Source organism: Rosa rugosa, chromosome 1 (assembly GCF_958449725.1).
Source record: "Rosa rugosa chromosome 1, drRosRugo1.1, whole genome shotgun sequence".
Classification (NCBI taxonomy): domain Eukaryota; kingdom Viridiplantae; phylum Streptophyta; class Magnoliopsida; order Rosales; family Rosaceae; genus Rosa; species Rosa rugosa.
In genome coordinates, this window is record NC_084820.1 from 6012942 (window position 1) to 6066368 (window position 53427).

At 39.7% G+C, this 53427-nt stretch overlaps 11 protein-coding genes across 19 annotated transcripts in view; 4 read left to right on the top strand and 7 right to left on the bottom strand.

Annotated features, from left to right (window-relative positions):
- The window catches only part of LOC133712772 (pentatricopeptide repeat-containing protein At2g03880, mitochondrial-like), a 4458-nt gene extending 2437 nt beyond the window's left edge, over nucleotides 1-2021 (bottom strand). For 3 of the 6 annotated variants that reach the window (XM_062138891.1, XM_062138885.1, XM_062138917.1), the window contains exons 1-2: nucleotides 1869-2021; nucleotides 1-1676 (exon numbers count right to left, since the gene is read on the bottom strand). The exon at nucleotides 1-1676 is cut by the window's left edge and continues 1410 nt beyond it. In XM_062138891.1, coding sequence (XP_061994875.1) covers nucleotides 1-1676 — 1676 coding nt within the window. In that variant the 5' untranslated portion in view covers nucleotides 1869-2021. Of the gene's footprint in view, nucleotides 1783-1868 lie in introns of all 6 variants that reach the window. The other 3 variants (XM_062138898.1, XM_062138905.1, XM_062138910.1) reach the window with 3 other exon arrangements.
- Nucleotides 2022-2722: 701 nt separating this feature from the next.
- On the bottom strand, nucleotides 2723-7006 carry LOC133712836 (protein NDL1-like). 3 transcript variants are annotated; one of them, XM_062138969.1, is made up of 12 exons: nucleotides 6810-6938; nucleotides 5480-5611; nucleotides 5182-5281; nucleotides 4885-4982; nucleotides 4654-4742; nucleotides 4374-4434; nucleotides 4208-4294; nucleotides 4031-4108; nucleotides 3883-3939; nucleotides 3714-3769; nucleotides 3468-3603; nucleotides 2723-3321 (listed from the first exon to the last, which is right to left on the bottom strand). In XM_062138969.1, exons 2-12 carry the CDS (start codon nucleotides 5519-5521, stop codon nucleotides 3100-3102), a joined length of 1026 nt encoding a protein of 341 aa, XP_061994953.1. In that variant the 5' UTR covers nucleotides 5522-5611; nucleotides 6810-6938; the 3' UTR covers nucleotides 2723-3099. The 3 variants fall into 3 exon arrangements, with proteins under 3 accessions (XP_061994953.1, XP_061994948.1, XP_061994941.1); XM_062138964.1 differs by having other exon boundaries at nucleotides 5480-5646; nucleotides 6810-6934; XM_062138957.1 differs by lacking the exon at nucleotides 5480-5611 and having other exon boundaries at nucleotides 6810-7006.
- Nucleotides 7007-8185: 1179 nt separating this feature from the next.
- On the top strand, nucleotides 8186-10449 carry LOC133712879 (thiamine phosphate phosphatase-like protein). Its single transcript, XM_062138992.1, has 4 exons — nucleotides 8186-8422; nucleotides 8810-8931; nucleotides 9023-9224; nucleotides 9768-10449. The coding sequence occupies exons 1-4, from the start codon at nucleotides 8282-8284 to the stop codon at nucleotides 10014-10016; spliced, it is 714 nt and encodes a 237-aa protein (XP_061994976.1). The 5' UTR covers nucleotides 8186-8281; the 3' UTR covers nucleotides 10017-10449.
- A 1772-nt stretch (nucleotides 10450-12221) lies between these two features.
- LOC133712857 (mitochondrial carrier protein CoAc2) lies at nucleotides 12222-14789 on the top strand. The gene is made up of 7 exons (XM_062138977.1): nucleotides 12222-12512; nucleotides 13050-13135; nucleotides 13221-13428; nucleotides 13559-13685; nucleotides 13775-13959; nucleotides 14035-14157; nucleotides 14232-14789. Exons 1-7 carry the CDS (start codon nucleotides 12354-12356, stop codon nucleotides 14367-14369), a joined length of 1026 nt encoding a protein of 341 aa, XP_061994961.1. The 5' UTR covers nucleotides 12222-12353; the 3' UTR covers nucleotides 14370-14789.
- A 383-nt stretch (nucleotides 14790-15172) lies between these two features.
- On the bottom strand, nucleotides 15173-17088 carry LOC133712830 (pentatricopeptide repeat-containing protein At2g15690, mitochondrial-like). The gene has a single exon (XM_062138948.1). The coding sequence runs from the start codon at nucleotides 16844-16846 to the stop codon at nucleotides 15395-15397; it is 1452 nt and encodes a 483-aa protein (XP_061994932.1). The 5' UTR covers nucleotides 16847-17088; the 3' UTR covers nucleotides 15173-15394.
- Nucleotides 17089-17539: 451 nt separating this feature from the next.
- On the bottom strand, nucleotides 17540-19061 carry LOC133712868 (serine acetyltransferase 5). The gene is made up of 2 exons (XM_062138987.1): nucleotides 18576-19061; nucleotides 17540-18170 (listed from the first exon to the last, which is right to left on the bottom strand). Exons 1-2 carry the CDS (start codon nucleotides 18942-18944, stop codon nucleotides 17679-17681), a joined length of 861 nt encoding a protein of 286 aa, XP_061994971.1. The 5' UTR covers nucleotides 18945-19061; the 3' UTR covers nucleotides 17540-17678.
- Nucleotides 19062-21241: 2180 nt separating this feature from the next.
- LOC133712813 (protein EFFECTOR OF TRANSCRIPTION 2-like) lies at nucleotides 21242-24420 on the bottom strand. The gene is made up of 3 exons (XM_062138924.1): nucleotides 24080-24420; nucleotides 23565-23909; nucleotides 21242-22889 (listed from the first exon to the last, which is right to left on the bottom strand). Exons 1-3 carry the CDS (start codon nucleotides 24215-24217, stop codon nucleotides 21660-21662), a joined length of 1713 nt encoding a protein of 570 aa, XP_061994908.1. The 5' UTR covers nucleotides 24218-24420; the 3' UTR covers nucleotides 21242-21659.
- A 2668-nt stretch (nucleotides 24421-27088) lies between these two features.
- LOC133732764 (uncharacterized) lies at nucleotides 27089-31823 on the bottom strand. The gene is made up of 2 exons (XM_062160379.1): nucleotides 27661-31823; nucleotides 27089-27491 (listed from the first exon to the last, which is right to left on the bottom strand). Exons 1-2 carry the CDS (start codon nucleotides 31821-31823, stop codon nucleotides 27089-27091), a joined length of 4566 nt encoding a protein of 1521 aa, XP_062016363.1.
- Nucleotides 31824-32725: 902 nt separating this feature from the next.
- LOC133712895 (protein EFFECTOR OF TRANSCRIPTION 2-like) lies at nucleotides 32726-35244 on the bottom strand. The gene is made up of 3 exons (XM_062139008.1): nucleotides 35114-35244; nucleotides 34674-35030; nucleotides 32726-34011 (listed from the first exon to the last, which is right to left on the bottom strand). The coding sequence occupies exons 1-3, from the start codon at nucleotides 35204-35206 to the stop codon at nucleotides 33058-33060; spliced, it is 1404 nt and encodes a 467-aa protein (XP_061994992.1). The 5' UTR covers nucleotides 35207-35244; the 3' UTR covers nucleotides 32726-33057.
- Nucleotides 35245-37654: 2410 nt separating this feature from the next.
- On the top strand, nucleotides 37655-41980 carry LOC133712887 (inactive protein kinase SELMODRAFT_444075-like). Its single transcript, XM_062138998.1, has 9 exons — nucleotides 37655-38351; nucleotides 38979-39133; nucleotides 39213-39307; nucleotides 39529-40565; nucleotides 40681-40841; nucleotides 41023-41099; nucleotides 41211-41358; nucleotides 41504-41653; nucleotides 41761-41980. The coding sequence occupies exons 1-9, from the start codon at nucleotides 38189-38191 to the stop codon at nucleotides 41845-41847; spliced, it is 2073 nt and encodes a 690-aa protein (XP_061994982.1). The 5' UTR covers nucleotides 37655-38188; the 3' UTR covers nucleotides 41848-41980.
- Nucleotides 41981-45948: 3968 nt separating this feature from the next.
- Nucleotides 45949-48761, top strand: LOC133727062 (probable acyl-[acyl-carrier-protein]--UDP-N-acetylglucosamine O-acyltransferase, mitochondrial). 2 transcript variants are annotated; one of them, XM_062154689.1, is made up of 10 exons: nucleotides 45949-46181; nucleotides 46274-46398; nucleotides 46540-46648; nucleotides 46739-46831; nucleotides 46927-47043; nucleotides 47231-47314; nucleotides 47590-47694; nucleotides 47789-47875; nucleotides 47961-48089; nucleotides 48377-48761. In XM_062154689.1, the coding sequence occupies exons 1-9, from the start codon at nucleotides 46026-46028 to the stop codon at nucleotides 48078-48080; spliced, it is 996 nt and encodes a 331-aa protein (XP_062010673.1). In that variant the 5' UTR covers nucleotides 45949-46025; the 3' UTR covers nucleotides 48081-48089; nucleotides 48377-48761. The 2 variants fall into 2 exon arrangements, 1 of the variants encoding a protein (XP_062010673.1); XR_009854998.1 differs by lacking the exon at nucleotides 48377-48761 and having other exon boundaries at nucleotides 47782-47875.
- Nucleotides 48762-53427: the final 4666 nt, after the last annotated feature.

Consider the following 53427-nt stretch of genomic DNA (forward strand, 5'->3'; position numbering starts at 1 on the left):
AAGAACCTGCTTTTGGCATACATGTCAATGAGAGCCGTCCCAACAAAGTCATTATCATGGAGGCTTGTTTTGACAATATGGGCATGCACTTGTTTCCCGAGGTCTGCATCCAAGAGGCTAGAACAGGATCTTAAAATACTGATGAAGGAGTACATGTTGGGCTTGCAACCTTCAGAAAGCATTTGGTGGAATACTCTTGGACCTAGGTCATGTGCTCCAGATAGAAGGGCATTCCATGAAATCAGATCATGTTCTGTCATTGCCTCAAAAACCTGAGCACCATTTCTCACACATCCAATTTTCATATACATTGTGATTAGAGCGTTGCTGACTGGAAGATCAGATTCATAGCCATATTTCCATATAAGACCATGGATGCTCTCACCAAAATGGAGGTCTCCAAGATCAGTGGCAGCACTAATAATACTAGAAAGGGTAAATTGGTTCGGTGAGATGCCTGTGTTTATCATTGAACGAAATAGTCGAGCCATTTCCTGGTATTGCCTTTGTTGATCAAGGCAAGTGATAATAGCGCTCCAGGCCACTACATCAGGATCTTTAATCGTCCTGAATACTTTTACTGCATCAATTGCCATTCGACACTTAGAATACATATCAACAAGACTGCAACCCAGGAATTCATCAACCTCAAACCCAACTTTGACAACCAAAGAATGCACAACCCGACCTACTCTCAAATTTTCTATGTTTGCACAACCTTTAAGGACAGTAGACAAGGTGAACTTACTTAACCTCATATCTGATTCCGTCATTTTGCAAAACAATTTCAGAACTTGATTTCCATCACCTTCCTGAGCATACCCATTTAGCAGGGCATTCCATGATACAACATTCTGCTCAGGCATACAAAATAACACTCTATTGGCAAGTTCCATCTCACCACATTTTGCATAAAGACCAACGAGAGCAGATCCAACAAAACCATCGGAAAAGAACCCCGCTTTCACTGCTTCAGCATGCAACTGCTTTCCAAAGCTTAAATCTAAGCACAAAGAACACGCTTTCAAACCAGTAGCCAACGAAAAGTCATTTGCTCTTGTACCATCTTTCTTCATCTCACAGAACAAATTAACAGCATCAACACCAGAACCTTTGACCACAAACCCATGAATCAAAGTAGTCCACGACACAACATCTCGTTCAGGCATCTCACCAAGCACTTTGCGGGCATACACAGAATCCCCACATTTCGAGTAAACATTAACCAACGAAACCCACAAATGCGAATCAGGGTGTATCCCATTCTTTATCACCTGCCCATGAATAGCCTTCCCCTCATTCAAAGACCCTTGTGAAGCACAGGTACGAAGCATCCCAGAATACCGTATAAGCCTCTTCTTCCCATTCCAAACGAAAGGCCTGGCTTTCACATCATCTCCTACTATTTCCTGATCACCCACATTCCCATTATCTAATCCTACTTGAGTCTCCAATTTTCGGGTATGGTTTTGAGCCAAATCACTGATTGGACTCGACTCAACAACATTCACAGCAGCACAAGAACAAGACTTCAATCTAGACAGCACCAATGACCTGACACTGGGACTAATCTTGCTATGCAATCGAACCGAATAAGTAGTGGGTCTTTGGCAAATTGGCAGTAACAGGCCTCGAAAACCCGGTGACATTCCCAGAGCAATTAGGTCACATTCCATCTACTTGAAACAGTGTTTAAATCAATCAAATGCATCAAAGAACAAAACTTTAACAAACCCACCAAAACCAAAAGGCTACCCAATAAACACTTAAACATCCCATAATCTACAACAGTAAATAAGTTTAACTCAATTATCAGATTAAACACAAAAATTTCAAAAAAAAGAAGAAGAGAACTTTCATGTACTCACTTACAAATGCGACGACGACGGCGACGGACGCAACGGCGGTTTGCGGGTGGTGCTTCTTTTTCTTCTGGAAGTTTCTGGGTATCCTCTGTCCTCTATCTTCTTCTTCTCTTTCTCTAAATTGCCGCAGGGTTTTGCCAAATACCTTTTTTTTTTTTTTTTTTTTTTTTTGTAGGGTTTTACTTAAACCCTGGAAGGCTGGAATGCAGGGGTTTTTCTTCAGCACTCGATGAAAAGAAATAGATAATGAGTGCGACGATGTCGTTTTGGTTATTCAGGTACTAATTAATTTCTTTGGTTATCTAGAGTGAAAAGCATTCCATACCCCTATTACCATTGTATAACAATGTATATACTATATTGAATAGAACTATACACACGTGTATGACATGACATACACACAGAATCTGAAGGTTGAAGTGTGTGTATGTCATAAGTAACTTTTATTTCTTATCTACTTATGGCTTACACATCGTTAGATCCTGCGTATATGTCATACATGTGTATAATAAAAATTTCACCCAAAAAAGAGAAATGAGAAATACTAAAGAAAAGAAGAGTTAGTATTGAGTAAACGATTGGTAATAGTTTCGGGTTTTTGTTCTTTAATTCCAATTCATTGTGTTTAGTGTTTGATATGAATTCTAGCTAGAGCTGATAACGGCCTTTTTGAGTCATTTATTTGGATAATTATTTTAGTGAATTCTTCTTTGAGCTGAATGAATCGATGACTTTGCTTGTTGCCCCTCATGAAGGGAACAACAGTGGCTGTGCACTTTGTGCCTCATGCGCAGCACACTGATGACTGATCATTATAAAACTGCAAATGACAGTTGAAAAAAGAAGAAGATGATACATGAATGAATGGGAAGGTTTCCCCCTTTATTATTGATTTCTCGTCATCATAAATAAAATTCAATCCTCCAAAGTGTTCATAGAATATACAGACAGACAGAGACAGCTCAAAGGAATGATTTTCCATTATGAGTGACTACAAAAGAATGAAGGAAGTCTCCTCCCCTTCCTATATAATATATGATATGATACGATATATTCCTCCCCTTTCTGTATCTACAACCGCTCCTCCCTCCAGCCGCATGCGAGCTTCTACCCTCTTCTTAAATAATAAAAAATTTGAACAAAGAACTAAAAAATGAAGCAACTTCTGAATCACATTCACAGCTGGATCGATCACCTTGCGTTATTTCCATTTGAATTCTTTCCTTCTACCATGTTATAATCCGAGCGAAACACGGGTCTTGATTGGTTTTAGCTTCAGACCCATGCTTTCCGGGGAGAGAAGCTCAGGGGAGATGCAAGATGGGCTGAGTGGGCTCCTTGGGCTCTCGCTGAAATGACACGGTCTGTACAAACCATACCCCATGAAGAAGTACTCCATGGGTATCAACATTGCATGTGGCTGCTCCTCTGTCACCATCGATCCACAAGCCTGGACCTGCACCACCAACAACAAAGCCCAGCCATAACATTAAGCATGTTCCATTAACTCTGCAGAATCATATCTATCATGCACACCCACACACCTACGCAGAGACATAAATTATTGCTAGACTCAAACATGACATACAAGTTGCAACATACCTCTACTAAGGCACTATATCTTCTATCCAACTTTGAGGTCATGTGGAGAGCCTCAGAGTGGAAAGGAGAGCTATCCCCAACAAAAATGAGAGTGCGACACCTTAGTGACTTCAATCCTTCAGTTATGTCAGGTCTCCTGTAAGTCAGAAAGTTAAAGTTCCATGCATTTAACTATTTTCCGTTTCTCTCTGTCAAGGGAAGAAACATAAACAGCAAGATAAAAAGCAGGATCAGCAATGTGCTTACCTATTAATTGCTTGAAGAAATCTCCAAACATTTGAACTCTGCCTCTCTTCCAATAACTGAAGAAGCAAACATGTTAAGTAAATAAAACAGATAACACCATTGGAACATCAATAAGGAGACCAATAGTAGAGTTTAAGTAAAGGAAATTGAAATTAGCTGAAGCACTTACTTTTCTGCATGCTTGAACTATATCCGACTCTGGAACTTCAGCACTACCACGAACCTCCTGTTGAGATGTATGGCATACTCAATACTGAATCTACAGAAGTTAATAGAAGGAAAAGAAAAAAGGACACAATGTCGGAGTGCAACAATACCTTACTGAAGTAACGCTGAAGTAAACACTCCTTTAACAAACCACACATGCCATAGAAATATAGCATGTTTGATATCACCTGCAGATTACAAGTAATCATAAGTACAGTATAGTATAACAATTGAGCTTCACAACTTCTAAAAAGAATAACAATAACAGCTAGGTTAGGAAGAAGTACCTTATTATAAAACCATTCAGTCCAAGATGGTGCTCTGCATAATGGGGATACAAGTATCAAACCAAGAACGCGTTCCCTATATTTCATCTGTGGAACAAACCTTGATCAATAAACTAAGATAGAAGTATTTAAAATCATAAGTATAGAAAGTTGAAGGAGAACCTACAGCAAATAGGGAAAGGATATAAGCACCCGCCGTCACTCCCATGCACATAACTGCACCAAGCCTGACAAAGGAGATTTTTGTACAATGAGAAACTAGTTATTGTGAAGCATCTCATCAGAGAAAAGAAAATAAAACATGATTAAAGAAAAGGAAATCCATTTCTACACGTACATTTCACAGCAACCATTACTAACATAGAAGTCTTGAAAACAGTAAGAAAGAAATTCAAAAACTCAAAAATTTCAATTTTGTTAAATGAAGAAACAGTGGTAATCATTACCCGAAAAAGTTTAGAACCTCAAGGATCTGATCTGCCAAGTCATCAGCAGAAGGCACAGGATCATCAAGACTAATCGAAGCAGCTCCTAACTGCAAGAACTCTTGTAAAAGTTCCCAATGAGAAACTATGTGAATAATAGCATTCAGTTACATAAAAATATTCTTCAAAGAAAATTATATGATTCAAGCAACAATTAAAACAGAAATGCGCTCAAAGGGAAACTATACAGACCTCATGACCAGGAGGACTAATATGGTATATGCAGAAGTTGTGGAGCAGCAAAGAAGCTGCTTCAGGACAAAAGAATAACCCTTGGAAACAAGACATATCTGCTCAATTCCAAAGAAAAAAGTGAATTAGGATTAACAAATTTTATTGAACTGCCGGGTTATGTTATCAACAAGAGAAGAGGCAAAAACTTTTGTTGTAAATTGACAACACAATGTAGTAAAATATCGAAAACAGCCAAAAGTAGATACTCAGGTTGTCATTTTAAAAATGGAGCGTAATAGTATATAAGGCACTTACGATTTAGAGCTAAATCAGGATACGTGATAAGTGCCGGCTTATCTTGGTCTCCATAAACTATAACAGACACAGAACCACAGCCAGTTCGAATAAAATGTTCCTGAGGATAAAACATTGCAATAAATGAAATTGTGATATGAACAGAGTAAAAATCACAAGACAAGAAACAATAGGCATGCAGAAAAAATCAAGGCTTTTTAAAAAAAAAAATTCATAAAAGCCAACTTATTTTTCAAAGAAGCAATGAATCACAAAGCTACAAATTAAACTGTTCTACTACCATAATAATTTGTTATACCATATAGCCTTTATTACTTGGGAGATATCTGGCCTGTCTCATCTATATTGTCCAAGTAAGAGAAGGAAATCCAGGAATCCAGCTTTTCCAGATAACTTTATTCCCCAAAGAGCTTCCCATGTGCACTAACACCTTTTTCAGGGAACTCAGTCTCAAAACACACCTCACTAACATAAACTTTGTTTAAATAGGTGAAACAAATAAGTGGTATTGGATATCAATCATTTTGATCTTTAGAAAAAGAAAGGAAAAGAAAGTGATGACAGTTAAAAAGACAAGTATAGAATCTAATTGTATTAAAGAAGAAATTGACCAGCTACTCAGGAACAATAAAAATGACAAGTTAAAGTGACAGCTAGATTTGTTGATAGAATTGAGAAATGAGACGAAGAAAGGTATCACTTTGGTTTCGTCAATAGACTGTTATACACTTAAGAATAAACCCAAGAGAACCAACTTCCTTCAAACAAAGAACATCACACAACAAGGAAAGAATCAACAAAGAAAGACAAAACAAACAGTAAACCACCAAAAAAAAAAAAGTGAATGAGAAAAGTAAAATCCCTCAATACCCAGTTGACATTGTATTTCAAGGAAATCAACAAAGGGTCTATCTCGATACTTCATACACTAGGTAATCCAATTTGGACCCAAACATTCAACCCTTTCACATAAAAGCTCATAAACTCGAATAAACTGAAACAAGATTAAAACAAAAGAAGAATGGAAAAAGAAACTCCACCATTGCAACAGATCAGTGACGACACAGATTAAGCCAAAAGATGTTAATATATCCCAAAAACGCAAATGACCAAACGCATACGTGAAAGGAAAGATTTGTTATATCCGTAACCGTAAAAATCTAAGAAGGAAAAGACTCAAATTCAGCAAAAACATGAACTGTCATATACAGATCTAGAAATAAATTTTTAGCAAAACCCATCTCCAGAAAACGTCAGAAATCCAAATGCTCCTATGTTCTTCATGTTCAACCAAGCCAAAAAAAAACTTGAGCTGAACAAAGAACCCAGAAATACAAAATGTGGGTTTCCTATACTTCTCAGCAACCAATCACAGAATACACTACCAATTCATAAACACCATAACACATTCACCAAAACACAAACCACTCTTCTAAAACTAAAACCCAGCAAGAAAAACACAAAAAATTCACATTCTGCAAAGATTAAACTAAAACCATTCAGACCCAAAATGCCAAACAACTTCATACCACTCTGAGCTCCAAAACCCAAAAATTCAAATTCAAGCAACAAAAACTAAGAGAAATCCAAGAAGAAAAAAAATCCAATCTTGGAAGTAAAGGTTTCACCTTTCCACCCAGATAGATCTTCTCCATATCAAGGGAGACGGCGTCGATTGATTCAGCCATAGCCAAGCTCTCTCTTCCCGTCTCCCAAACACAGCCCTCTTCTCTCTCCTCTCTCTCTCTCTTCAAGAAATGTAGACCTCTCTCTTCTGGGTGTGGCTTATATACAAAGCAATTGTTTCTCTCTCTAAAATTCTCCCTCTCTCTCTCTCTCTCTAGAACCCAATAAATAACCTGCGGTTAACCACCACCGACGCAATTGCTTCTTCTTTTTAACTAACGGAACCATGTAGCCGTCGATGTTTTTACCCGCGGTAAAAACCCAACTACTTTAACCCCGCGGCGTCGTTTTGGGTATAGCCGTTAACGTTTCACCGTTCCGATTTACCGTAATTAGCTTTACAGCACCGGAATTACGGTTTCGGTGGCTTATTTGACTTTAAAGGGAATGATAGTGGCACGCCCCTATCATAGTGGTTTGACTAAAAGTGCTTGCTGTCCTACTGACGTGTAGGGTCGTGATTGGAAGAGGCTTTTTCTGGTGGGGTCCTTTTGTGGGGCCACGCAGGGACATGGGCCCTACTTTTTGAAGGTACAATATACTCCTCCAGTTTGCTTGCCTTTGATCCAACTCAATCATTAATCATACCATCCTAATCGTGATTGGGTGCCAAAATATGATTTTCCATCAAATTTTTTGCGTCGTCTGAATTTGGTCTTTTTTTTTAGTGAAATGTGTATTTAATTCAGGGTAGACAATTTTAGAAAAGAAAAATGTTTGGTTGGTTTTTTTTGTAACAATTAATTCTTACAGACTAAATTTCGATAAATCAGACTACCAATCATTAAAATATGTGACTGTCATAAATATTGTCATTCGAAATCGATGATAGAAATTTATGCTAATTTATAGTTGCACGAACTTGATTTTATTTTTATTTTGAAAGTGAAAATTTTTAGACTTTTTTTTTTTTTTGGTCAATTAAAAAAATTCTTAGACTTCAGTTTGGTCTTCTCTACAGATACGCTAGCAGCTTGCATATCATCATCCCTCAATGTAGCGCTTACATATCAAACGATCTTCAAGTGGAAGGAAAGTTCTCAACTTCTCAATGATTAGTCACACCATCCTAATCATTATTTGGTGCAAAATATAATTTTCATCACAGTTTTGTTTTTTGGGTAACAATCCATCACATCTTTTTGTGAAAAAAAGATACATGTGGTTTTTTGTAAGGCTTTTTATGGGCCTAATGTCCTATTAGGATATTCCATTCTCTAACAGGCTGTCATTCATGGCTCTTGAAATTCCAACAAGGCCCAAAACAAAGTGATCATTTTTTCTTTTTCGTTTTTTTAAGGAATACTATTACTAATAGCAGATCACAAAATAAGACTCTTCAGCGTTGGCAAGTTTGGCTGTTACAGTGAAAACTGGTTTCTGGGTCGAAAGAAAACCACCTCCGGCGCTTAGAATGACGGGAACAGTGGTGGTTTTTGACTTCGACCGGACCCTGATCGACGATGACACCGATCGATGGGTGGTGACGGAGATGGGTCTCACCCAGCTCTTCAATGAGCTTCGTCGCTCTACCATCACATGGAACTCACTCATGGTCTGTACTCTCTCTCTCTTTTTTTGTTAGTAAATTTTTCAAAGTTGTTTCCTTTGGTAGAAAAGAATGAATTTTGAACGCTTGGAAAGTATGAACAAGAAAAAAGATTGAAAATTTTCTTAGCACAGTAATGAATGTAGTGAATTTTGGGTTGAATTATAGCTTGGTTGAAGCATTTGCATATGTGTATGAGGCTTTATATGTTTCAGCTGAGAGACTATTTGGGTTTGTATTACTGATGTTAATTACTTGCAATTGGGGCTGCTTGTATGTTAGATTGATCATGGACTTACTGGGTTTCTTGATGTTGATTCCCACAGTCTTTTGATCATTAAGCAATGTACGCCGAAGAACAAGCCTTGTTAATGTTAACTCTTAACTCTGTAGGATAGAATGATGATGGAGCTTCATTTGCAAGGAAAGACCTCTGAGGACATTAAAGAGTGCCTCAAAAGAACTCCAATGCATCCACAAGTAGCTGCGGCTATTAAGTCAGCTCATGCTTCAGGGTAAGATTTTTGCATTATCTATGGTCAATTGCTTGTTTTCCTTATTGATTTTGTGCTCAAATATTGTGCTTTTTTAATTCGGACATTTCAGATGTGACTTGAAGATAATTAGTGATGCAAATCAGTTTTTCATTGAGTCAATCTTGGAATGCCATGGCCTGTTGGGATGCTTCTCACAGATCATCACAAACCCAACGTCTGTAGATAGAGATGGAAGACTGAGAATCTTTCCTTACCATGATCCAGTCTCATCTTCTCATGGTTGCGATCTTTGCCCTTCAAATATGTGCAAGGTATTTTTTTTTTTCCATCGAATATGTATGCATTTGCTGGTCTGATGCCTCTGCACACAAAAAGTTTCACTATATTGTCTATTTTAGTTGTATATTTCTCCATGTTTTATTGTTTCTACTGTCTTATGGTTTAGCATGACACATCCACCAAGGTTTGCCATGTGCTTAGTCTGAAATTATGAGTTCTGTGTTTGTTCATATCCAATTTCTAAATATTATATTTATAAGTTTGGAAAAGGGAGGGGGCACGAAGAACTGGTTAGTTGTGACTTGTAATTGTTGGAGACTAATACTCAAAGTATTGTCCAGTAGCTTGACTTGTGATCTTGATATATGATCTACATATATCACTGAGAACTTGAGAAACTAATACTCAAACTATTTCAGCGAATATGGTTTATAGCTTGTTTAACCTACAATTTGGACCAGGAAACTACAATAATAATTACTCTTTCTTCCTAGAGGCGGTTGCAATCTTCACTATTGTCTGGTAGCTCTAATCTTATATATGGTGCTAAGTTTCTGATTATGCTTTCAATTTAGGGTCAGGTGATTGATCAATTTTTAGCTTCTGCTTCTGAAAATGGGAGGAAGAGATACATCTACCTTGGAGATGGGAGAAACGATTTTTGCCCAACTCTGAAACTAGTAGAGGGAGACCATGTAATGCCAAGGAAGGACTATCCTCTATGGGATCGCATTTGCAGCAACCGAATGCTTATCAAGGCTGATATCCATAAATGGAGTGATAGAGAGGAACTTGCTAAGATACTACTTCAGCTTATCCAGTAAACCTCTATTGAGGAAATCAGGTGCTGTGACTCCAATCAGTAGAACTCATCTGACCACAAATGTCCGGCTATGCCCGATGAATCATATTGTCAAACTCTCAAGTCTCAAGCCTCAAGAAAACTTGAGGGCCATTGATGCTTTAACCGTGTAGCTTATAATCAAACTACAAGGTGGCAGTGGAGAACCTACAATTTTCCAGCCTCTGCCCAAGTTAGGAACTCTTAAATTAGGTATTGTTTGGACAAGTCTTTGTTCAATTCAGTAACTGTCAATCTGTCATCGTTTGCTCTTTTGTAACCGTCATTGTGTGTTGAATCAATTGATCTGATTTGACAGAAGTATATTCTCTGACAACACATTTTAGACACTACTTGTTACTGAAGTTGGTCGATAATGCTTTGTTGGTGGGGATAGTAGCTTTTGGTTTTGAGAAGCATAGGCTTTTTTGGTAAGTAGTAGCTTTTGTTGTTGGTGATAGTATATTTTGTTATCTCGCCGGAGGTTGCTGGAAAACTCATCAGAGTAGCTTTTGTGTTCGCCGGAGACCCGCCGGAAGTTGGTCGGAAGTCGGCTGGAGACCCGCCGGAGACCTCGCCATAGAGGAGAGAGAGAGAGAGTGATTGTTGACTTTGTACTCTAGTGGCATTTATGTAAATATGTTGGTTTTTAATATCCAAAATATAACACTCTTTTTAATCTAGTGGCTTTATGAAGGAAAAAAAAACTAGTTTGTGGCCTTATAGCTAAGAAAACATTCAAAGATGTACTTATATGTAATTAACCTTAAAATAAAATAGAGGGACGGTGGGTGGGTTCCCGGGTGTAGTGGTCCCCTCTCTATTACGGGGAGAGTAGGCGCCTTGCGCAATGACCACTAACGAGGGGCTAATATCGCCTAATTCTCTATTTTAATTTATAAAAAATAAAAAATAAATAAAAAATTCCAAGAGACTCCCCATCTTTTAAAGAATCCACAGAAATTCTACTGTACATTAATGTATCAATATATCAAGTGAAGCTAGTTTGATATATTAATAGAGAATACTCAAACTAGTATACCAATATTTGGAGTCAGTCTGCCTTTGAATTGAATCGGTGTGCTTGATATCCCAAAATCATAGAAGGGGAAATTTTAATTTACTAATCAGTAGTACGTTTTTCTTTGATAATCTAATCTTTGTCTTTGATTTTGAGAATATGTTATCACCCATATAACATCTCCGGTCGTGAAATACCCCTTTCAATATTGAAGAGAAAATTTTGATTTACTGTCTTTAAAATGTTTTCATTCAATAGTCTTAACTTTGAGTCTCTGTCTTTTGATTTCCACAATACACTACCCTATATATTATAAACCAAACTCCAACAAAAGGTCATCTGGTTTTGTTCACTCTCTCATAAAGTCATAACTTCTCCAAACTTCCCTAACAGGTGGCTTGTATATTTCGTTATCATCAATCACAAAAGCAGACAAATACTATTCTTGTTATCGGAAGAATTACTAGTCCGCCACCCCAAGGACTACGTTGTCGGCCTGATATCCAATTGTACATTAGGCCAACAAGTTGCCGATCACAACATGTGTGAAGTTGCGAGGTGCCATCACCTCTTACGTCCTCTGAAATCTTATTATGCTCCTACACATTTTAGACACTACTTGGATTTCTAATATTCTCGTCTGTATTTTATTCTGAAATTTATAGTTATAGTTCTAATAGTTATGAGTATTTATTCTGCGAGTTGAGATTTTTGGTATGATAAAGAATATATATAGTAATAACAAACAATGAGGCACATGTTGCACTATTGCTAGTTAAATAATCATCAATATTCTGCTTTTTGCAGATTGCTGACTGAGTTACTGGCTGGCTTGACTAATAGAATTTAATAAGAATAATAATAATAAAAATAAAATCTGAACACAAAAACACTAGATTCAAAGCATGAACAAGCCATTGAATTTTTTCTAAATATTCATGATGGACTTGTTTTCTGGGTAAGGAACAATAATGGACCATGAGTCACCAATAGCATATTCTATAGTTAACCCCATGATTGGAACTTGGTCCACTAAAGGGACCTGATTCTATATTCCAAAACGATTAAAATAGACCTGCAAGTAGCTGATCAAAACCTCCACAACCAATAATTGCTTTCTCCTACATAAAAAAAAAAATAATAATAAAAATCAGGAATCCAAGTCAAGCGTGTGGTTCTCTGACTTGTCAGGTTCCCCATACATATAAAAATCCAGAGCTCTCAGACAAAGAAACGTTTCGATTCTCAGCAAGCAACCCAGAAACTCTCTCTCTCTCTCTCTCTCTCTTTCTCTCTCTAATGGCGAAGAAGAGAGAAGAAAGAGAGACGAATGTGTACCTAAATGGGGTTATAGACGCCATGCCTGTTTTTGCCAAGGAGCTTATTGCCGGAGGCGTCGCCGGCGGTGTTGCAAAGACGGTGGTGGCTCCTCTGGAGCGTATTAAGATTTTGTTTCAGGTAAAAGTTTTTGACTTTGGAGTTCAAAATTGGTTCTTTTTGTGAAGTTTTAGTTTTTGGTTAGTGGTAAAGATTGGTGCTTTGTGTTGGGCATTGTGCAGATTAGTACTGCATTTTAGATTATTGGGCGTTTGAGTTTTCTGGGTTTGGTGTATATTTGATTAGTTGAGTTGGGATGGCTGGTTTTGACTGAAGTAGTGAGAATTCTATGGATTCTGTAAGTGGTCTATGTTGGGTGTGTCTTGGTTTGATATGTAATCCTACAAATATGATCATGTAGTTTCATTGAAGGCTTAATTTAGTTGAATGCCTTATGTCCAATACTTAATTTTCCTTTGACTTAGTTATATAGAGGCAGTCATGGGGTGGTCAATGCACACACAAAGATAGATACACATGTTTTGATTTTGATTTGAAGATGAATGCTTTGATTGTGTTGCTCTTCCATGAGGTGACAAATGAAAATTTAGATGTGCCCTTTTCGATAGAAGTGATTTCGTGTACTAATGAAACAACTTGGTTGTTCATCTTTTGCAGACCAGAAGGTCAGAATATCAGAGCTTAGGGCTGTTTGGATCTGTGAAGAAGATTGCAAAGACAGAAGGGCCAATGGGTTTCTACAGGTGAATCCCTGAGTACATAATCATTAATGTGTGTGTTGTTTACAAGTTTTGGTGGACTAACAAGTTTTCAGTGGTTTTTGTACAGAGGCAATGGAGCTAGTGTTGCAAGAATTGTTCCCTATGCAGCCCTGCATTATATGAGCTATGAGCAATACCGCAGATGGATTATCCTCGCCTTTCCTGACGGGGGGCGGGGACCTGTTCTTGATCTTGTTGCAGGATCATTATCTGGAGGAACAGCTGTACTCTTTACCTATCCTCTTGATTTAGTTCGTACTAAGTTGGCTTATCAGGTAAGAAACTGAAAAGGGGGAAAGCTTGACCCCTCTCTCTGAAGTGCACCAGATTGATTTCCGTTAAGGAATTATTAGATCTTTACACTTCAAGGAAAAATTTGCACTAAAGGCATCTTTGTTGCTGCAGGTTGTTGGTTCACCAAAGTTAAAATTGCAAGGGATCATGAATAATGAACAACTTTATAAAGGAATTGTTGATTGTTTCTCTAAGACTTACAAAGAGGCTGGACTTAGAGGCCTCTATCGCGGTGTTGGTATGGGTTTGAAAACTGCTTTTATTATCCTCTGATGTCATTATGTGTTTCTATAGGTTTCCAATTTAACATTTGAACATCATTATCAGCTCCATCCCTTTATGGAATCTTCCCATATGCCGGTTTGAAGTTCTACTTCTATGAGAAGATGAAGCGTTATGTACCTCCGGAGCAGAAAAGCAGTATTATGGTGAAGCTTGTATGTGGTTCTGTTGCTGGTTTATTAGGTCAGACTTTTACATACCCCCTTGATGTTGTGAGGAGGCAAATGCAGGTAATATAGTTAATCCTGAAAATAATTTTTGAAAGAAATTTATGTGGCATTAATGGGTGAAAATCATCTGAATAGGTTCAACGACTCTTCGCATCAAACAGTCCTGAGATGAAAGGTACAATGGAAAGCCTTGTTTTGATTGCTAAACAGCAAGGATGGAAGCAATTATTTTCAGGACTTAGCATCAATTACTTGAAGGTGGTAAAACCTAGTCATTCTTTTGACAAAAATTATTAGTCTTTCTTTCTTGTAGCTAATCATGTGTGATTCAGGTTGTGCCATCTGTGGCAATTGGATTCACTGTTTACGATGTTATGAAGGCCTACCTTCAAGTTCCATCACGAGACGAAGGTGTGAAAGAAGTGGTAACCAGCAAAACAACTTCCCAGCCATCCTCGATTCACTCCTAGTGACATTTTTCGTCCAATTTTTCACTATAGGCAACACACGTACACAAATTATTGGGAGCGTTGCTTCCCTTCTCAGTTGTCAATTAGGTTGACTAGCTCATTGTGTAGCATTCAGGTGATTTTCAACCGTACATATCATTCTTTTAAGCTGAAAATTAGCATATCTATAGGTTATATCCCTTACCATGGGGATCTTGTAAGCTGTAGTTTCACTAATTAAGGTAGCAGAAATAATTGATTAGACTACCTTGTATTAGAGGACTCCAAACAGAGAAACATACATTGTTAGACGAGAAGTAAATAAGGAGAAACCAGAAATTCAGTTCCGTAATGACACTATTTGTCTAATAAGCTTGGGCATATCAAACAAGTGTGTTGGAATTGTCAGTAGAAATTGAATCATCCAGAAGCTTTGCTTAACTTATGCAGTAAATATTTCTAACTTTTATAATTCATGTTCTGCACGTCTTTGATGATGTTGTAAATTCAAAGTGTATCAGTTCAATTCGATTTTGAAATGATGCAGAGTTATTCGCAACTGATTCCATTTTGCCTTTTATCTTATCTAGACAAAACAAATGCAAAAAAGATTCAATTCTATAAAAACTCTTTTGCCACTGGGACTGCCCCTAGAAGCAGCCATTTTTTGCTTCCTTTACTTTCTACTGAAAAAGGCAAACACAGGAATCAACAAGGATGGTGATGATGCCAAGTGCTGTGCTTCTATATCAGACGGATGCTTTCAGAAATAGAATATATAGAATATAGCACGCATCATTTTAGCATATTTCATGCGAATCTAATACCAAACAAAACATTATCATAAATTTGTTTTCTATTTGAGGCAACTGAATTTCAGTACAAGAATAATGTACAATGTAAGATGCTCACAAAATTCTACACGTCAATTTCTAGCAAAAAGATTCCCTTTTGATTTTTCCGGTGCAGCATTGAAGTTGCCTTACATACTTAGCACCACAGCCTGGTTTTGGAGAGAAGCTTCTATCACCTATAGGCTGATAGCTTTACCAGTAATCTCCACAAGAGCATTTCCCATTCTTGAAATGATGGAATCGCTTGTTATCCCTAACAATCAGCTCCCTCCCTACAATCTTTGACATGATTTTTATTGCATTGTGGCAGTCACCACAGATTCGAAGGTTCTTTATTATCCTTAGAGTTTGCCTAGCAGGAGTACTGATCAGACCATAAGCAATTGCCAACCGCTCGCTGTGATACTGCAAAGCCTGCTCTTTTGCTTCCTGATCAATGTCGTGAAGCACATATCTAGTATCCGGCACATATCCTGCTTCCCTCATCTGTCCTCTCAAACCTTTCGATTGCTCATATGACTCTCCATATATGTCTGTACACCTATACTCACTCACCATATTCCTCTCCTCTAGCATGTTAATCTCTGAGTACTTCTTCCGCAGAGGCAACGGGATTTTATCAGCATTGGCCTTAGAAGGATCAACACTAACCAACAATTCCTCAGCGCGATCTTCAAGCTCAAGATCTCCATGAATTCGCGCCAAGTTCCTAAGAGCCTCCCAAACTTCGGCGGTAGGCTCAAATGGCATTTTCGCAATGAACTCCTCAGCTTCATTCAAATGACCAGACTTCCCAAGAACATCAATAACCCCTACATAATGCTCGATCTCCGGCACAATCCCATACTCATCCTTCATCGATTCAAAGTATGTTAGCCCTTCTTCCACAGCTCCCGCACTAGCACACGCCCCCAAAACCACCTTTACAGTCTCCTTGTCCGGCTTCAACCCTGAACTCCTCATTTGCTCAAACAACAACACCCCCTCACCCCCTTTCCCATTCAAAGCATACCCATTGATCATCGAATGCCACAAACTCAAATTTCTCTCAGGCATTCTATCAAACACCTTGCGTGCATCTCTCATACTCCCACACCTCCCATACATTTCGATCAATTTCACATTCAACTCGATATCTCCCCCAAAAGGCGCCAGCTTCAAGTACTGGTCAATCTTTCTCCCAACCTTCAAGTCGTCACAGGACTCCAGTAACATACAGAAAACACCATAACCAGCAGAAACGCCATGACCCATATACTCCAAGGCCTCTTCGACCTTACCCTCCTTGCACAAACCCATCAAGTCCACATCTTTTCGTGATGGGTCACTCACATTTTGATCGTCGGACTCATTTGTGGGTTCATTTGGGTTGGGGTAGTTGCTGTCCTTTTGTAAAGGTTGGGTCTTGTAGACGGGTTTGGAGCGAGGCCTGGTGGTTTGCGGCGGAGAGGAGCGGTCGTAGCGGCGGCGATTGATGCTGGGATTGTTGACTGCGAAAGAGCGAAATGGTTTGGATGGGGTGGGGTTGAAGGAGGAGAAAGGTTGGGTTTTGAGGAAGAGATGAATAGGGTTAGGGTTTGGAGCTTTGAATCGAGAAGAAGAGATTATGGAGTTGGTTGGCTGAAGCGAAGTGACAGAGACCATTGTTGTGCTAAAGCTCTGCTCCTATTGGAAACACAGAGGCACTGAGTGAAGTAGTCAAGTGATGAGACCTTTGTTATAACATCAAGTTTCTTGGGCAGCTTCAGTTTTGTAAACTAACTCAATTTTGGTTTGGGTAAATTCAGCTGGTAAAAGCAAAAGATAGGTCCAACTTCTGATGATATTGGCAATGTTAACACTTCATTACACACTTTTGATTAAGTACGGTACCGAAAGACGAGCGGCGGATTTCCAAGTGTAGTGGTTCTCCCATAAAAATATAAACGTCTCGCGCACCGAGAGAGTAATATTGCTTAATTTTATTTCTTAATTAAAGAAAGAGAAAGTAAGTATGGTTCCAAATTTAGTGAAAATATTTGCATCAATGTTTATTTCTCAAAGATTTATAGACATGACAAGAATATTTTAACATACTTAGTAACTCCTTTTCTTCTCTTCTAAAATATGATTCTAAAGCTCTTCAGATTTAGTTGTCGGAAGGATAGAAAAAAATTGATCATTTCATTGTGCGGATTGACACAGAAACTGACCTAAACCGAACCGCGTTTGCCAAATTGCAAGTTAAATTTTGAAGCTTCTTTATCGGAAAAGATGAAATTCCAACCTAGCCTGATACCAGTCCCAAGTCCTAACCCAATTCCCCGCTTCAGATGATTTTTGGCTAGATTGTGGTAATTTGATGCAGTGGAACAGCTTCTTTATTCTTCATCCTCAATTTCAACAAGTTACTTGGGGAAACAATAATGCTAGTCCAAATAGATATGGTTAGTAACATATTGTTTGCGTCGCAAGCAAAATCAAAATTGACAGAAACCTATATAATATAGTCAGACCACTCCGATATAAACGAAGTATGGTCCATGGATTCTCCAGGCACATCCTCATGCTTCGACGGCTTCTCCTTCCCGCCAACCAACCTCGCAGGATTCCCCACCGCCGTAGTCCTCGCCGGCACGTCAATAAGCACCACCGACCCAGCCCCAATCTTCGCACCCTCTCCAATCTTCACATTCCCCAATATCGTTGCACCGGCTCCGATAAGTACCCCGTCGCCGATCTTCGGATGCCTGTCTCCTCCGGCCTTTCCTGTCCCTCCAAGCGTCACGTGGTGGAGTATGGAGACGTTGTTTCCAATCACCGCCGTCTCCCCGACCACCACTCCCGTCGCGTGGTCGAACAGCACTCCTTTTCCGATCCTCGCCGCGGGGTGAATATCCACCGCGAACACGTCAGCTATCCGCGAGTGGAGCGCAAGCGCCAGTGGCCTGCGTGACTGAATCCATAGCTTATGTGCCACACGATGAGCCTAACAAACGCAAATCACTCCATTAAAAACCGAAAATTTGAGGTGTTCTATAGTGCTCCTAAATCAATAAGTTGATCAAAATTACAGTTAGAACTCCGAGTATTGAAACTCGGAAACCATAACTGAAATGAGTTTTACCAGAGTTCCAATGCTCCCAAACACAAATCAATCAATTATTAGTTTAAAATCGATCAATTAGAAATCTTTAATCAGCTAGTAACTCTGCAATTTCAATACTGTGCTTCAAAAAACCTACGAGTATTGAAATCCCGAATGTGAGTATTGAAGCTCGGAAACCGGAAACGATTAGTCCGAGTTTCAATGCTCTGGAATACAGTAAATCACCGCTAACAAATTATACTGATTCAAAGTAAATATTCGAACCTTGGGAAGCGGATTATTTACCTGACATGCCAGGAAGCCCTTGTAATTGAGCAAGCAGTGAGAGAAGGACACGCAGGCGGGGTCACGCTCGTGCACGGCGCGTAAATCGGCGACGGCGGCGGCGCGTAGGGATGAGTCGGAGGAGAAGGTGTTGAGGAAGAGGTCGTAGAGGAGGGTGGAGAGGAGCGTGGAGGAGCAGAGCTTGTTGCCGAGGTGAAACGACAGCGATCGCTCCAGCGACGAGTGCGAGAGGATGGTCGAGTAGAGATAGCTGGCCAGAGCCGGCTCCGACTCGGCGTCACGCCGCGCCTCCGCTTTGATCTGGGCCCACAGCCACTGCTCGGCCTCGGCCTCCGAGGACTCTGACTGCCGGAGCTCGCCGGCCGGCATCGTATCTGCAAATGGTGGTGGTGAATCTGGTGTTTGGGGGATAGGGCTTTGTGTCTGCGACTCTGATTATGTGGTTCGGTGGCTGCCATATCTCTTAATAATTACTAATTAGGAGTATCTCAGTGCTTTCGTTAAAAGTGCTTTTGGTGCTTTATTAGAAATGTGAAAAAAGGCGAGAATTGGATGGACAGGAGTAGGCCTGGGCGCCTGGCAACTGGACGGTCACGGGCGGGTTGCGGGCGGATTTAACGGGTTGGCGGTCTTAACGGATTGAGCCCGATGGGTTCGCGGGTTACCCGTTGGAACTCGTTAAGACCGCTAAGGTTTTATTTTTTATTTTTTTTATTTTAAAATTCTTTTATAATCAATTACCCATTAAAACTCTTCTAAAAAATAATAAAAAATTGTTTTTATTTTTTATTTTTTAAACCCTCTTCTAACCCATTACGACATTACCCATTAAAACTCTTTTTCATTGTTGCTTTGAAAATCAACAAATTCAAAGAAAATCGGGTTAGATGGGGAGAGAAGGTTAGATGGGTTAGACCATTTTTTATTTCTAATCGGGTTAGATGGGTTCCATCGGGCAGCCCGTTTCCGCCCGTTAACTAACGGGTTGTTAACGGGTTGGCAGCCCATTAACACGTTATATTATCGGGCGGAAATAAATGGGTTTTAAGCGGGCGGTTAACGGGCGGTTGACGGGTCATGGGCTGAATTGCCAGGCCTAGACAGGAGTCACAGGACTGCGCCTCACAGTGCTTTTGTTAAAAGCGCTTTTGGAGTTTTGGTGCTTTTTCACGGATGTGAAGCATGCAAAGCGCCCAAGACCTATATCGTAAATTTGATAGTGTTTTAGTTCTTTGATAAAAAAAAAAGGGGGGTGAAATTTGCACCCCCAAATTTACAAACCACACCCACTTTCAATTTTTTTATAATATTTCATCCCAAGTTTTTGGCACTTTCTAAAATACCCTCCCCCCTCTCTCTTCCAGACCACCACCAAGGACCCCGTTCTTCTCTTCCCACTGCCGGCCAAGTCCTCCACATCCACTGCTGGAACCGCCGTCAAGGTCGCCGCCGCCGCACCAAAATCGAAGGGGAAGGCGAAGCCCAAAGCAGACGCCGATGCCGACCCGATCAAGCCCAAGAGAAACGTCAACAGGAATGCTGCCATTCTGAAGCCGACTCCGATCTCTCCAGCTCTCGGCAGCTTCCTCGGCGGCGCCCCTGAGTGCTCTCGCGCCGAGGCCGTGAAGCAGATCTGAAGCCACATCAAGCTCCAAAACCTGCAGGTCGTGATTTCGATCTCCTTTGCTTCATTCTCTGCGTTTATAATGATGATGGTGTGTGTTGATGCAGTGTTAAATCCCTGGGTTCTGAAAAATTGTCCGGTGGACCTCTGCGAACCCAACCCTCATCGACCAAGCCCTCTGAAGCTCCAGCTCATCGTCTTCCTCGAAGAGTTCTCCTACCCGCTCTTCACATCCGACCCCGATTCCCTCCCCAAAACCCTCCACCGCCTCATCGAAACCCTCCGCGCCCTGATCCAGAAACCTGCCGATGGCGTCCACGTTTCCCTCACCCTCAAGGAGCAGACCATGCTCTCCGTCACCGCTATCGTGATCGCCGCCGACTACATGCTCGACGGCTTCGTCGAGCTGCTCCTCACACTCTTTTTATATCCACCTCTCATCCCATCTATTCAACATGATTATATATCTTACTCTGATAGGAATTGAAATTTCCAATCCACAGAAATTCAAACTGCCAAACAGCTAGACAGATAACCGGTGGTTTTGGAAGAGTTGTCGTGATTTTGGAGAAGAGAGAGAGAGAGCGAGAAAGAGAGACAGGGAAGAAAAGACCCAAAAAGAAGAAATTTTTTTTTTTTGACTTTTGAGGGTATTTTAGGATGTGCCAAAAGATTTAGGATGAAATATTATAAAAAAATTGAAAGTGGGTGTGGTTTGTAAATTTGGGGGTGCAAATTTCACCCCCCCTAAAAAAAATCGTTAGATTAGTTATTATTAAGCGTATATGGTGTGTCTCATACAATGAGTTTATCTAACAGCTCATGACTCTAACGATTTGATGACAGAATAAGCTATTTTAACGACTAACGATTTGTTGACAGAATAAGCTATTTTAACGACTAACGATTGTGAAATATTGACAAATTAAGCTATTTGACGGCTAATGTACATCTCCAGAGCATTATTGAATGCTTCAACTGCTTTCAGTGCTAGCAGAAAAGCACTTCCAAGTTCCAACAGTCCAAAAAACATACAAAAGAATCAAATTTAACGGAGAATATGGAATTAAATAATTAATACAACAAGATAGTAACTAAAATACATTAGAGAGTACATGATACAACCCAATTTCTACAGGGTACAGGGTACAACACTAACTTAAAAGGCTATCATACAGATAAGCCTGAATGCTACAACATCAGCATGAAACTATAAATCACACAGTATAGTATAGAACAGCTCTGTAAATTAGCACACATTTCGACCTTTTCTTCTTTCACCAACTTACAATTGGATTTCTGGATCCCTCTTCCTTTGTGCTCATCACACCTCACTAACATGAACTGGCGGAAGCTCTACCGGTTCATATTTCACATTTGATGCACCATGACTATCAAGCTCTTTGTTGCTGAGAACACTGCATTTTGAATCCACATTCTTATCTGATTCCTAACTATAATTAAATCCTCCTCCCTTTGTGTACAGCACACCTCTTTCTTCCTTGAACTGGAGGCCTTCTACAAGCAGACCCATTATTTGTAGTTGCCCCACAAATTCCAGTGTTCTCCCAAGTAATGCCACTGTTATATGAAGCAAACTCTCTGTTGCTGATAAAACTGCAATTTGAGTCTACATTGCTAGCTGTAGTCGATCCAGTAATCCTCATCCCTTTGTGTACAGCACACCTCTTATTTCCTGGAACTGGAGGCCTTCTACAAGCAGACCCATTATTTGTACATGCCCCACAAATTTCAGTGTTCTCCTGAGTAATGCCACTTTTATATGAAACAGACTCTCTGTCGTTGCTGATAAAACTGCATTTTGAGTCTACATTGCTAGCTGTAGTCGATCCAGTAATCCTCATCCCTTTGTGTACAGCACACCTCTTATTTCCTGGAACTGGAGGCCTTCTACAAGCAGACCCATTATTTGTACATGCCCCACAAATTTCAGTGTTCTCCTGAGTAATGCCACTTCTATATGAAACAGACTCTCTGTTGCTGATAAAACTGCATTTTGAGTCGACATTGCTAGCTGTAATCGATCCAGTAATCCTCATCCCTTTGTGTTCAGCACACCTCTGTCTTCCTTGAACTGGAGGCCTTCTACAGGTAGACCCATCACCTGCAGCCACCCCACAAATTTCAGTGTTCTCCTGAGTAATGCCACTTTTATATGAAACCAACTCTCTGTTGCTGATAAAACTGCATTTTGAGTCGGCATTGCTAGCTGTAATCAATCCAGTAATCCTCGTCCCTTTGTGTTCAGCACACCTCTTTCTTCCTTGAACTGGTGCCTTCCTACATATGGACCCATCACCAACAGCCACCCCACAAATTATAGTATTTTCCCAAGTTCCACTTCCGTCCAAAACTAACCTAGGCTGTGATCTGCCAAACTTGAAAACTTGGGGTATGATATTCCTGCTCTCCCTATCAGCATAGTTACTGAACTTGTCCTCTGTTGAAACCAGATTGCTGGAGTTAATTCTAATATCAACTTGCTTCTGTCTGGAAGGTAGAGGCCTCGGGACAATAATAGTAAATAGGGTAGGGTTTGAGGAAATTTTCTTGAGTTTCTGAAGGACATCATCAGGGCGCCGTGCACCATTGAACCTTGTGTTCCACGCATAATTAAGTGCATGAAGCAGCTGACTTTCTGTTCTTTCCGCCTCACTTTTGGTTCCCATCTGTTTGACAATGAACAAAGAATGAGGGCATTTCATCATATATTCCAATTACATGCCCAAACTTGCACCTAAAACTGCTATCACACCTATTCTTTTTTATAACAAACTGCATAATGGCAAGCAGATAATCACAATTCACCATATGCATCAACCCTAGACGTATCTCTAGCATACTAGCTAGCAGGTATGTGAATTAGAATGAAGGACAAACATAAATGTACACAACCATGCTTAAATGAATGTTCAAGTTAAGACAGATAAAAGCCTCAAGTTGAACCTATTCTATACAGTAAGTATAAAGCTTCATATAAAGTACAGGTTCTATCGATCTGTACTCTTTAGATTCGATCTGTCAATGCTTCCATTTACTAGAGAACTGAAGTGCACAGAGAAAATTATGCATCTTTCAACTGTTTTCACTATCAAATCCAAAAAGCCACACCAACCCTACATGAAGAAAGAAGAATCACAAATTCCCTGAACTCCATATCTTCCATAGAAAGAGGCCGGGAATACCAAAATCCTATAGTATTAGTAAAAAAGCAGACGAACAATGGCGAACTGGCGATTAACAACTGCAACCAAAACACAGATTCCATAGCATAGCAGTTATAACAATACAATCAGCCCAACCAATTAAAATCCGCCAGGAGATACAACATATCTCAAACTTACAGGAGCCCATCTATACACAATGGAGTATCCTCCGTCCAGCATCTCCTCAATCAATCCAGGCCCCTTACAGATTTGCTCACTCGGATTCCCTGAGCATGACCTCCCCAAATGAGCCCCTGTCCGGCCATACTGCTGAAGCCTTGTCCTCGCACTATCAGCTTGTCCAACATAAACCGGGACTATTTGATCCGCTTTAATCCCACGGCCTGAACCACTGTGCGGAACAGCAACTCCGAGTTCATACACTCCTGGGCTCTCGTTTCCAGGCAGGTTTTGAACTCTGTACCTTTCAGCTCCATCCTTGCCCGCTGAATAGTCCTCCCAATCACCAGGCGCAACAAGAACCTGACTTTCATCACAATTGAATAAATCAAGAATGTAAATGCCATGCAAAACTCGATTCTGTGAGGTGGGGTGTGATGAAAGCAACATAATTTAAGCCAAAGACTAGGAGTAAATTACAGACAGACAGACACAAATCTTGAAAACAAAGTGAGCTTGATAAGCGCAATTACCTTCCATTTGGAGAAATGGGGGCCGTGCTGTAAGCGCTTGCGTTCTTCCCTCTTCAACGTTGGACTTTGGACAGCAAGGGTGAAGTCGCTGGCCACCATTGGAGGTTCTTCATCTTCGAGTTCGAGTATTAGCGGCATGTCTTTTTCTTAAAGAGTAAGCCCTATGATGAACTCAATGTGTGCTCATGGCAGCCGTTTAGAAATTTATACACTGTCATGAAGTACGTAGCTTATAAATGAATGGTGGAAGAGACTGCAAGTACCATTCTCACTAGCTAGCTTAGAGAGGAAGAATCTCTTTTTCTTTTTTTTTTGGCAAATAGAGAGGAAGAATCTGACCAAAAAAAAAAAAAAGAGATAGAGAGGAATAAAGGAGCACTGATGCATAGTAGTGAACTGTGAACTAGTGATTGTACAATTCTCACTAGCTCTCGTCACTCTACTTTTGATCTATCTCTATCTCATGCCAATATGCATGTTCTTGTTGAGTAAGAAAATATGACAACCAGATTCCACTAGCTAAATTATTGGTGCTTTTTATTAAAAAGTAAATATAAAGAGATCTTATCGGATCTTTCTTCCCCACATGTTCTGTCCTTTAAGGGCAGAAGCAGAAGTAAAAATAAATAAATAAATGCTGAAAATTGGTATGTGTTTCATAGAAATCACTTCCATTTTCATGCACATGTTCATTGAAAAATCATTTATAGATGAAGTTGTAGACACCAAAAATTTAATGAAAATAAAATTCATTAAATAATTCGGTCACCACTTGAAATTATGACCGAACAAATTTAGTCAGCATGTGAGTCCCGCAAATTGTCCACATGGCTTGTGAGTCAGCAAAATCACGCAGACTCAGAGAATGACACTTGGCGATACATGAAAGGCTCGACAACAATAAATGAATTTGCTCCGGCTAAATCAATTGATATTAAAGCGGATCAATCAAATTAATTGATTCCGAATAAAATCAAGCATTAAATCTCGTCTGCTGATTAGATATCAATTTATTTAAATTGATAATCAAGACAAAAATCAGCCATCAAATTAATTGGCTAATTCCTTAATAGTCGTAATTAAATCAGTTAATTAAAGCTGATTGATTTGATTATGCTATTAATAAAATACAATTAAAATCAGCCATCAAATTAATTGGCTAATTCCTTAATAGTCATGATTAAATCAATTAATTAAAGCTGATTGATTTGATTATGCTATTAATGAAATACAATTAAAATCAGCCATCAAATTGATTGGATAATTCCTTAATAATCGTGATTAAATCAGTTAATTAGGGCTGATTGATTTGATTACGTAATTAAGGAAAATACAATTAATTACGTGTCATTAAGGCATTCCAAATTGAGAGAGGCGCTGACACTATAAATAGCCCCTCTCAAATCAAGAGAAGGACTTCAGCAGCCGGAGAGAAAAATTACTCCCAAAGTTCTTAAGTCTTCAAGCGCGTGAAGAGCCTTCAAGCTGCCAAATAGTCGGTTCATCACCAACCTCAAGTCAAAACACTCGTCACGTGTCAACCCTCGTGGCCATCATATGACTCAAGATCAAGCGTCAATCGCCCTTGAGCCAAGTACACCATCGAGGACGACGACAGACAGAGGGACGCAAGCAGACGGAAGAAACCTCTCCAAAGCTCAGAAGTCTCCCAAGCTCGTGAAGAACCATCAAGCTGCCAAATAGCCGGGTCTCTTCACCTCGCCGACTTCAGACAAGCAGGGGAAATCACTTACAAGCTCGGAAGTCGTCAAACACGCGGAGGATCAACAAGCACCAAACACATGTGCTGATTCATCCACCATCAAAAGCCATACTCGCCACGTGACACCGCTCGTGATCTGATCAAGTTCAAGCCTCTACAGCCCTTGATCATCCGTCGTCTTCAAGTCGTCAACAAAGCAAAACTTCTGCCAAGTTCTTCATCAAGCTCGTGGAGAATCAACAAGCACCAAACACACGTGCTGGTTCATCCCCTACCAAAGCCGAAGAACACTCGTCACGTGACACCACTCGTGGCCTAAATCCGATCAAGATCAAGCTTCTACAGCCCTTGGTCAATCATCTTCCTCAAATTGTCAACATAGCAGGAAGTCCACATTGCAACTGTTTGATTCAAGATCAAGTGCTCGCCACCCTTGGATTAAATCAACGTCAGAGATCGAATCAGAGGAGAATCTTGTGAAAGAGCATCAACAGAGATTGTAACCCGCAAATTCATTAATAAAAATATATTATTTTGTACACGTGTCCTTCTTTCATTAGTTGCTGGATTTTTCGTGTTTACAGAAGTATGGTTTGTAAGAAAGATGTGCAAATTTCAATCCTTAAAAAAAAGAAATTAACCAAAATTGCAGAAATGTTTATTGCCTATCATAATAATTTGCTAGTCGGGACATAATAATCCATTAAAAGTGCTTTTGGTTTTTTTTTTTACAATGCAAAAAAAAATAGATGGACAAGACTACGTGTCACGGGCCGAACTTTGCAATGCGCAAAGCGGACCGTGCGGCACTTGCTAGCAAGCAAGTCAGCCAAGTGAGTACCTTGCAAGGAACAATGAAAGCCACACGATATTAAAATAGTGCTAGTGACAAGCAAGAACACAATTATATGAATGTTGGGGCAACCACGAAGAACAATGAATAATCGAAAGGAAAGATCAAAGAGCAATCTCACGGGGCACAGATGATTGAATAATTCCTCTTTTATTGATGGTAAGACGGTAAGGGAGGCAAAAGTACATATGCTTACCTATACTAGTTCCGTAGTCCAAACTATGCCGACTAGGAACCCCTCCCTATAGAGCATATCGGCCTTACATGAACCTGGCAGGAGGAAACATGAAAAAGGCCGAGGAGACTAATTGCTAAATAAAATAAATTACATAATTTGTAAATTACCAAAACAACCCTAGCACGCAAGCAAACCAACCAAAGGCTTAACTAATGACCCTGGACAAGGTTGCTTGCGGCATTACAAGTGCGGCCCCTAACATCCTCCCCCACTTAAGCTGTCGGCGCTCTCGACGACTGCCTTGATCTTGAAGTCTTCAATCTTCTGTTGGAACTTCTTCGTCAGGACGTCAGCATTCTCCCAACTGGTTTCTTCATCTCCAAGACCCTTCCACTTGACCAGGAACTGCTGGCATGGGCGCCTTGACACTCGGATCACTCTCTCTGCTAGGATCTCCTCCACTTCTTTCGGCTTTGGTGGTCTGATGTCGACGTGCTCCCGAACAGGCTGGTTGCGTGCTTGATCTTCACAGTCTGGCTGGTGCGGCTTGAGGTTGCTGACGTGGAAGACGGGGTGAACTCTCATCCAGGCGGGAATATCGACTTTATAGGAGCACTTCCCCACTTTAGCAATGATGAGGAGCGGTCCTTCATACTTCCTGAAAAGTCGTTTGTCTCTGGAAGTAGCTTGACAAGGACCATGTCCCATGCCTGAAACTCCCTGGGCTTGCGGCCTTGATCTGCCCACTTCTTCATTCTCCCCCCCCCCCCCCCCCCCCCCCCGCTTTCTCTAGATAGGCTTGAGCGATCTCGGCATTAGTCTTCCACTCTTTTGTGAAGTTGAAAGCACGCGGATTCGCCCCTTTGTAGACTTCTTGCACCGTATGCGGCAAGAGAGGCTGTTGGCCAGTGACAATTTCAAAAGCACTCTTGTTGGTGGATGAGCTCTTCTTCGAGTTGAAACAAAATTGTGCAACATCGAGCAATTGCGCCCAATTCTGTTGGTTGGCATGAACGAAATGGCGCAAGTACTCCTCCAACATCCCGTTGAACCTTTCTGTTTGCCCATCAGTCTGTGGGTGATAACTTGAAGATATGTTGAGCTCAGACCCGAGCAACTTGAATAGCTCGGTCCAGAATGTTCCCTTGAACCTAGTGTCTTGATCGCTGACTATGTTCTGAGGCACACCCCAATACATTACAACATGCTTGAAGAAGAGGCTTGCTGTGTCTTCCGCCGAACAGTACTTTGGGGTTGGCACAAAGGTGGCATACTTTGAAAACCTGTCAACCACAACCAGGATGCCTGATAAGTCTCCCACCTTCGGGAGGTTAGTAATAAAGTCAAGGGAGACACTCTCCCACGGGCGAGTAGGAATAGACAGTGGTTCCAACAGCCCTGGAGTCTTTTGGCGCTCAATCTTGTCTTGCTGGCATGTCAGGCAAGTCTTGGTGTATTCCGTGACATCGTCTCGCATCTGGGGCCAGTAGTACCCCTGCTTGAGGAGTGCATGGGTCCTCTGCCATCCAGGGTGACCTGCCCACAGGGTGTCGTGACACTCCCTCATAAGCATTCTTCGCAGTCCGTCAGCTCGCGGAACAAACACTCGTCCTCCTTTGGCCATCAATAGGCCATCCTCCATCCAAAACCGACGGCTCTTCCCTTCCTTCACCATTTTCATGAGGGATTGCGCCACGGAATCCTTCTCCAGAATCTCCTTGATACGTTGCTTGATGTCTATGGCAATGATGCTGCTCGACAAAGTGGCCAACACCTTGAGGGTGGCAAGGTCAGCCTTGCGACTTAGAGCATCAGCAACTTGGTTTGTGTGCCCAGCCTTGTGTTCGAAATGGAAGTCGAACTCAGCGAGAAACTCTTGCCATCGAGCTTGCCTTGGGGTTAACTTCGGCTGGGTCAGGAAGTGGCTGACGGCTGAATTGTCTGTCTTCACAAGGAACTTTGACCACAGCAAATAGTGTCGCCACGTCCTCAAACAGTGAATTACGGCTAGCAACTCCTTCTCCTGAGCCGCGTACCTCCTCTCAGCTTCCGAGAGTTTATGACTTTCATACGCAACAGGGTGCCCTTGTTGCAGCAGGACTCCTCCTAAGGCGAAGTCAGAAGCATCTGTCTGGACTTCAAATGGCTGGTTCAGGTCGGGTAAGGCAAGGACCGGATCTTCCATCACGGCCTTCTTCAAATCTTGAAAGGCCTTCTCACAATTACTACTCCAGTCCCATGTCACTCCTTTCTTCAAGAGTTCAGTTAAGGGGGTCGTCTTCTTTGAGTAATTCTCAATGAAACGTCGGTAGTAATTGGCCAGCCCAAGGAAAGAACGTAGCTCTTTCACATTCTTGGGGTTTCTCCACTCCTTTATGGCTTCTACTTTCTCCATATCCATCCTGATTTGACCCCTTTCAATAATGTGACCTAAAAACTTGATGGTCACTTGCGCGAAGGAGCACTTTTCGCGCTTGACATACAACTGGTTGTCCTGCAACCGTTGGAACACCAACTTCAAGTGCTCTACGTGTTCTTCTAGGGTAGAGCTGTACACCACTATGTCATCCAGGTACACTACCACGAACTTATCTAAGTACTCGTGGAAGACTTGGTTCATCAAAGTGCAGAATGTGGCTGGCGCATTGGTCAACCCGAACGGCATCACCAGGAACTCAAAGGCGCCATAACGGGTGACGCACGTTGTCTTGGGTTCATCTCCTTCTGCAATGCGAACTTGATAGTACCCCGAGCGGAGGTCTAGCTTTGTGAAATATTTGGCACCACTGAGTTGGTCAAACAGATCTGCAATCAGAGGGATCGGGTACTTGTTGCGCACCGTGACTTTGTTGAGAGCCCGATAGTCCACACACAGTCTCCAACTTCCATCGTGCTTCCTTTGAAACAACACAGGTGCACCAAAGGGGGCTTTAGATGGCCTAATGAATCCCGCCTTGAGCAGGTCTTCGAGCTGCTTTCGAAGTTCCGCCAGTTCTGGGGGCGCCATTCTGTAAGGTGCCTTTGCAGGTGGTTTGGCCCCCGGAAGCAGTTCGATCTCATGGTCCACACTCCTCCTTGGAGGTAATTCTTTGGGAAGTTCAGGAGGCATCACATCTACATAGCTCTCCAATACCCCTTCAATCTCCTTCGGAATCACTTCTCCTTTAGTCTCATCCTTTATCAAAGGAACTGCTACATAGGTAGGCTCATGACGCTTCACGCCTTTCTTGAACTGGAGGGCGGACAAGAGACGGGGTTCACTTGGTTGCTCGATTCTTGCTGGAACCACACACGGCCTTTCTCCCATAATAGGTAAGTGTTGGGCACTAGGAATGGGAATAGCTTTGTTCGCCAACAAGAACTCCATCCCCAATATGACATCAAAGTCGTCCATCTGGACAACTACGAGGTCAGTCTTCCCTTGCCAGTGACCCAACTTGAGTGATACCCCTCGAGATAGTCCAGTTGTAGGTGAGGCCTTAGAGTTCACAGCTTTCATGCGGCCAACATCCTTCTCCAACTTCAGCCCCAACCTCCGTGCTTCAGGTTCTGACACAAAGTTGTGAGTGGCCCCTGTGTCAACCATCACGCTCTTGGCTACCTTTCCATTAATACTACCATCTATGAACATCAAGCCTTTAGCCTGGGACTTCTTAGGTGATTGTGGTCGCTTCTCCACCGCACCCAAGAATCTTAGAGCTCCCATGTGACCAGGTTCCTCCTCTGGCTCTTGCTGATCTTCCATTTCTTTCGAGTGAATATGAGCCTGTAGGGCAGAGAGGGCGGTCTTATGAGGGCACTCATTCACTCTATGCGGTCCTCTGCATAAGAAGCATGCTAGTGGCTTTGGAGCATAGCCTGAGGGATTAAAGGGTCGAGGGGTGAAGACCCCTGTCGAGGCAACAGGCTTGGACGTTGCCGTGTCCCTCGCATTCACTACTCTCCTGTCCCCTCCTCCTGAGTTGGAAAACTTGGACTCCGCTCCCCCACTTCTACTCGGTCCAGGCCTTACATTTCTGTTGACATTCACATTCGAAAACGACTGAGTCTTCTTAGTAGAGTTCTCTTCGAATGTGTAGTCCGTCAACCTTTCAGCAGCAGCCTGTGCGGAGGCCAAATCTTGGACTCTCTGCCGTTGAAGTTCGGTCCTCGCCCATGACTTTAAGCCTTCCAGGAAATAAAACAGCCGATCCTTCTCTGACATGTCCGGGATGTCAAGCATGAGCACCGAGAACTTGTTTACAAAGTCTCGGATGTTGTTGGTGTGCTTGAGCTCCCTTAGTTGCCTTCTAGCAATGTACTCTACATTCTCGGGGAAGAATTGAACTTTGAGCTCCTTCTTAAGATCCTCCCAGGTGTCAATGGTGCATACCCCTCTTTGTATGTCATTATACTTGGTCCTCCACCATAGTTTAGCATCTCCTGCCAAATACATTGTCACCATGTTCACCTTCACCTCTTCCGAGTCTGGCTTCACTGCTCGGAAGTATTGCTCCATATCAAATAAGTAATTCTCAAGCTCCTTGGCATCTCGCGCCCCTCCAAAAGCTTGAGGTTCTGGTATCTTTACCTTCCTGTAGTCCGTCACAGGTTGGTTTCCCATCGCACGGATGGTTAGGTTGAGCTTGGTATTCATCTCCACCAGCTCGTTTCTAAAAGCATCAATGGTGACTCGGACATCTTCTGCCATATTGTCCACGGCCACCTGGAGTGTGTCAAGGGCATCACTCATCGCCCCCATTTGCTCGTTCGGAACAGGAGCTTCTTCCTCATTTCTCTCCCTTCCGCTACCTCGAGCTTTCCAATTTTCAAGGGCCACAACTCGGTCCTTCAGGCTCTCCACCTCTATCATCCGCGCCGCCAACTCATCTAGGTCGACGCGGTCCAACACATTAGTGATATCAATCAACCTATCCGGCACTCCTGCAAGTTCTCCGAGTTGTTGGTCATACCAATCGAATCTTTGTTGGTTTGTCATCTTCCCCGTCATCGTAGTGAGCTTCTTGAGCCGAGTTGGCTCTGATACCAACTGTCACGGGCCTAACTTTGCAATGCGCAAAGCGGACCGTGCGGCACTTGCTAGCAAGCAAGTCAGCCAAGTGAGTACCTTGCAAGGAACAATGAAAGCCACACGATATTAAAATAGTGCTAGTGACAAGCAAGAACACAATTATATGAATGTTGGGGCAACCACGAAGAACAATGAATAATCGAAAGGAAAGATCAAAGAGCAATCTCACGGGGCACAGATGATTGAATAATTCCTCTTTTATTGATGGTAAGACGGTAAGGGAGGCAAAAGTACATGTGCTTACCTATACTAGTTCCGTAGTCCAAACTATGCCGACTAGGAACCCCTCCCTATAGAGCATATCGGCCTTACATGAACCTGGCAGGAGGAAACATGAAAAAGGCCGAGGAGACTAATTGCTAAATAAAATAAATTACATAATTTGTAAATTACCAAAACAACCCTAGCACGCAAGCAAACCAACCAAAGGCTTAACTAATGACCCTGGACAAGGTTGCTTGCGGCATTACAAGTGCGGCCCCTAACACTACGCCTTACGGTGCTTTTGTTAAAAGTGCTTTTGGTGCTTTTTTTGCAAATGTAAAGCATGCGAAGCACCTAATGGTTATATTGTAAATTCGATAGTGTTTTAATCCTTCAATTAAAAATCGTTAGACTTGTTAGTGGTTAAGGTGTCTCATACAATATAACAACTCACAACTCTGAAATATTGACACAATAAGCTATAGAACGACTATTTTTTTACTCCAGAGCATTATTGAACACAATCCTGACAAATGACAAATGATTCAACTGCTTTCCATGCGAGCGGAAAAGCACTTCCTACAAAATTACTTCCAATACCCCAAAAACATCCAAAAGAATCAAATCTAACAGAAAATATGGAACTGTACTAAAATTAAATTAGAGTACATGATACAATAATCATGCCCCAATTTCAATAGGGTACAGGGTACAACAATAACTTAAAAGGCTATAACTCATACAGATAAGCCTGAATGCTACAACATAAGCATGAATCTATAAATCACACAGTATATTTTCTATTTCAGAAAAAAAAAAATGAATAAAACATCAACTGGAGACTCTTCTTCCTCCTTTTGTAGTATTTGCTCACACCTCTTCCTTTCATGAGCAGTTCTTGTATGGTATAAGTATAGAACAGTTTTGTAAATTAGAATACATCAATACATCATGCACATATTTCGACCTTCTCTTCTTTCACTGACTTGGAGTTGCATTTCTGAATCCTTCTCCCTTTGTGCTCATCACACCTTTTTCTTCCTTGAATTGGTTCTGTTCTACAAGGAGAGCCATCGGCCAAGATGAATCCACATATCGATGTAGAGCTCTCACAAACATGAACTGGTGGAAGCTGTACCGGTTCATATTTCACATTTGATGCATCATGACTATCAAGCTCTTTGTTGCTGAGAACACTGCACTTTGAGTCCACATTCTTATCTGATATCCTAACTGTAATTGACCCTTTAATCCTCATCCCTTTGTGCTCAGCACACCTCTTTCTTCCTTGAACTGGTGGTGTTCTACATATAGACCCATCACCTCCAGCCACCCCACAAATTTCAGTGTTCTCCTGAGTAATCCCACTTTCATACGAAACAAATTCTCTGTTGCTGATAACACTGCATTTTGAATCAATATTGCTATTTGATATCCTAACTGTAATCGACCCTGTAATCCTCATCCCTTTGTGTTCAGCACACCTCTTTCTTCCTTGAACTGGTTCCTTTCTACAGATGGACCCATCCCCTACAGCCACCCCACAAATTATAGTATTTTCCTGAGTAATCCCACTTCTATCCAAAACTAACCTAGGCTGTGATCTGCCAAACTTGAAAACCTGGGCTATGAGAGTCCGGCTCTCCCTATCAGCATAGTCACTGAACTTGTCCTCTGTTGAAACCAGTTTGCTGGAGTTAATTCTAATACCGACTTGCTTCTGTCTGAAAGGTAGAAGCCGCTGGACAATATTAGTAAATCGGGTAGGTTTTGAGGAAATTTTCTTGAGTTTCTGAAGGACATCATCAGGGCGCCGTGCACCATTGATGCTTGTGTTCCATGCATAATCAAATGTGTTAAGCAGCTGACTTTCTGTTTTCAGGGCCTCACTTTTGGTTCCCATCTGTTTGACAAAGAACAAAGAAATCAGGCATATAGTCCAATTACATGTACAAACTTGCAAACAAACTGCTACTACACATTTCTCTTCATTGACAAACTGCTATCTCTCATAATGGCAAGCACATAACACAATTGACCATGCAGCACTCACCAAGATGTATCTCTAGCATTATAGCATGTATGTGAATGAGAATGAGCATGAAAATGTAACTGCACACATGCTCAAATGAACATAAAGTTAAGACAGCTAAAAGCTTGGAGTTTAGTCCACACACAGAACAAGTAGAAAGCTTTATATGACTACAGGTCCAATCTGTATTGTTTAGGTTAGTTAATGTTTAGGTTTAATAGAGAACTGATTAAATACGGAAAAATGATGAACTGTTTTCGCTATCCAACTCCACAAAGCTACACCAAAAACCATATAAAGAAGCTATAGAAATCGGGTATACCATTGCTGTTTAACAACTAGACATGGCATCAGTAGAGCAGAGCAAAATGACAATGGCGAACTGGATATGTAACAAGGACAAGCAAAATACGGATTCCATAGCAGTGAAAACACAAGACAAGACACATCAAAACTGACCCCAGTCCCACTAGTCAGCACAAACCAAGTAAAATTCACTACTTGAAATGAGATAAATGGTAGATCAAACTTACAGGAGCCCATCTATACACAATGGGGTAGCCTCTTGCCAGCATCTCCTCAAACAATCCAGGCCCCTTTCGGATTCGCTCACTCGGAATCCCAACTGAGCAGCAGCACTTGCCCAAATGAGCCCCTGTCCGGCCATACTGCTGGAGCCTGGTCCTCACACTATCAGCCTGTCCAAGATAAACCGGGACTATTTTATCCGCTTCAATCCCACGGCCTAAACCAGTACCACCGCGCAAAACAGCAACCCCAAGTTCATACACTCCTGGGCTCTCGTTCCTAGGCAGGTTTTGAACTCTGTACCTTTCAGCTCCTTCCTTCCCCACCGAAAAGTCCTCCCAATCACAGGGCCCAACAAGAACCTGACTTTCATCACAAATGAATGTAAATCTCGATTTAAGCAAAAGAGATTGAAAAAAGAGTGAGCGTGATTAGGGGAACTTACCTTCCAATTGGAGAAATGGGGGTCGTGCTTTGTGCGCTTGCATTCTTCCCTCTTCAACCTTTGGAGAGCAACGGTTAAGTCGCTGCCTACCATACTAACTTCATACAAAAAAAGTCAAATTGACGCCCTTTAACAGCGCCAAGAGTGGAGGAACAAACTTCGAGGAGGAGCGGCCAAAGTCTGGCCCGTTTAGATGGTGTATGGGCCAGCCCAATTCTTTTTTAACGACGACTATTAAAATGAGACTTCATAACGACTTTTTAATATACGGATTCACATTTTGTCATTTATGAACATGAAAGGTTCAGATTTGATAGATTTGCTCCATCCATTGATTTGATCCAGTTTGATACCTTCACGATTAGCAATTTGGAAGAAAATTTTCATAAGTGACTTACTCATGCATACATAAACATATAACGGTTGATTTGTTATAATCTAATTTAAAAATGAGTCTCACAACCTTTGATTAAGAAGTGTTCATTTTAAAGATCCTCATTAGAAGTTAGTCCTACAATATATTAACGTATCAATATAATGTAAAAACGTCAATACATGGAATTATAGTACCATTGTAGGCTAGTTCACTACAATCGAAAAGTTAATCGAGATGGCTAAGTAAGTCTACTGATACATAGAACCAATCTAATATGAGATGTATCAATACAATAATGTATGGTAGATGACTCATAAAAATAATGTGCCTCGAGTATTAATTAGTATCCATCGAGAACTAGTCCTGCTCCTAGCTAGTGACTGATGAAAAGGAATATGATCACGAGCAAGAGAGGAAGATGATGACCAAATGAGCATCTTCCTAGCTTAATCAAGTTGCAGATAAGTTGACAACATTGACCAAGTACAAAAGCCCTACAAAAGCTAAAAGTTTGGCCCTCGACTCTTGATTAATTTGATGACCAACCATCAAGATCAGAGTTGTTATGCATTTTTGTTGGTTCCTATATATCGTTTTCTTACTCTCGACGAAAGGCAACTTCATCGAGCAATAGATATGATGATGTCAATGCATCCTAGATCTTTTGTGCTGAAGCTGCTTTGGATAAAAGGAAAAGGGAGGTGGATGGGGACTTTAAAACTTGAGATTCGAATAGCCCATGAGTCATGAAGTTACTTGCTTGTGAATCCATAATGCATTCATCTTTTGGAGAAAAATATATAATTGAACAAAAGAAGCAAAGAAAAGCTGACAGAATATCTGAATATGGAGTCTTTTATAATAGATAGTTTGATATGGTAATCACTAATCACATGCATAGAATAAAAATCACCATTCTTTATGATTTTTTAAAGACGTGTAAGATAATTACTAGAAAAGTGAGTTCTAGCTTCAGTATAAGTTATGTTTCTTGCACTAACCTCAACATATTATGCATATGAGAACGCCTTAGAAATAAGGAATGCTAAAAGCAATACTGTTTTTTCTTACTTCAAGGAAATGAAGGCAAGCAATGCTTGGAATGTGAAATGAAGGCAAGCAATGCTTGGAGCCTTGGAATGTGTTAGGCCCTTAGGTCTTACTCCTATCTCTTAAAGAGACTAGGGTGGATACAATGTCCCCTTCTCCATTGATAACCATTGAGATTTGAAAATTTGGGGCCCCTAGCTAAGTGCTTTAACTTCTATCCCCAACAACCATATCAAATCAAACAATCATCTACATTAAACAAGGGTTGAATAAGTGGCGCCACGTTCCTATCAAGCCCCAAAAATAGATGTGATGACATGGATTATGGTTTTTGAGAGATGTATTAGCCATCATTGATTCTTGATTGTTTATGAAATGACAAAAGTCATCACTATTTTGATTGTTTACAATAGTCTAAATAATTTCTATTACATCAATGTTAATTGATGCCAACTTTAAGGTTTATGAATACAATTAAAAATTTTCATATAATATACAAAATTGTTTATCAAACTGAGTTGGTTGGGATGTCATGCCGTGATACTGTTAATTTAAACCACTAATCGATTGAGTTGTTACTTAGTACACTATCAAGATTAATCATTTACTACTCTATGAAATATCTTCCTCACTATATGTTGAGAATAAATATAACTTCCACATTGAAAAAATAATACCTTACATATGAACTTATAAGGGTTTATGCCACTCTATCCAATGTCAATTGATTTTGGATGTAAACCCTAAATTACTATATCATTTTTCTCTAAATCAAAAGCATATTGAAAGAGGTAAATGAGAAGACAAAAATTATATCTGTAGTTATGACTTATGTTAAACTATTAAAAGACAAACCCTAATCAATATCATAACCTACTGACCAATTCACTAAACAATAAACTACACAATCTCCCTCACATATTTCCACTTGCAACTTACAAATAACAAACACTATTTAAAGAAAGCAAGAAAGAAATAGTCCAATCATTGATCTAGTTATGGTGTTTGATATAATATTTGGTTCCTCTTGTCGTTTAAGCTAAAACCTTCTACTTCCTCTTGTCGTTTCATTGGTTTTCCCTATTGGCGCTTCTTCCTTACAATTATGCTGGAGCCCAAATCAGAATCTACCAACAAAAAAGTCCAACTTTAGGCCACCTGCCACTTCCTCTCTCCAAAGACTCGATCAAATTATGGCTCAAAACTTCTATAACATTCACACGCATCCCACATGCAGAAGGGTAGAGGCTCAATTTCCATGAAAGACCAAAACTTCGTGCTTGAAAATTTTTTGTTCTGTTTTGCATTAATCCCAAAGGTTCTTGTATAGTGTTTCACACAGAGTGAGTGAGAGGGTTTTGGGACTTTGACGTGTCCTTTAACGGAAATAAACCCAGTCAGTGGTTAAAGCAAACATTGAAGACAGTGCGTGTCTTGTTCTTCTACTTTGGTTTGTCGCTTTTTTCAGATGGAAAAAGCTTATTCATTTGGGGGTTTCTGATTCTCAGAGTGATAATGCACGTTTTTCTGCTTCTGGGTTTTGTTTGTTTTGGACAAGCTCTGGAATTTGGATGTGGGTTTTGAATTTGGGGTGTGCTGAGGAAGTTTTGGGTTGTACTTGTAGAGTTTGAGTCTTGGTTTGGCCGAGTATGAAGGAGAAGAGGAAGTCAGTGGTGGCTGGGAAAGTTGTGGTGGTTGCTGTTAAGGCTTTGAAGGAGATTTCAAACACAGCTCTGGTGTGGGCTTTGACTCATGTTGTTCAACCTGGAGATTACATTAAGCTCTTGGCAGTCGCTCCTTCACATACATCAAGTAATCATCCTTGTCCTTCTCTTAATAAATGAAGAAAAGTTTGTGCCTTTAAATTTCAAAGAAAGCATGTAAATTGCAGTTCAAATGATTGATAAGAGAGGTCATGGTTAAGTTGGTTAGCTTGATTAGAAATTTTTTTTCTTCAAATGATTGATAAGAGGGGTCATGGTTAAGTTGGTTAGTTCAATTGATTGTTTGATAATGTTTTTATTTAAGGACTGTAGGCACAAGTTAATTGTTTAGGGGTTCAATTCTGTAATATATATACCTGTTTAATATATCAGCAGCCAACTATCTGGTGTGGCATGTCTAAGTAGGGTGTTCTACTTCATTTTGACACACCCATGTGTCTATGAGAATCAGAAGTTCTATAATAAGAAACTTTTTGGCAGTATGTTATCCGCTACTTTTGTTTTAATTGCTTGTTGGGTATTCAAAACCTCCCCATGGCATGCTAGTTTTGACAGAAGCACTTCACAGATTTCAAAATTTATTGAATCCAGGCCAAGTTGAACAATGCATAAGAGTCTTGTGTTTGATGGAGTTTTTACCCTTGTCCTTTTATGCTTGGATATATATGAACTGGGGAGGCCAAAGTTGATGTTGATGAAAACACCGTATGTTCAGGTAATAGGGTATGGGACTTTGCACGATTCACCAGCGATTGCACCAGAAGTCACCATTGGTCTCTCACAGGAACCATTTCAGATCAGAAGGATGAGATAGTGAACTCATGCTCTCAGATGGTGCTACAGCTCCGAGATGTTTATGATCCAGAGAAGGTCGGTGAATCAGTGTAGTGTTTAGTCCTAGTGCTTCATAGCCAATATTAATCTCTTCCCTCTTTATTTTACTTCACAGATAAAGATCAGGATAAAAATCCTCTCTGGCTCACCATCTGGTGTTGTGGCTGCAGAAGCGAAGAAAGCTCAATCAAACTGGGTTATATTGGACAAGTAATAAATTCGATGCAACCTTAATTTCCACTTTTCCAGTATCACTTACTATAGCTGAAAACTTCTGATTATAAGAAGGCATGCCTTTTACATGTTTGATAATGCAAAATGGCATCCTTTTCTGATTTCTCAATGTAAATCTTTAGTCAGCACTTTTTGTGCATAAAAGTCTTTTACTTCACTTTCCGCCTGTTCAAATTATAAGTTTTGCTGTTGTGCAGACAATTGAAATATGAAAAGAAACACTGCATGGAACAGCTGCAGTGCAATGTTGTGATTATGAAACGATCTGGGCCTAAGGTTCTCCGCTTGAATTTGGTTAACTCTCCAAACAAGGAATCTGAAGTGGCTTGCCCTTCATTGTATAAATCAGAATCTCCTCCTAAACACCTGAAGAGCAAATTTGCACAGTGGAATATAAGTGGAGGGCCACCTGTGACTCCTACTAGTAGTTTTGACCGTGAGTCACCACTGACTGCAACTGATATCGGATCATCATCCATATCAAGCTCAGATATGGGGACTGAATCATTTTTACATTCTGGAATTCTCAGGAGATTGAAGCAAGAGTTTCCATATACCAGTGAAGGTAATGAGAATTTAAATGAATCTGACAATGAGGCAAATAATGAAAAGACGAGTGCTTATTTCACGCGTTCATATTGCCAGCCCTGGATGGCAGATTATCATTCTGATGGTGAATTTTCAAGATATGGGGCTGGAGGTTCACAGAGACCTTATGATAGATCTCTGATTTCAGCATATGGAAGCTTGCTAGATAAGTTAGCTAATTTGAATCGAGAGCCTGATGTTGGAGTCCTGAACTATAGGCTTGATTTGAACTTGAGTAGAAGTGTACGTGAATCAATTTCCCTCCGTAGAAATTTACCTTCTATACCTCCTCCGTTGTGCTCTGTATGTCAGCACAAGGCACCTGTCTTTGGCAATCCTCCTAGGTGGTTCACATATGCTGAGTTAGAACTTGCTACATGTGGTTTTTCTCAAGCAAATTTCTTGGCTGAAGGTGGGTTTGGCTCCGTACACAGAGGTGTCTTACCACATGGTCAGGTTGTTGCTGTTAAGCAATATAAATTGGCCAGTTCTCAAGGAGATCATGAATTCTGCTCAGAAGTTGAAGTCTTAAGCTGTGCACAGCATCGCAATGTTGTGATGCTAATTGGATTCTGTGTGGAGGATGGAAAGAGGTTGCTAGTATATGAATATATCTGCAATGGTTCTTTGGATTCTCATCTATATGGTAGGTTCTCCACTACTCCTGATTGATGTAAATAGGCAGCATGCATTACTCTTAATGCCTTTTTACAAGTTATGCTTTATTCACTCCTGTGGAATGGCAACACTAAAATTTGCAGGGAAAGACCAACGTTCATTGAAATGGTTTGCACGACAAAGAATTGCAGTTGGAGCAGCTAGAGGATTGAGATACCTTCATGAAGAGTGTAGAGTAGGTTGCATTGTACACCGTGATATGCGACCTAACAATATCCTTCTGACCCATGATTTTGAACCATTGGTATGTCATGCTCTTCTCATCTTTTACAAAATTCAAATCCTCTATTCACCAGCATATTGTATTTGATGAATCACACCTTGTATGAGTATTGTCTCCTGTCAAATTGTATGTTCATTAAGGATGAAGCTTTAGACTCTGGCATGAATCAGTTGGAGTGACAATCAACCACTTCTGATTTCAGGTTGGAGATTTTGGACTAGCAAGGTGGCAACCAGACGGAGATATTGGCATACAAACAAGAGTAATTGGAACATTTGGGTAAGACCATAGGACTTAAAAGCAAAAATAAAGTTGTTAATCTTATGAAATATTGAAATTACAGCTTGATAAGAAAAGTTTTACTAAGTGAGAAGTCTTGTGTTAATGTAGTTACTTGGCTCCAGAATATGCTCAAAGTGGAGAAATTACAGAGAAAACTGATGTATATTCCTTTGGGGTAGTACTGGTGGAGCTTGTTACGGGACGGAAAGCTATGGACATAAACAAGCCCAAAGGCCAGCAGTGCCTCACTGAATGGGTATGTATGGGTAAAGGCAACTCTAGTTTGAAAAATGCAGCATACCATATAGTGGCCAAAATTCAAGAAAGATACATATAACCCTATAGTAATCTTACATGATCTTCTTTTGGTGATTACTTATGCTCATTTGTGTGGTGAGCAGGCACGACCCTTGCTAGAAAAGAACGCCATTGACGAAATGATAGACCCTCGGTTAAGAAACTGCTATTCAAAGCAAGAAGTTAGTAACATGCTGCGATGCGCTTCCTTGTGCATCAGGCGAGACCCTCATTCCAGGCCTCGAATGTCTCAGGTATCAGTTGATCTTAGCACTCATTGCCTCTTCAAATTCTTCTTCCCGGAATCAATGGAAAGGTCAACTATAATCTCATTCTTGTTTATTTGGCTTCTTACCTATAGGTGCTTCGGATTCTGGAAGGTGACGACATTCCCATGAATTCCAAATCATTCTTAGATGAAGGGGGTTTTGACAGGACAGTTTTGTAGACAACCCAGATGATACCCACGCTTCAAATCAAGAATAAAAGAAGCATAGTATAGTTATATATACATATAGTTTCTACGTAGTACATAGGTGTTAAGAGAGATCTGTCTGCAATCAATTTTTACAAGTATCCTGTATCCCTCTCTCACTGGCATACGTTGTTGGTTCATTTCCCAACAATCTCCTCAACTAATCTAACATTAGTAGAAAAACAAATCTCAATCCACATTAACCGGACAACAAACCTTGGTCTACAGGAGCTACCGAATTCAAAATCCCCCACTAGTCATTCAAATTGGATGATCAAGAAAGCATTACTGTTCAAGATCATTTACCTGTGGCATACGTTGTCAGTGAGTTGTGACTTGTTGGTAAATTATAATTACTACATTGTAACTGAGTTCGATTCTCAATGATATATGTAAGGATGGGGGTGGGTCAAGAGTTTTTTGAAAGAAAAAAAAAAAAAAAAGTCTCCCATTTTTATATAAAAAAGCTTGAGTTTCACCTTAAGACAGACCTAAAAGTCATTGGGTAATTTTTTTTTTTTTTGACAGAGTAATAGAGATTTCATTTAATCCCAAAACCAGAACGGCACATACAAATAAGCCCTATATGCTTGTATCCTACATCAGTGGTCAAGCAGGTAAGGGAATACGGGTACCATCCACTAGTACAATGAAGTTCACTTATTTGAAAGCCTACAAACTATGACAATTCCATCCCACGGTTTATCCAAATTAACTGGCGTCCTCCTTCAGGGGATTGGTTAAAAGTTAATACTGATGGTTCTTTCAAGGGACCTCAAGCAGCAAGTTTTGGTGGAGTATTTAGGGATTCAGAGGGCTTGTTCAGGGGTGCTTTTGCACATAGAATTATTGTTTCTAGTGCAATTGAGGCAGAACTTTCGACGGTTATGGAAGCTATAAGGGTGGCCTCGGAGAGGGGCTGGCAGAAGCTTTGGCTAGAAACAGACTCTGTTCTAGTAGTCCACTACTTCAAGGCACCTCAGTTGGTTCCTTGGAAGTTAAGAGTGGCATGGGCTAATTGTGTGCAATGTGTGCAACTCATGCAATTTAAAGTAAGTCACTTCTACAGGGAAGGAAATGCATTGGCTGACAAATTGGCCGACTTTGGAGCTACCAATATGGGTTCTATTTGGTACATTACCGTCCCTTCTTTTGTTACAGGCCTCTATGGACGTGATTTGACATTAGGCACTAACTACCGTTTTAGGTAGATGATTAGTTTCTTCTTTAACTATTGTAATTGTTCTTTTTAGTTGTTCTTTCTCTGTATTAGTAATTGGTACTTTCAGTTGTACTTGTTCAGCTTGTGTTTTCTTATGGCAAGGTATTGGCTTAGCCCCCCTTGCTATGTATCTTTTCTTTATTTATTAATAAATTAGGGTAAGAGCGCTGAGTTAGCTCTTATTCCGCTTCTAAAAAATAAAAATAAAAATTAACACAAAGAAAACTATTGTGAATCTCCATTCGTCAATGCACTCAATTGTGGTACTCCGGAAGATTCATTAACTAGGTGTAAAAAGAACCCATAGCATGTAGACTAGAAACACACGAAATGTCCTGATTGGGCCGAAACCCACTATGTTCCCCAAAATGTAGAGAGTTATTTAGAAAAAACTAAATCTGTAGCAATTAGGCAAAGTTTAGAAAGAAAAAACTTAAAAACTTAAATGAGGCCCAAGAGGGCAGCCTCAAGGGACCTTCAAGCCCAACAAAACTGGCTTGACCCAGGCCCAGTCATCATCTCTTCTACCCTGCAATTGAAACGAAGCCGTAGCTCAACCGCTGCCACGCCTCCATGCCGCGCACCACGACTCGTGCCGCCTTGATTCCTACCGCCACGACCTTCGTCGTCATCAGAATCACACGACCCGACCCATGCCGCCATGGATTCATGAAAGCAAAAAGCTGGGCAGCCCGACCGCAAACGTATCAGAGATCACACACAGGAATCCACCACCACACCACCTTGCCAAGATTTGGAGCCAAACCTCCCAAGAAGAACAGTCCCCGAGCAAATAGTCCTCGTCCGGCAGCCGACCACACACGTCAGAGAGGCCAGAGGCCAGCCCAGACGGCTGCCGCCACCGGACGAGGTTAATCTCACCGAATCAGAAGAGTCGGCCTTTAGATGCCGCCAAGGCTTAGGGTTTTCTAGGTATAGCTATTGATTTAACTTGGTCATACAATTTAGATAAGAGAGATTTGCTCTTAATTGAACTTAAATTAGATCCAAGTCATTGCGTAATTAAAAAATGTTAAGATTTTGGATAACTTTTTGATGCCTTTGGCGGTGATAATGGGTAAAACAAGTTCTCCCAAAGATTAAAAATATCGGTTTTGACATATCTATCGGAACTTTGAAAGAAAAATATATCAGAATGAAACTAAGTGTCGTCGGAATTATTGTACGGCGGCAACATAGTGGGAAAGATGAGATTTTAGTAATTATGCTTCGTTGTAATCGAGTTATCTTTCCGGTATGTCACCACTATGTCAAAGCAAATGGAGTAGCCAGTAGTGCACTCTTTGCTAATTGGTGCTTGGTAGAATACATGTATTTTGTAGAGTAGTTTTCGGGACGTTCTCTCGATGCTTCTTGTAATTCGGGGTTTAGGCTCAAAGTCCCCCCCATGTATTCAGTTTCATTAATCAAGACTTGAGGGTAGCCGTACAAGCCCTTTATTCTAAAAATAAATAAATTATCAGAAATAATAAAGATATATTAGAGATATTCTGGAAAATATACCTTTTTTTTTTTGAAATAAAAATATATATATATCTTTTTTGAAAGAGTCAGTTTATTGGAATTACATATAAATAGATATGAACGTCAACTTCATCTACATCTAAAAAGAGACTTTAGGTGGTTGAAAAGTAGCTCGGTAGTCTACAAAAGTACAATAATCAGAGAAAGACATATGACTCATATAGTACAAATTGTAATGATGAACGTGATAATTATAGATCTCTTTTCTCCTATAAGGGGATAAATAAGGATGAATCTAATTGGATGACTCCTCATTTGAATAATTGAACCTTTATGTTCTTTATATTGTCCAACTATAGACTACACAAAATCACAAACTACACAGCACCGAATGATTCATATAATTGAGGCCAATCCCATATAATTGAGAAATATGAAGTGAGTGAGTTATTTTTTGAAACATGGCTCCATCAAGTTTGTTTTCTTTTACTGGAATTCACAATTCTCCTCACCCAGATTTGTCTTCAGGGAATTTCTCCTCACCTGGATTCTACTCCTCACTCAGATTTCCCTAAAAGGGAATACTCCTCACCCATATTCGCTTTGAGGAGATTTCTCCTCACCCATTTTTGCCTTGAGGAGATCTCTCCTCACACATATTTACATTTAGAGAATTATTTCTCACCCAGAATCGTCTTGAAGGATTTCTCCTCACCCAGATTCGCCTTGAGGGGATTTCGCTTCACCCAAATCTGCCTTAAGAGGTTTCAATTCGAGGTTCTTTTCCCAAACAGGTTAATTTATCTCTTTATTAGGTCATATCCTGACTAGATGAACCGTTGTTAAAATTTTCATCCTGACACAGCCTCCATATTCCATAATGTATGTTTCTTTGTGAATAACTGAGTTTTTTTTTTAATAAGATTTTATAGATATTTTTTCATATTATCGGAATATATCCTAAATATCTTATATATTGAGGATATTTGACGATATCGAAGAAATTTTATAGAAACGGTAGAAGATAAGATATTTTCTCCTATGATATATCAGTCTCTTTGAAAAAGAAGATATCAGGGAATAATTAAAAATATCATAGATATTTCAATCCTCCGTAAAAAGTTTTGAATAACTGCATAGATTTGTCATAGTTTGGACTACACGATATTTTTTTTACACTATCCTTGTTTGCATAAGGGATGTCATCCTAAGCGAGTGTACTCGTTGATTTGTTTCAATAAAATTAACTTTCAAAAAAAAAAAAATTGTACTAATACACGATATTTCTTTGATATATTTATCGATATATCTTAACATTTGAACGCTGATATATCCGTGATGGTCGATTTTTTAAACCTCGTAAATGAAAAAGCTACAGAAAGAGTGAAAGTATTTAAAGAAAAAGGAAGTGTCCGAGTCTGACTGAGGTCACTGGTCGAACACCATGTGTGCACTATTCAAACTTAGCACCGAGCGCTTATTCACTGCCCTGAACAACCAGAGCTCTCTATCTCTGCGACGACGCTGCTTCTGCAGCACAGTTTCCGATGGCTTCATTCACCCCTCTGCGATCGTTCACCCCAATGCCGTTCTCGGCCAGGTACCTAGTTTTCTTCACCTCTCAATAAAACTAGCTGCTCAGCGATGCTTGAAACTCACAGTGTGGTTGTGGGTTTTGGTTTTTACGATCAGGGTGTTTCAATTGGGCCCTTTTGTACTGTTGGGTCGTCGGTGAAGCTCGGAAATGGCTGCCGGTTACATCCCGGAAGCCATATTTTTGGGAATACTGAAGTTGGGGAGCGTTGTGTTTTGATGACGTGAGTTTTGAATATCTGCATTGTTGATTTTCTTTGTAATTTTGGGTTTCTATTTCATTCTGTGCTTTAAAGTTTTGAACTTTTTCATTTTGGGCATTAAAGTTTTGAACTTTTTCAATGTGGGAAAAATTGGTCAGGCAGTGGTGCCATTGTTGGTGATGATCTTCCGGGGCGTACTGTGCTGGGTTGCAATAATGTTATTGGATATCATGCTGTGGTTGGTGTTAAATGCCAGGACATGAAATACAAGGTGAATTTTGATATGTAACGAAGTTAAGGGAATAGGATATTGAATTTTGGAAGACTAAGTTTGCTAATTTGTGTTTGTTTTATGAGTTAGTCAGGGGATGAATGCTTTCTTGATGTTGGGGACAACAATGAGATCAGAGAGCATGCTTCAATCCATCGATCTTCGAAGTCAAGTGATACTACAGTATGTGGATGATATATGCTCATCCCGTGCTCATTTCTACTTGCGTACTAAGTTTTATACTCTCATTAGTGTTATCATTTTCGTTGTGTGATCAGGTTATTGGGAATAACAATCTTATCATGGGTTCTTGCCATATTGCCCATGATTGCAAGGTTGGGAACAACGTTATTTTTGCGAATAATACCCTTCTGGCAGGCCATGTTGTGGTGGAAGTAAGCCCTTACTTTGAATCCACAATCGTGTCATTTGAAATCCCCACTCTTTTAATTCCTATATATGAAAGTACACCTTAGTCTGTTTCTCATAGAAGTCGGATATGTGTATATACATAAGTATACATACTTCTGTGAGTTCTATCCTACATGCAGAATCTGAAATCTAGTTGTGTTTCATACATAGGATTATGCTCACACTGCAGGGGCTGTTGTTGTTCATCAATTCTGTCATGTTGGTTCTTTCGCTTTCATTGGCGGTGGCTCTGTGGTATGACATAATCTTACCTTTAACCTCCATCACTGTACGCTATCCTTTTATGTTGCTCATGTCCAAAAGGCACTAGGTAACTGACTACCACTGAACTATTACCTTGGTGCCAGTACACACATGAAGTGCACACTCTACAGTTTCTACCTGCTATATTTTGATTTCTTTGTCTGAAGATATGCTGATTACCAGTTTACGATTCTAGCCATAACATATTTTTTTAGCGTTCCCACGGTGCGATCTTGATTTTATATTCTTGTTTTATATGCATAAAGATTGCACAGGATGTTCCAAAGTGCATGATGGCTGCAGGAGAAAGAGCTCAGCTCCGTGGTTTGAATCTTGAGGGTCTACGGCGTCATGGATTCACAGTGGCAGAGGTTTGTGTCAATCAATTTCTGTTGAGTTCACTTTTTTGATCTTAATATGTAATTCACTTTTAAAGAGCTCTTATCCCTTTTGGCAAGGATCTAGATCAGAAGCCTTAGAACAGCTTACCAAAAGATATTCATGCCTGCTGATGCAAATTCCAGTGGTTTTGAAGCACGTCTTGCTGAAGTGGTATCACATTCAACCACATCCTCACCCTCTCTCACTAAAATCTGTACTTCATATTGTTATTCAAAGGAGCTAAATCATTTTGCAGGAGCTCCATGATAAATTGGCTCATATACCTGCTGTGTGCTCCATGGTGCAGTCTATCCGTGACTCTTTCAAAGAAAAAAGACGTGGACTATGCAAATTCAGACATTGGAATAGCTCTTAAAAGCACCAGGTCATTTTACGTATTCTATTTGCAGGAAAAGAATTTAATAACAGCTCTATTCAAAAAAGAAGAAAGAAAGCTTGTTATGGGATATTGAATTTATCATAACACTCTCTCCTTTTTCCCCTAAATTTTATAATGTCTATTTAGACATAATTTTCATCTAAAAACTAACAGAACATTATCTGCATCATATTTCACCAATTTCCATATCCATGCTTCATAACTAGAAAGAAAGAGACATTTTACTTCTGAATAATGACAGTTGATATGGTTTTTGTTTATTCTTTTTGCAGTGACCTAACTGCTATTGCTTTTACGAAAACTGATGATGTGCATTGATGATATGCTATATGAAGAGTTGAAGACTCAAAGCAGCTTTGGTTTTCTTTGTAGTGAAGATTTATACTGCAACAGTTCTCGCTATTTGATGAAAGAATCGGTGACAGGATGCATTACAGAGAGAAGATTCAAATCCATACATACTGTAGAAGAATTAACTTTGATCAGCTTGCCAAAGGTTTCTTGTAGATTACATAGTGCAATTTCATTCAAGTTATCAAAATGAACAGTTTTTGATATTATGCTGCCTTGTAACATTGACCTTGAAGCACATATTTGTAGAAGCAAATTGGTCTCTCCAATTCAGAGAAATTCCTAGAAATGTGATTTGTTCTGCGTTTTCGGTTACATAATGGGTTTTTCTTATCCTTTATGCTTACTTGAATAATGTTTAAAGTCCTGGATCTGAATTGATGTGGTACCGCCTCACCTGTTTATATCTAGGTTCATTTTCAGTTTCCTTCTGATAAGACACTGACATCTCATCTATCAGATCATTTCGAAACTAAAATTTGGGAGGAAGCCTTGGAGTATTATTGACCCTAGAAGCTTGCTTCTTTGAAAAGCAAATCCACATAAAATAAAATCTTTTATCATACTATTTTGGAATTCTCTCAGCTCTCAAAATCCATTGGTTTACTTCTTGATTTTGATTGCAGATAATCAGTTGAAGGTTATGAAAGGGCATACGGACTTTAATTATAAAAACAAAATGCTAGCTGTTCAATCTTGTGACCTTTGACTACAACATCTTGGTTTGCTTTCAGGAACTGAAACTAATAATCAAAGAAGTTTCTATCCATTGTTGAATACTTTTCCTTCTTTTCTTACACGGAGCAAATATGAATATGAATATGGGTGGTACTAGAAAGATTTCTGTTGTCTGAATTCCACATTAACCTTACATTTACAATTTCTGATACTCATTCCACCAGCCCAGGATAAATTCCTTGTGATCTGTGTTAGGATTGACTTCAACTTTTCAAAACCTAAGGTATGTTAAACCCTTAGGATGATAAAACTTTTTCAGTGCGGTCTAAATGGCTGGAATTTTCCAAGTTTCCCCATCTGCATAAAAAGATTCTTTCTTAAACTTTGACTTGGAAGCAATGACTTAGAAAAAGAACAGGGTACCTCCTTGTATGGTTAGAAGGACACTACTTCAAAATCAAATGTTAATTCTATGGTAGCATGCAGGAAAAAATGGAATAAAAGTAGAGTATAATAAAAATTTTGTTTATGCTTAATGAAATTGACAGACTTTAAGTACCACTGTACCACCAATGTTCTTTCTCTTATATTACAATCATTCCCCCTCCACAGAACAGTAGTACTTGTAGATTAACATAATATGGAATTGATAATGATATCTATAGACACCATCAGTACCTCTCCTTTGCTTCTGTGGCTGCTGATATGAAATTATATTTTGAACAGAAAGATGCTGAGTGCTTGTACATTGTATATTCCTCTACTTTAATTGCTGTACTACTACTGGATTATGGCATGTGATGTAATGTTTAGCACTAATGGCTTTGTACTGCTAATGGTATAATCAATCTGATATGAAAATGAGATTTATAAAAGGCAAATACGCAGTTCCTAAATAATAATGAGCAGTTGAGATCCTTAGATATGATTATGACCCATGTTGAAACCTTGTCCGTTCTTTCGACTTTTTCCTTATTTGAACTAATTCCGATGTATCCTTTTGCCATGTTATCTATGAGTGGCTATTAGGGTTTTTCAAATGCTATTCTCTCTAATGGAAATAATATAATATTTGTATTGCTTTTGAGAAGGGATCCCGAAAAGATAGAAGGAAGGAAGATAGAATTGCATCGCAAATATTGGATTAAGATCTAAGATTTAAAATTTCAGATTTTAATTTTAACATTTAAAACCATACGTATGTACAATATTTTAAACCTTATATTATTAAAGAAAACATTTTAAAGCCTTGTTTATTACTTACCAGATCAATTAGTTTTAGGTTTGACACTCTCGTGTTAATAGAAATATTCATCCATTTATGGTTCCTTAACTTCCTTCTGCAATGTCATTTGGCCTCATTTGAATAATTGAACATTTATCTTCTTTCTATTATTCAACTACAGAGTTACAGACATAGTCACAGACTACACAATACCAAATCTCTCCTCACACAGATTTGCATTTAGAGAATTACTTCTCACCCAAAATCGCATTGAGGGTATTTCTCTTCACCTAGATTCGCCTTGAGGGGATTTTCTACTCACCTAGATTCACTTTGAGGGGATTTCTCCTCACTCAGATTTACTTTAAGGAGATCTCTCTTCACACAAATTTTCATTTCGAGAATTACTGAGTTTTTTTTTTATATCAAATTTTACAGATATTTCTTCACTTTATTGGGGATATATCACAAATATCTAATATATCGGGGATATTTGACGATGTCGGAGAAATTTCGCAGAAACGGTAGAAAATAAGCAACATATATCGATCCGTGATATCGGAGGATATATCGAAAATATCGCAGATATTTAAAACCTTGAAAATATCCATTTGAAAGTGGTCCACTTACTATTGGATTGCGATTACAATTGGCTGCTGTAAAGTGAACACGTAATTTGAAAGTTAATGATCGTGCATGAGTGTCTAAATTATTCTTTAGATTTGGTGCAGTGCATTTTTAGTACTTCAGCAAACTCAGGCTGCTGGTACAATTATGGCCATTTGTTGTTTGTAAAGTTGATGCCTTTTGAGTTGGTGCTGAAGCAATTATGGGAAAAGAAAATGGTTTCCAATCAATCTTCATCAATATATTATCAATACTTTAACAAGAAACTAAATGATTTAGGAAGTACACCAAAGAATCATATATATATGCTTTAATAGTAGTTCATATGTGTGCAACTCGGTACTTATATATTCCGATCCCTTTGAGTTTGCATGAATAAGATATTGGAGTCATTTTCAGTTGAAAGATGATCTCAAGCTCACCAATTCTTGCAGCACTAGCTCATAGGGTATAGCCCCAAAACCACCCTATACCCTCTGGCAATCTAAAGTGCTCATCAATCCAGTAGTGCGCTACCTTTGTTTTTCTATCCCTATTCCATTAAGAATGGAACACAGTATCTCCAGCTTCACAAAAGATGAGAATTGATTAAGTATCACCATGCAATAAAATTTAATCGAGTTTAATTAGGCACTTAATTTTAATGGCATTTTTAATATACTGAACTATCAATTTATCTGGGTCCTGTAATAATCGTGCATGCATCGAGTTTTGGCATAGCAAAATGCTTTTAAACAAAATACCCTTATATGGGTGCAGCTCAAATGCCATTGAGAGGAGGCCTCCTTAAATTAATATCAACATAAATGACCTGTATGAGATTGGAAAAACTAAGCATTATTAGTTAAAGGATGTCACCTACTTCAACTAATATATAAAAGGTCTATCATCAACTTTTCTACTAATCAATAGGGATATCAACTTCTCTCTTAAATTAAAAATAAAAAAATAAAAAAACCTAAGCAAGTGACTTACAATTGTGCTTAGTCAAACAAGAATAGAAAACTTCACAATGACCATTATCCTCTTGTTTCATACGAGGGAAGATTCCTTTGTGTGATAATGCCAAATGCATCCCAATAATATATTATAAAAAAAATTGGAAGTGTCTCCTGGTTCAGATATAGAAAGGACTAAACAATTTTCAACTAGGGTTCCAAATAATTAATTGGTTTAATTAATTTTTCCAACTAGCTAGCTATAGCTTGAAATCCTTAACAACTATTCAAGTTGGCTCCCATGTATGATAATAATATATAATAGTTACATTACTAAGTAAAACAGAAGTAGGTGGGTGAGAGGTGAATATATCCAATATGTTATATCTCAGTCCCTATCTTGATTTTGAAGAACATACATACATGTGGACTAGTTTACCAATATGATCAAGAAAGGGAATATACTATTCTCCTGCCCTTCAATCAAACTGAGGATTCTATTTTGTGTAGTGCTACCTTATAGATAAAGTCATTAGTCGCGTATACGTTAGATTATATTAATGAACTATTTTACTAGCTAATCAAAATAGGTGATCGATATGGTCAAGTAAGAGATGTCAAACATGCAGTGTTTTTTTCTTTCAAGGATAAAGAGTTAGGTACGACTTAAGAAACTGATATAGATTGATAATCAGCAGCCGAATAAGTTTTACGTGCTAAAACTCTAGAAATCAATTCCCTGATTGATGATACAGGGGTCATAGATTTTGAGCAATTTCGATTACCAGCAATGATACAGATGGTGATAATGATTAATTTGTTTTTAAGTATTTAGTCCACTTATTTGAATGGTTGATTGAATTAATGCAAGAGTACGGTTTGGTTTGTAATTCCCTGAAAACCTTAATACAAGTCTTAGTCATGCATGTGAACCATTTGGGCATATGTTTTTGTTGACTTATCAGAAGGGAATAACCTAACTTTCTTAAATTTTGTTGGAACGTACTAGCCAGGAAATTGATTGATCTGAGTACATGATTCAATCTATATAAAGTAATGAATCAAATTTATACTATTTTTTATTTTTATTTTTATAAAAGCTAGAGAACATACCAGTTGTATGCCCCTATTTCATAGATAAAAATAGTACAGAAAATTAAACTACTATGTTTCAACAATCTTGGCTCAGAGTAGTCTATACCACATAAAAATATCTCGTGTTGCAAGCAAGATTGCCTACCTAACTTCACACGCCAAACACGCAATTGTGGTAAGCTAAAACTAAACACTTCCATAAGACTCATAGAGACATTCGTACTAGCATAGACATTTATTCGAAAAGAAAAAAAATATACTACTAAGCAACTATAGGCTCCTTACCCTTAGAAGGGTTTGAGCAACCTGCAGCATCAATGATGGTAAATTCCGGCAGTCCATTCACTAGTTTTTCCTCCTTCCGTGGGGTTTTAGCTCGCTTTGCCGGCGACTTCTTCATGGCTGATGA

Bases quoted from the DNA above. Each gene is read 5' to 3' on its own strand.
- LOC133712813 (XM_062138924.1), bottom strand. From the start codon at position 24,217: ATGCCGCTAATACTCGAACTCGAAGATGAAGAACCTCCAATGGTGGCC. The intron at 23,910-24,079 runs GTAATTGCGCTT...GATGAAAGTCAG, and splicing joins CCCATTTCTCCAAATGGAAG to GTTCTTGTTGCGCCTGGTGA. The intron at 22,890-23,564 runs GTAAGTTTGAGA...ATTGTCAAACAG, and splicing joins TTGTGTATAGATGGGCTCCT to ATGGGAACCAAAAGTGAGGC.
- LOC133732764 (XM_062160379.1), bottom strand. From the start codon at position 31,823: ATGACGGGGAAGATGACAAACCAACAAAGATTCGATTGGTATGACCAA. The intron at 27,492-27,660 runs GTGGAAGACTAA...ACGACTTTTCAG, and splicing joins GCTTTCAACTTCACAAAAGA to GAAGTATGAAGGACCGCTCC.
- LOC133712868 (XM_062138987.1), bottom strand. From the start codon at position 18,944: ATGCCGGCCGGCGAGCTCCGGCAGTCAGAGTCCTCGGAGGCCGAGGCC. The intron at 18,171-18,575 runs GTAAATAATCCG...TGCGTTTGTTAG, and splicing joins AGGGCTTCCTGGCATGTCAG to GCTCATCGTGTGGCACATAA.
- LOC133712836 (XM_062138957.1), bottom strand. From the start codon at position 6,869: ATGGCTGAATCAATCGACGCCGTCTCCCTTGATATGGAGAAGATCTAT. The intron at 4,435-4,653 runs GTAATGATTACC...CTCCTTTGTCAG, and splicing joins GAGGTTCTAAACTTTTTCGG to GCTTGGTGCAGTTATGTGCA. The intron at 3,604-3,713 runs GTAAGCACATTG...TCTGACTTACAG, and splicing joins TTTCTTCAAGCAATTAATAG to GAGACCTGACATAACTGAAG.
- LOC133712895 (XM_062139008.1), bottom strand. From the start codon at position 35,206: ATGGTAGGCAGCGACTTAACCGTTGCTCTCCAAAGGTTGAAGAGGGAA. The intron at 35,031-35,113 runs GTAAGTTCCCCT...GATGAAAGTCAG, and splicing joins CCCATTTCTCCAATTGGAAG to GTTCTTGTTGGGCCCTGTGA. The intron at 34,012-34,673 runs GTAAGTTTGATC...TTTGTCAAACAG, and splicing joins TTGTGTATAGATGGGCTCCT to ATGGGAACCAAAAGTGAGGC.
- LOC133727062 (XM_062154689.1), top strand. From the start codon at position 46,026: ATGTGTGCACTATTCAAACTTAGCACCGAGCGCTTATTCACTGCCCTG. The intron at 47,315-47,589 runs GTATGACATAAT...ATATGCATAAAG, and splicing joins TCATTGGCGGTGGCTCTGTG to ATTGCACAGGATGTTCCAAA. The intron at 47,876-47,960 runs GTATCACATTCA...ATCATTTTGCAG, and splicing joins AAGCACGTCTTGCTGAAGTG to GAGCTCCATGATAAATTGGC.
- LOC133712830 (XM_062138948.1), bottom strand. From the start codon at position 16,846: ATGGTCTCTGTCACTTCGCTTCAGCCAACCAACTCCATAATCTCTTCT.
- LOC133712887 (XM_062138998.1), top strand. From the start codon at position 38,189: ATGAAGGAGAAGAGGAAGTCAGTGGTGGCTGGGAAAGTTGTGGTGGTT. The intron at 39,134-39,212 runs GTCGGTGAATCA...TTTACTTCACAG, and splicing joins ATGTTTATGATCCAGAGAAG to ATAAAGATCAGGATAAAAAT. The intron at 39,308-39,528 runs GTAATAAATTCG...GCTGTTGTGCAG, and splicing joins AACTGGGTTATATTGGACAA to ACAATTGAAATATGAAAAGA.
- LOC133712857 (XM_062138977.1), top strand. From the start codon at position 12,354: ATGGCGAAGAAGAGAGAAGAAAGAGAGACGAATGTGTACCTAAATGGG. The intron at 12,513-13,049 runs GTAAAAGTTTTT...CATCTTTTGCAG, and splicing joins GTATTAAGATTTTGTTTCAG to ACCAGAAGGTCAGAATATCA. The intron at 13,429-13,558 runs GTAAGAAACTGA...TTGTTGCTGCAG, and splicing joins GTACTAAGTTGGCTTATCAG to GTTGTTGGTTCACCAAAGTT.
- LOC133712879 (XM_062138992.1), top strand. From the start codon at position 8,282: ATGACGGGAACAGTGGTGGTTTTTGACTTCGACCGGACCCTGATCGAC. The intron at 8,423-8,809 runs GTCTGTACTCTC...TTAACTCTGTAG, and splicing joins TCACATGGAACTCACTCATG to GATAGAATGATGATGGAGCT. The intron at 9,225-9,767 runs GTATTTTTTTTT...CTTTCAATTTAG, and splicing joins GCCCTTCAAATATGTGCAAG to GGTCAGGTGATTGATCAATT.